Source organism: Lygodium microphyllum, chromosome 1 (assembly GCF_053477565.2).
Source record: "Lygodium microphyllum isolate KBCC chromosome 1, Lygodium_microphyllum_v1.1.10, whole genome shotgun sequence".
NCBI classification, from domain to species: domain Eukaryota; kingdom Viridiplantae; phylum Streptophyta; class Polypodiopsida; order Schizaeales; family Lygodiaceae; genus Lygodium; species Lygodium microphyllum.
In genome coordinates, this window is record NC_141135.1 from 10,642,129 (window position 1) to 10,714,217 (window position 72,089).

General features: G+C 41.3%; 1 protein-coding gene across 1 annotated transcript; it reads right to left on the minus strand.

The window, feature by feature from the left end:
* Positions 1–209: 209 nt before the first annotated feature.
* LOC148040838 (pyruvate dehydrogenase E1 component subunit alpha-1, mitochondrial-like) lies at positions 210–41,683 on the minus strand. Its single transcript, XM_087669150.1, has 8 exons — positions 40,886–41,683; positions 18,618–18,697; positions 18,452–18,529; positions 1,250–1,345; positions 1,020–1,091; positions 876–929; positions 719–784; positions 210–609 (listed from the first exon to the last, which is right to left on the minus strand). The coding sequence occupies exons 1-8, from the start codon at positions 41,583–41,585 to the stop codon at positions 565–567; spliced, it is 1,191 nt and encodes a 396-aa protein (XP_087525276.1). The 5' UTR covers positions 41,586–41,683; the 3' UTR covers positions 210–564.
* Positions 41,684–72,089: the final 30,406 nt, after the last annotated feature.

The following is a 72,089-nucleotide window of genomic DNA, read 5'->3' on the forward strand; positions in this document are numbered from 1 at the left end:
GCAAGAAGATGACAGTCAAAATAGGCGTATTAGCAAATGAGGACAATCAACAACTGTCCAAAAATGCAGGATTTTCAACCATACATTGTTTCTCAAGAGCACATCTCCCACTAAACTTGATCGAAACATGTCACATAAGCAAGAGTCTCTAACCATCACTATAGCATTTGACCTTACAGGTAATGCTAACAAATCAATCACCCAGCCACTGATAAATCACAAAAAAGCTTTTTTCCTTCTCTAATAGCATTACACTGTATGAAAAGTACAGTACATGCAAAAATGACAAGAATTGAAACACGAGTAAATGTTCAACCAAAAGGCACAATGCTTCACTGTGCTCTGTGATAGCTCAATACAAGGGTGTGGCACAGGTACAATTCCCATAGTGCCCAAAAAAATAAAGCATTTTTGTTCTCACTGCATTGAATGAAAACTTTTATTGCAGCTACCTCGCTTCCACATCAAGAGACACCCTGCTACTCTGTCCAGCAACAGCTCAAAACCAACTGGTTGTAGCTAATCAGCAGAATACAGTTAGGCAGCTTGAGGCATCACATCTACTCACTGGGCAATGGCATATGAAACCTTCCGGTCACATCCAAAGATCTGGCAGAAACTTTTATATTAGTCATTACATAAAATATATACTAAAAATGAATATAATGACTGGACAAAGACAACAGCAAACCATAAAATATCAGTGCCTCAAAACTACCTCGGTGCCAAGCCCTTTGACATAAACATCTGCAAAGAGCTGTGATGGGTCTGGCTGAGGACTCTCCTGTAAGATAAGATTTTCAACATTTTTATGCCTGGTATATTTCAGGAGATAATAAACATATCACACACAACAAATTTGATTAGTATTTCACCTTTGCTTCAGCAATGGCATCTTCAACTTGCTTCTTTGCATCCTTTTCGATGTTCTGTGTCATGATGAAAGGGTGAAACTTCCCATGCAACAACTTTTGAAAACATCAAACATGACCTCTGGGGTTGACTAGGAGATGACATACCTTCAACTCAGCAACAGTAGCTATCTCTTTTGCCAATATTAATTTCCGTAACCTTTCAATAGGATCTCTCTCCTGTATTGAAAAACCAGTGAGGAGTTAGGAAGCTCAGGAAGCAAACTAGACCAAATTGAATTTTATACACCAGATAAAGTTATCCCTTCTCATCATTAAATTCTTGAGAATAAATCAGACATTCCACTTTAAAAACAGAAATTGAGGTAAGTCTTAACCTGTCGAACACCTGAGATCTCATCCCTGGTTCTGTAAGTACTTCCAGGGTCTGACATTGAGTGACCATGATATCTATACGTGTCCATTTCCAGCATCTGTGGAGGAAAGAAAAAAATAAAAATCGAAATCCAGGTGGGAAAATTCAGCCATGATATGACTAGGCAAAAAACAGGTGACAATTGCATATGTAAGACGAAATATGTGTTTAAAGTTTAGTTTTCTTCTTTTGAAGAGAAAGGACTTGCAGTGTTATCTATCTGGGAATAAATGTGTAAATGTGCTTGTTCTTGCTTGCGACGATTTACAGAGGAAACCATAAGTTTTACAGACCATAAACCAGTTTCTAAGCACGGAATTAAACAAGCATTCAACCCAGTACCATATCATGTCTTAAGGAAATGCCCATACATCCAAGAAATAAGCCGTAAAAACAAACTTTCCACCAGTGAATTGTCTGGTGTACATCTGCACACACCCTTTCACATGCCACCCAAACTTTATAGCAAATGTTGAAGATCACTTGTCTTGAACAGATTAATCCAATCTAATCTGGGTGCAACACTGCAAACAAAGCCCCACATAGACTCAAAAAGGCTTGTGTCAAGTTTCATGTCCCATTTGTTCTCTTCACATGTGGCCTAATCTTCTTTGGCAAAGATCCACCAACTCCTTGATGACGATAATGATGATCTTATATTGAATAATGATGTTCCACTATCCACCACCATCACAAATAGCACGTCACATGTGTGAAACTTTCAGCATGACCCCTCTATAATGCATCAACACTATTTTGTTACCAATCATATGTCTTGCACATTCATCTCCTGCTTGTGAACCTCAGTCTGAGTCAGAAAACGGGGGCATTAGGAGCTCTGATATTCAGTTTGTCATGTGTCTTGACGGAGCGCCAGTTTTTTCATCCCTCTGCTATATATAGCAGGGTGATTGGCTGCTGCCACACATTCACGATTTTAACCTCTGCAAGTTTCAACGCACTCCGACATTTAGGGATTCTCCTCCATCTTCAGATTCTGCCTTCCATCATCAGCCTGAGCTGGTGCCCTCATTTGACGCCTCGAACTGTATGCACTGTGCAGGGACTGGTCAGTCCACCTTGTATTCAACTTTCATTCACAATTCAGTGCAAATTTTATTCTTCCATTCTCTTCTTTCATTGAAGTCTTTCTCTTCCCTTCTCCCTTTGTGTTCATGTTTCCTCTTCCATTGCACGCTCTCACATATTTCATAAATGCAACAAATTTTAATGATCCACTTTAAATCTGCCATGCAATCAAGACATCAAGACTATGTTGACTAGAAAAACACCCCACAATCTATTGTATGCACAAATACTATTTCCATCCTCGCACAACTTGAGCCATGTCACAAACTGCTGCCCTCCATGCCATCACAATCAAGCGCATAACACTAGCCAACCCACCAATCGAAAAGAAGTATTTACTCCATAGCGTTCAGTTCCTCCAAATTGAGTTTGACCAACTACTCTTCAATCTAGTAATGCTGGAGATTGTCCATTCCAACACACCTAACCTTCAAACCATATTGACTATGTGATTTTGTGCTTACCTAAGGTAGCAAATACCTCCTTCGTAATAAAAAAAAAAGAAGGGCAAACAAAGTCAACCATTCCAAAGCAAGCACTACAAGTTGGTCTCGTTCTTTAGGGAGTGGAGCAGCACATCACAAGGACGTGAAATTTGTTGCTTTACTTAACATTTGGATTAATTTTTATTTTAATCAAATGTTTAAGTATGTCTTGCACATGTGTAGTGCAAATGAGATTATTTTATATTTACAAGCCAAGGACCTGAGGAAATTAGTAGATGTCAAAGGCAAAAGTTGTCTTAGGTAATGTTGCACAAATACTAGGTGGTATCTAGACCCTGAAATTGGCCTAAGACATTCTATTAGCCATAAGTATCAGTTAGTGACACGAGGGATTTGACATTTAATGGTACTTAACGCCAATCCAAGGGCTAAAGAAGACTTGGGATCACTTGGGGATGAATTAGCCAAGCCAATTCAATTGTTGGTTGGTCGTACTAATTTTATGAGCACTAAAATAATTATTAAATTAATTTTCAAAAATTTAAAGCTGAAATTTAATTTAATAATGCAAATAATGCTGAAAAACTTGGCAAAACTTGCCCATGCAAGTGGAAAATACGTTTTTTAAGTTGGGAGAGAGAGAGAGAGGGTCATTCCAGCCTTGTGCAAGCCGAGAGAGACAGAGAGAAGACTACCATAGCTACTACAACAGTTGACATGCCATTTCCAACCAGCAAGAGACTCTCCCAGAGTTGGTGACATGCCCTAAAAAGAATACAACAATAAGTGACTACATTTTGAGGGCTGTTTCAACCAATCAAACATCATATTCAGTGTGTTCCATCAGTGGATATAGCTATCATGACTGTCTAGACATGGTTGTAGCTGATTTATTTCATTTTCTCGCAATAGAAGTCTGAATTTTCTCTCTATTCAACATTCTCTCTTATTCTCCAACCATTTTCCAACCTTGCTCTAAAGATCTCGACATTCTAATCCTTGGAGGCTAAGAAGTTGCATTTCTCTCTCCAACCCACTAAACCACATGCCCAAACTCACTCATCAGCTGACAAAACTATTAACACCGTCTCTCGATCAAGCAACCACCAAGGTGCCTCCAAGAGAACCTCATGTCGATGTCAATCATACCAAAACTTGAAAATAGAAAAGAATCATAACAACTCTTTGTATCTGTCAAACAATGCCTCGCAATAGATACATAACTAACCTATCATCAATACCTCTAAGCATACGTGAAGATGTATTCTCCACCTTCGGCCAGACTGCTATAGTGTCCCCTCATGTAAACTCGGACTAGAAACCAACCCTGCTCTTTGCCAAGAAACAGCCCATCATGAACCTATAAGATAATCCCGACTCTAGGATTTCAAAACTTACCAAACTTCAATCAATATGTCAAGGAAATCCCTCTTTGGACCTGGGCATCTGTATACCTATATAGATGAGGCTCAACTACTCCACCTCACTACCCTCTCACACTCTCTCTCTAGCATTGGAGAGTCATAAGGGATGACCACATCACCTATACTAGAAAGCAACAAAGGGAGGGATTACCAAGCACTTCTCTCGATGTGAAGAAGACCACTTCTTCTACGCCTTGGCCTTCACTATGATCGGAGGATCCAAGTTAGAGGCGGAGAAGGATAATGACTAGGCAAAGGAGTCCATATCTTGCTTCTTCTTTTTCTTCTCCTTCTTCTTCCTTGAAGCTACTAACTCCTTACAATCCTTGCACAAATGTCCCTTCTTACCACAATGATAACACTAGACCTTTGACATCCTCCTCGTATCACCCCTCTCTAAAGCTACAAATGCCTCGTTAGAGCCACCATATTGAGATGGAAGCCTCCCTTCTAATCATAAAGATGCCTCATGCTCAAGCAACATCAAGAACATATATGTAAAGCTCACTAGTCAACCTGCATACATAATGTGGGTATTTTGGATCTACATAGCCCTTTGGCTGATCCATGTACACTTTCTCTTCTAAGTTTCCATCGATGATGTCTGGGACCGCAAAAAATTGGCTACTCCATCAAACTTTAAAGGGAGCTTGTAGAGCACAATCCCAATGAAATGAGCCTCTAGAAGCACAAACTACATAGACAAAGCTAATTCTTCACCTAAGTAACATGAAGTAAGAATGATTAGATAGTATCCTTAGACTCAAACTTGTCTCTGCTAGATTTGTCCATAGAGGGTAATTGAATGCATGGTCCAAGGATCCTCATATAACATCTAAAGCTTCTCCCATACCGCTGAAGATGTCCTATATAGGTGACCACCACTAGAACCTCCTTAAAGATACATCGAAGAAGAGCAAAATACACACAAGCATCATTGGAATCCCATGCAAGCACAACTTCCTCATGGTTGTCTTAGTCCCAATCATCAAAAAGAGGAGTGGAAGGCTAAGGATGCTGAATAGCTCCAAAACCAAGTACCACAATTGGTTCTACATAAACCATGCTTTCGTAATAGCACTCCAAGTGATTAAGGCCGTGAAGTTTGTCATTCGTAAAACAGCAAGGAGGAGCCATCTAGAGAGGACAGAAAAAGAAGAGAAAAAATACGGAGAGAAAGAGAGAGAATGCAACCAAACACAACATAAACTACATGAAGTACGAGTTTGCATGTAGTATCAAGGGAAACTGATCACAAAACGTCTGCAAAATCCGAGATAATCCAAGTGAGGACTATCAAAAAACACTAGCAGAAGGTTGAAGTCATTGTCACCCAAAATGCACAAAATGCAGCTTTTGCAGATCAAAACAGAGATAACCAAGCATTAAATGCAGGCATCAGCATTAAAATATTGCTAAAAAACAAAAAATGCAGACAGTTGATTGAAAACACAGGCTGTAGGGGCAAGAAAATCAGGCCATTTGCAACAGGGATTGGTCGATTAGGCTGAATGGAGGAAATACCCTCACCTTCCCCCAAGAGCAAAGGGTGGATCTACATTAGAACCCCTGTTTACCTCTGCTTCATCAACCGCTATTACCACTGAGTTCGTATTTCTACACATTCATCAAGTGGAGGAGCCTTCTCCAACTGCCTCAACTTCTCAGTAACCTCAACTCATTAATAGTGGTGCATTGAGTCATATGACTCCACTCAGGCAATTCATTACAAGCTCTATCCATCAGAGTTATCATCACTATTGGTGACATCTCTTTTGTGCCTATTAGTGGTGTCAACACCTTGCCTCTATTGTCTAACCGTCCATTGAGCCCCATTTCCGAGGCCCTACATGTTCCAAACTTGGACTTCCATCTTCTCTCAATTTATGCCTTGCTTGTGAGCCTCAATTTGAGTCAAGGACATTAAGAGCTCTAACATTTTCTTTCTCTATCATTTTATCTACTTTAGGCACTTCAAATGGAGGGCACATTAGTGCATTTATTTTTGGGCATTGTAGGCTGTCATTGGCACCTATATTTTCGGCCTAACCACTTTATCACCAATTGTGGTTCTAGTTTGCCTATATATAGGAGGCATGCCCTCTCACTCTCGTTATCCATCATTAATTCTTCGTGACCAGCCAACCCTCCACATTCTCTCATCCCCGTGCTACCGTCCAGTGCCCACACTAATGCATAGAGCGATGTGTTGGGGCTAATTGTCGCAGCCTTGTATCCTTTAGCCATTGCAGTTAGATGGTTCCTTCTCTTACCTATGTTCTCTTTCTGTCTCTTCTTTGTGTTCACTTTCCTTTCTACTACGCACTCTCACGTCTATCATATTACGTGTTTTGATAGAGGATGCAACTCTATTTAGAGCTTGCACTTCTTTTTCAATTGATTTGAGGTGTGTTCACACAGGCAAAGCATAGTTCCAGCCCCTTGCATTTCTTTATCAATGTGGCTAGAGAGTAACTGACACTAGGCAAGAGGCGATTTGCATTAGCATGCAACAATTAGCATTCTTATTTGGCACTTGCATTATTTTATTGATTTTGTTCAGGTCTGCCAGCATTTTTTGTATTCGCTGATGCAGGTCAATTTTTTGGCTGAGCATTATTTATTGTTGACCTCCCCCACTTACCTGGTCATTCTCCTTTTCAAATTTCCAGCATACTCCCACATTCAAAACTCTCCTCAATCTTCCGATGCTGCCATTAGTCATCAACTTGATCCGGTGCCCTTACCGACACTACGGCTACATGCAAGGATTGATCACTCCACCTTTTGTATTCAACTTTCATTTAGATTCAGTGTGGATTTTCTTCTTCCATTGCAGTCTTTCTCTTCCCTTCTCTCTGTGTTCATGTTCTTCTTTCATTGCGCACTCTCGCAATGAACCGATGCCCATAATAAGCTCTATTTATAGAGGATTTGGGTGCATTTATCCTACTACTCAAAAATAAGGCCATTTATTTTTGGACATCAATATTAATTGCTTTCTATGATTGTTTTAAGGAGACATAATTAGGGATTAATGAACAATAATTAGAATTACTACTAAACCTAATTTTAGTGGCTCAACAACCCTCTCATGGCCAAAAAGATGTGCCCAAGACGAGAAGTAAGTCATCTCTCCACCCTCTTTTATACCTGAAAGGTCCCACTACAAAGAAACCGAGGCATTGGATCAAGGATAAAGCAATGGGTTGCCCAAAGGACATACCATGATAGTAGAGGCAACGAATCTTCTTCAAGTAGCTTGATATAATGGGCCTTAGATTTTTCATTTTCTTTTTCTTTCTTTTGATAACCATTGACAATATATAAACAACAAAACTTAAGATTCTTACATCCTCCATGAAGCAAATTGTCACAAGACAAGGATGGTGAATAAGCATAGACAAAGAAAGGGTGATGTAATGGTGGGGGGATGCCACAATGTGCCAAAGTCGATCCCTCTTTTGATAAGGTAAAAGGAGACATGCTTACACAATGCAAGGAATTTCCACCTTGGATAGGCACTTGCTTTTGCAAGATTCCCCCCAACCAAAGTGCTTTGTTTCCCACTAACACACAATGCCTATGGATGAGTGATGCAAGGTATAATTCAAAGTGTCATGCTAAAACAAAACACTATGCACAATGCAATGGAACCACTTGGGTATCATGGAAATCATTCACTTGTCTAAGTGCCCATTTAAAAGTATGGTCATCAAGATGCGAATAGATAATGATGTAACTACATGAATACATCAATACTACGATCAAAATCCTATAAGCACCAAGAGAATGAGACTTCTCACCATCAAATAGTGGAAGAAGTAAGCACCAACTCACTCCCCATGTTGATTATGAAAGAGGGAGGAGAAATATCCCATTAAGAAAAGTGAACTATGTGTTCAGCTCAAAAGCTCTGAAATGAACAACCTTCATGTCCTCCTGCAAGGAAGTCAAGAAGCGCTGAAGGAAGGAAGTCTATGGGAGGGATGGCACACCAATCACACAATCCCTCAATTGTCATGATGCGGATTGGTTGAGGGAGTGGTCTAGTAGCCATATAATCAACCGAACTCCACTAATCATCATAAACACCTTGCGGACATGGTAAATGAGCATCAAGTGTTGGAGTATGATCCCCTCTCAAATGTGGAGCAAGGATAGTAATGCCCTTCCTAGATATGCTCAAGGTCCTAGGAGGAGTAGAGGGGGGGATTTGGGTGGATTACCCTTAGCTCTGGATAATATTCATCATCAAAATTATCAGTACATTTGATAATGCTCACAATATCTAATTTTCTCAATAAATTTAGCAAGCTGTGATTCGATCCTACAAGGAGTTACTTTGCTCCTCGCTCAGCATTGGATAAACCTATAGATACTTAGGTGTTGCATGTAGTACTAAAGTTCATGACATGGCTACTCTAGGTGTTTGCCCCAAAGAACGCATGTGGCCAATGTGACGTACATGTGCGAAAATGTGTAGAACGGCCCTCTACACATTGACATGTGAGTAAATTGTGTGGCTAGCTAAGTGATTGGAAGGATGGAGGGGCTTGATACACATGGATTGGATACACTTGCATGTAGATTCCAATCAATGTTTGTTTAAGAGTGAAACTTCCACCATCGTCGTATCACCACCAACCAGCTAAATACTAATTGTAGTTAAGTTTGCTTGGAGTTAGACAACAATCGGATCAAATACTCATGGACCGGTTGTGTGGCCTAGACTGAGTCAATGAAGGACATTAGGAGCTATATCCAGGTCCACTCATTTGGGCCATTTTTTGTCTTATTGTCTTTTGCCCCTATTTTTGGGCCGCATCCATCGTTTTAGTCCAAGGCACCATCCAAGAGTACTTTTACGGTCTCTTTAGAGTTATACCTTCTTGCCTATTTATATGCACAACTATCATTTAGTTATTATCACTTCCTACCTTCTGAATTCTAGAGGCCTCACTAAACCTACACACTATGGCATGTGGAGGGACTGAGAACTATTTTCAACTTTCATCTTAGTTTCAACTGAGTTCTCACTTCATTGAGGAGCTGATCATTGCTTTCTCACTTCATTGCCTTCGTCATTTCTTCTTGTTGGAGTGTTCCTCTTCTGCTGCTATCTCACACACCTCCCTCATTGGTAGGACACAATGTGAAGAAGAGTGTGGAGGCACTGCTAGGGTTTGCACTGAGAAAACAGTGTACGACCACGACAGAAGCACAACGAAACAAACACATACACAGAAAGTAAATCTCAAACCCTAAACACAAAACTCAAAACTCAAACACAAATAGAAGAGGGATAGAAAGAACACAACTCCGAAGTGAATGAATGCTGTAAATGAATGTAAGAGTATACAGTGTGCCCAAGGGGAGAGCAATGTGTTGAAGAGTGACGTCCACAAGAGACGGATCCCCCAAGTGTTGTGAATACCAGTCGAAGTGATAGAGTGAGAGAAACTGTTAGCAATCATGTTTGTCATGCCTTGTCATCTCCTGCCTGTGAGCCTCAGTCTGAGTCAGACGAGGACATTAGGAGCTCTGACATGTCTGTCATATGTTATGATGGGGGAGGCTAGTCACTCTTGACTTGCTGTCTTAGGATGTGTATTTCTTTTTGGCCTCTTTTAGTGGGCAGCCACTGGCTACCCGACCACTTTTTTGGTCACTGATGTGGGGCGCCCATTTTAGGGCATTTTTAGGGTTTGCGCCCATTTTAGGGTTAGGGTTTGTCCTTTTGCCTATTTATAGGCAGCCCCCCTCCCCACTTGATCACTTGTCTTCTTGCAGATTCCGACACTCCTCCCCCGTGGTGGTGCTGCCATCATCATCAGCCTGATCTAGTGCCCTCACTAACGCTCTGGGCTGCGTGCAAGGACTGATCAATCTCCTTCCGCCTTCCCGTTTGTATTCAGCATTCATTTCAGTCAGTGCAGATTTCTCTTCCTTATTTTCTACGTTCTCTCTCTCTCTCCCTCCCTGTTCGTATTCCCGCTTCCGCAGCGCACTCTCACATGGTATCAGAGCCGAAGGAGAGTACATGGAGCTGAGATTTACACGGGAGATCACCCAAATCTTTGCGTTTGCTGCTGGCCTCATCCCCAACAGCCAAGGCGGCCCTTCCAGGAGGTCACCAACCTTGCGTTTGCTGAAGGCGCCCCTCCAGAGGCTGCCACATCATCAACCACCACTTCCTGCTTGCGTTTCAGTCAGGGTGGCCACTCCTACAGCTGGGCGACATTTCTCTAGTCTGCGTTTTGCTGATCTGGCTGTCGTTCCATCTCCAGGCGGCTCTTCTCCTGCTGGCGACCTACTCCCAGCTGCGTTTTGGTGCTGGCGGCTTCTGTCTTGGTGCTATTCATCAGACAACCTTACGTTTTGCAGCTCCACGTGTCTATAGGCCTCCCCTGCCTGCGTTTTGGTGATCAGTGGCCATACTGCTGGTCATTATTCGGCATCGGCAAAGTTTTCTTTGGTGTTTTGCAGATTGGAATATGTCTTCTCATCAGTTTACGAGCTTTGATGACTCAGATGACGAGCTTTTGTCTCGACACTCATCTGAACGGAGGCGTAATTTCTATCACGAGGACCATCATCCGGAGTCTATTCCTCTTTTCCGTCCCCCTTCTATTCATGTATCTCGGCGAGCCCCTTCCAGTGGGCCGAAGATGCAGCCTTTGGTACCCCCTGTACAAGTACCCGTACTTCCTCAGCTGCCCAAAGAGAACCGGTTGGATGGCTCCAACTTTTCTCTATGGTCCTACAAGGTGGAGTGTGTCTTGGACTCCTTTGATCTTTGGGAGCTTGTTTCTGTTCCTATTCCCCGGCCTAAGGTGGATCCCGCAGATGGGACTTCTATGGATCGTGCAGCCTTATGGGATCGGCTCAATTCTAGAGCCCGATCTTTCCTCTTTCTGAGTTTGCAGGATTCTGTCCTTGTTCATGTTCACAGGTTGAAGACCCCAGCAGACGTGTGGAGAAAGCTCGCGCCTCTCTATCAATATGAGACGTTTGCCCACCGGATATCTCTCGAAAAGAAGTTGCGGATGCTCGCTATTGATGATAGTCCTTCCATGAAGAACCACATCAACAGATTACAGGATATGAGGGATGAGCTTGCATCCCTCGGTCGGACGATATCTTATGAAGACATGGCTATGATTCTCTTGACTCAGTTGCCATCGCCTCGGTTTGATGTCTTCTACACCAGTCTTCTTACTTCAAGGACCCGTGCCCAACTTCTATGGGAGGAGCTATCCCCGCTTGTCTTGGAGCATAACGAGCAACTCAGAGAGGTCAGTGCTAGTGGATCCGACTCCATTAGAGCCTGTGTTGCAAGTTCGGGAGGACAGAAGTCAAAGGCTAAGAAGAAGGACAATTCTTCAGGCTCTGACTCAAATTCAGAGAGACCGAAGTGCCCACACTGTAAAAATCGACACATCCCAAAGAGAAATGCTGGAAGAAGTATCCTCATCTTCGTCCGGGAGCAAAGGGTGGATCTACATTCTACACCAACTGTTACCCATGAGTCATTGTGTCAAGATTGTGGGAGAGAAGGAAGGAGTCTCACTTGTAGCTTTCTCGCTTGCACAATGGGAGAATACACACAAAGGTGGAGACTGAAAACAGTTTTCCTCTTCTTAGTTGTGTAAGCCAAAAGAACTCTAGTACATAGAAATAGAAGAACCCTATATATGGGTCTCAAAACCAAACTCAACTAACTAAGGTGGCATACTAACTGAGCCACGAACTAGAGTAGATAAGGATACCTGTCATCTAGCTATTATTCATGGGCGGTGTACCGACCGCATCTGCAAACTGACAAGTCGGTGACATAAATGCACAACGGTCATCCTGGCATATCACGAGTGGAGCTCGATATCTCAACGCTCCCCCTCGAGCTCAATCCCAATTCCTGCACACCAAGCAGGTCTCTGAACTTGCGCAGCTTCTCTGCGCCCAATGCCTTCGTGAATATGTCAGCTACATGATCCTTTGTGCTGACATAAACTAGATCAATAAGACCTAGTAAAACCCTCTCCCGCACATAGTGATAATACACCTTAATGTGCTTTGTTCTAGCATGATAGACTGGGTTATTTGCCAAGTGTATACTACTCATGTTGTCACAATAAATGACAACTGGCCCATCTGTAGGCTGATGCATATCATAAAGTAGCTTATGCAACCAAGCTACTTCACATACAGCCATTGATGCACCCCTGTACTCAGCCTCTGTGCTCGACAAGGCAACTGTAGGTTGTTTCTTGCTGCTCCAAGTGACTGCAACACTTCCAAAAGAGAACACATATCCACTGGTAGATCGTCTATCAGAAATACTACCAGCCCAATCAGCATCAGTGTATCCATGCAACTGTATCTGAACCCCAGTCTCATAAAATAGTCCTTACTGCAATGTGGACTTCACATATCTGAGTATGCGTCTAGCCGCATCTAAATGCGGTTTCCTTGGAGCCTGCATAAACTGACTTACCAATCCAACAGCATAGCTCAAATCTGGCCTAGTAATAGTCCTATAAATCAAACTTCCTACTATGCGTCTATACATAGTAGGGTCTTCCAGAAGCTCACCTGCATCTGCGCTCAGCTTCACATTCAGCTCCAAAGGAACTGAAATAGGCTTACAGCCTGTCATCCCATATTTGGACAGCATGTCCAATCCATACTGCCTCTGCAAGAGCTGTATCCCACTTCGTGATCTAATCACCTCAATGCCCAAGAAATAACGCAGCTCTCCCAAATCCTTCATCTCAAACTTCTGCTTCAATAGCATTTTCACATGAAGGATATCTTCATCACTGTCACCTGTCATAATTAAATCATCAACATAAATGACACGTAGCATAATACCTTTCTCTGTTTTTCTCACATAAAGTGAGAAATCTGCCTTGGAAATCTGAAAGCCAATAGTGAAAAAATACTATCCTATCTTGTCAGACCATGCTCTAGGTGCTTACTTCAAGCCATACAGTGTTTTCTTCAACCTGCAAACAAACTCAGGATGAATAGCATGCACATAACCCGATGGCTGCTCCATATAGACCTCTTCTTGCAAATCACCATGCAAGAAGGCATTCTTTACATCCATCTGATGTAAAGATCATTCCTTTGATGCAGCCATAGCAATGACTGCTCTTACGGTTGCCATCCTTGCAACCGGACTGAATGTTTCTTCATAATCAATGCCATATGTTTGTGCATACCCCTTGACTACTAATCTTGCCTTGTATCTGTTCACAGAACCATCTGCATTGTGCTTCACCTTATAAACCCACTTACACCCAATTGCATTCTTATCTTTAGGCAAAGGTACCAATTCCCATGTAGCATTTGCTTTCAAGGCATCCATTCCTTCATCCATGGCTTTCTTCCATTTTTCTTTTTCCATGGCTTGCTCAAAAGAAGTGGGTTCTGGTTCCTGTATCACTTTGACCATATATGCATAGTGAATGGCTGTAAATCCATCATATTTCAGCCTATCCACAGGATACCTAGCTCTGGTGGCAAAGTAGGTTCACTCCCAGGTGCTCTCAAAACATCCCTGGTCTTCCTTACTCCAGGTGTAACAATATAAGGAATACCCAACTCATCATCAATGCTCTGTTCTGAGCCACTGGATTCACCATCCACATAAAAGTGACCTGCATTCACATCAAACATGGGCTGATCTACCTTCTCTTTTCCTTTTCGTGATACCTAAATACCACTGTCTGCATTGCTTTGAGAAGATTCTCCTGATCTCAATCTGCCTGTCCATGGCGAAGAATGTAAACCACTGCTAGAAGACGCTCCAGGTCCACTCATATTTTGTGACTGCTGCTGTGAATTCTGTGCAGCATTACCATTTTGTGTATCTACATCATCAATCACATTTACTGGTTTATACCAGCTACTCATCTCATCAAAAACAACATCTCTGCTCACTGTAAACTTACGAGTAGAAAGGTTGTAGCATCTATACCCTTTCTGCTGCAGAGAGTAACCAATAAAGATGCAATTCTCAGCTTTTGGATCCAATTTGGATCTCAACTCATCTGGCATATCTGCACCTGAGTCAACATACCAGACATCGTTGCTTTCTTCTGCACTTATCACAGAATTGTTCATGTGCTACACCACAAACAAATGCTCATTTCTGTCATCACCCTGTCTACTAAAAGATGCATAATTCCCTTGTTGCAATTTGCCATTCATGATGTCATTCTGCTTTTTATAGCAATCTTTAGCCATATGACCCATTTTACCACAGTAGTAGCATTCAACATTGTTGTTTGCATTTTGGCCTCTTTGCCATCCACCATGACCTCTTTGGCTCCCCCTGCCTCTAGAGTTACCACATCCTCCTCCATAGGACTGGTTTTCTTGAGTTTGCTGCATATTCTAATTTCTATCACGACCTCCAGATCGGCCTCCTCTACCTCTGCCTCTACCTCTTCCAGCATTTGAGTAGAAAACAACTTCTTTTGAAGTTCCTCCTGAAGAAGATGCACCACCATTTCTCTGCTCCTCAGAAATTAGAAGAGCAATCAACTCCTCAAAATCAGGAAATCTTTCATGGACGGAAATGGATGTTCGGAACTATGCATAATTCTTTCCTAGGCCATTGAAGGTCACGGAAACTAAATCATCATCTTCCACTGGCGACCCAATGGAAACAAGTGCATCTGCGATCTCCTTCACCTTCATGTGGTAGTCATTGATGCTCATACTTTCTCTTTGCACATTGTGCAACTCTTGCTTGAGCTGCATTTTTTTCTTCTGAGTTGTGTTTTTAGTGAACTTCTTTGTTTTTTTCCGTTCGAATTGAGCTTCCTTCTCTGCCTCAGTTTCTGTCATGTCCCTCGATGGCTCTTTCCCTTGGTGGATCGGTGACCTATCTAGGGTCTCATCCACTCCTTCATTTTCTTGTTGAGCTTCTTTTACAACCTCTTGGATGATGGCCGTCAACACACTTCCATACCCGATGAAAAAGGCTTTCGAGGAAGGTTTTTTCCTTTGATTGGGAACATCAGGAAGAACTGATTCTTCTTCATTTCCTGCAACAAATTCCCAATATTCTTTTCCCATAAGGAAATTCGTCATTCTAAACTTCCATGCTTGGAAGTTGTTCTTGTCAAGCTTTTCAGTGACAATCTGTGAAAGAGAATCAAACGCCATTACAGAACACTGCAAAAAATTGTCACTGCAAAAAACACAGCTTCAGCCTCACAAGGGCAAATCTGCAAAACTGACGAAAGTGGTACTTGACCACACAGTCACTTCCTAGTGACGATTTTGCATCAACAAGAAATAAGGATGATTCTGTAACTCCCAATGTCTCTGCGCACAGGCATACGATGCAATTTCTACAATAACTTTTCACCGACCTGTAGAACAGTGGTCGCACAGCATAAAACTGGGCCTTTTCCTGAGTGCGTGCAAAAAACTTCTGCCTCCAAAACAGACTCCGAAATGGCCTCAAATCAAAAAAATAGGGATACCAGGGGCTAAAGCCTTCTCCCGCAGCATATACTGCCCTCTTGCCATACCGCGAAGGGCGTCTCAATCTGAGACAATGCACTCCTGCACTTTCCAACTGTACTACCTGCAGAGACTTGCTCCCAAACCAGAAAAATGAAAGCAACACTGATCCTCTTACCAGAACACCGCGAACTTGGCTTGCTTTCTTGAGCTCCTTACCACGAACAAGGCTCTGATACCATGTCAAGATTGTGGGAGAGAATGAAGGAGTCTCACTTGTAGCTTTCTCGCTTGCACAATGGGAGAATACACACAAAGGTGGAGACTGAAAACAGTTTTCCTCCTCTTAGTTGTGTAAGCCAAAAGAACTCTAGTACATAGAAATAGAAGAACCCTATATATGGGTCTCAAAACCAAACTCAACTAACTAAGGTGGCATACTAACTGAGCCACGAACTAGAGTAGATAAGGATAGCTGTCATCTAGCTATTATTCATGGGCGGTGTACCGACCGCATCTACAACTGACAAGTGGGTAACATAAATGCACAACGGTCACCCTGGCATATCACGAGTGGAGCTCGATATCTCAACACATTGTTCCTTTATATCCATGCTTTGGAGAAGGATCCTTCTTCCGTGGCTACAGTGTCTTCTACGCAGCCTAGGTTAGTGGACAGTGGTGCTTCGAGTCATATGGCTCCTCGAGCTGATTCGTTATAGAATCTCCGTCCATCAGAGGGTTCAGTCACTGTTGGTGACATTTTATCGGTGCCTATTAGTGGTGTTGGCACATTGCCTTTGTTTACCAACCGACCTTCGAGCTCCTTTTCACAGGCCCTACATGTTCCGGATATGGGCTTTCCCCTCCTCTTAGTTTATGGCCTTACGAGGCTTAGCACAGGAGTGATTTTCACCGAGCATGCCGTTGTTATTGAGGATTCTTTTACAGGAGCTGTCTTATCTACAGGATGGCAGGAGAGCGGGCTTTACAGGCTCCATTCCCCTTCTTTGATGCAGGGCCCTCCAAGGCAGTCTATTGCTACACCCGTTCCCGCTTGTGCACCTTCTATTCCACAGGTTCTTTCCCATCCCCTACCTTCTCCTCCGGTGGTTTCCTCGTAGCCCCCATCCCTTTCAGAGGGGGACGATCTCGGTGATGCGGCTGTGGATTCCCTGACCCCTAGTGTTTTAGAGGGGGGTTTCCAGGATCGTGAGGAGCTCCTTCAGGGGCAGTCTACATCGACGGACTTCATCGACATTGGCATTCCTCTTGCCACCCCAAGCTCTATTTCTTCTTCTGCCTTCAGCCACATCCAGGATCTGAGAGGGGATGTTAGCAGTCATGTTTGTCATGCCTTGTCATCTCCTGCCTGTAAGCCTCAATCTGAGTCAGACGAGGACATTAGGAGCTCTGACATGTCTGTCATATGTTATGATGGGGGAGGCTAGTCACTCTTGACTGGCTGTCTTAGGATGTGTATTTCTTTTTGGCCTCTTTTAGTGGGCAGCCACTGGCTGCCCGACCACTTTTTTGGTCACTGATGTGGGGCGCCCATTTTAGGGCATTTTTAGGGTTTGCGTCCATTTTAGGATTAGGGTTAGGGTTTGTCCTTTTGCCTATTTATAGGCAGCCCCCCTCCCCACTTGATCACTTATCTTCTTGCAGATTCCGACACTCCTTCTCCCCCGTGGTGGTGCTGCCATCATCATCAGCCTGATCTGGTACCCTCACTGACGCTATGGGCTGCGTGCAGGGACTGATCAGTCTCCTTCCGCCTTCCCGTTTGTATTCAGCATTCATTTCAGTCAGTGCAGATTTCTCTTCCTTATTTTCTGTGTTCTCTCTCTCTCTCCCTCCGTGTTCATATTCCCTCTTCCGCAGCGCACTCTCACAGAAACACCAAACACTGATCACCAGAGTGTGAGGAGATCGAGGCAACTACAGAGGATAATGCCTGATGATGTGGACGAAGCAACAAAATATAGTAATAGAATGCTGCAATAGAACGCCCCAATAAAACATGGCAGTAAAACGCAGCAGTAGAACGTGGTAGTAGAACATCGCAATAAAATGCGGCAGCAGAACGAGGTGATGGCAGCAGTCACGAGAGCTGGACCGCCACATGGTGGGAGACTAATGGCAGAGATCTGCATACAAGGGTGAGAAAACTGCACAGAAAAAATAGGACTGAATGGGGACAGCCTGTCTATTTATAGATAAGGATGGACCCTCCCAAATTAGGATTTCACTGAACTCTCTCGAACTACTCCCCATTTTAGGGTTTTCATTAAATTAAGCTTGTTTTGGGGCTGTTTAAGTGGCTTTGGAATGCATTTCTTAGCTCAACACACAGCACATTGGGAGATTGTTGTACTTGCAGGCACACAAACACATGCAATCATGTATGAAGAGGGAGTTACCTTGACAGTTGGATGAATCAGATTGGGGAAGTAATATTGACAACAAGATATCCACTATGGGCTTTTTCCTTAATGCCTTGGGATCAAGTGCCATCTTATGGAGAAGCAAGAAGCAGCCTACTTCTAAGTGGAGAATAGGGCTGCATGTGCAGCAGCCCATTTTGGGAACTAGAAACAATTCAGCAGCAAGCACTAGTTGATAAATATAAAATCCACAATAGACGAAAACTACCGTTTATACATCATTACTAACAAAGGTCACAAATCACAAGAAAGCACATGTTTCAAAAGAACCTACAATAGGCCCATGCTTGAGAGCATATTCCTTTGCAAATCTCGTAGCTTGTTTGACAGCAAGTGCATCCATGCCATCGACCTGCAGCCCATATACACAATCCATCAAAATAAAATCCCTTATATTTCTGTTCATAAGAAGTATCACAAGACTCATAGAACACTAATACCTTCAGACCAGGAACATAATCACCACGTGTATAGTATTCTGGGCTTTTTGCAGCTCTCCATTCTGCTGTGCCCATTCCATCTACATACAACCAGAAAAGTGGAAAAGGTCAAAAGCTAAAGGAAAAAGACAAAATGTCAAAAGAGACACTTTGCAAATGATAATCTCTGTACAAAGATAGCAATATTAAGAACCAACAAAAACTACATCTACAAACTTTCCACTCAAGATCCTATCCAACATGCACTTAGATACCAACAAAGTCCTTACTTTTCAACCTCTTTCTGTATATGACAAAGGAATTGGGGCGAATTGTTAAAACATCTTTCAAAGTTCGAATCAGACACTTCTCCATTAACAATCCCCCTTACCCCTTAAGGCTGTATTTAAGGGTGAATTGAGAGATGTGTAGATTATATCTGTACATCACTACTACTACTAGCAAGTATAAGAACTTATGACTTCAATATTCCACTGTAATCAGCTCAATTTACAAAGCCAAGGAGATGAAATGATTACTAATAAGAGTGTTTTCTTCTGTAAGAAATGTAAGTATCAGATTTGCCAAGCGTCCAGATTAAATTACAGTATGTTTTAGCCTGTGTAAACACCTTGATGGTTACTTGGTAGTACTGTGCCGCCATGCAAAGTGCAACCTGTTTTATTTAGGCACTAAACAGATGTCACCATAGGTGAAAACACCCTCAGAAGGACAAAGATCCTGTAGAAAATCTCCTCATGGAGTCATATGACTCAAAGCACCACTGTCAATAAGCCAAGGTCTCTCGGAACACAAAGCATCCACTAAAGAGGGCTGCTCCAACAATGGATATCAAGGAAAATAAACTCAAAAGAATGAGACTTTCTAGGTCTTTGAGCTATTAACCAAGAAGGCATGCAAAAATGTTGAACAGGTCTATATACAAAGTGCAGCCCGTTATACTTTGTCTTCACAAGAGCACAAGAATGCACCTTTCTAAGCCTTCAAGCTATTAACCATAGTAGGAATATCAGTTTCATTAGGCACAAACAGATACACCATGTGTGTACGCAAGCAGCATCTTAAAAGCTCTCTCTTCAACAAATATAAGTACTCATTATCATGCCAATAAAACATGGAATGGTCGCAATAAATAAAGATGTACAATGTGACACCCTAGAGTTTGGACAAATGGTAACACAAAATGTCCAATGTGACACCCTAGAGTTTGGGCATGTGGCGATATGTGTGTTCTATCAGAAGTGGATGCTAGAACCGGTCTATGACTCATATAAAGCGGTAGTCCCTTCAATTAATACCTGGTCTTTTCACATACACACACAAATAGAGACCTCACTCCCTCGCTCAACACTAGATTGGCCCCGAAGACCGGCACCCTGTCGGTATTTCTTTATCAATTAAAAGATGGAAGGTTAAAATGTTCCAAAGTACAAAACCTGTGAACAGTTGGCTTTCATCTTTTCTGAGTAAATTTCAGATGCATACGCACAGTACAGCATATCCAGAACGGCATCCCTTTCTGAGTAAATTTCAGCTGCATAAGGACAATACAGCATATCCAGAACAACATCCCAAGTAGGAAAACACTTTCTGTGAGCATAACTCAATAATTCAAGTGTAGAATTGCAATCTGCAAAAATCTGCATTTACTGTTTTTCACCTATTTCTTGACTTGTTCTCAGCCTTCTTCCATTCCAAATCTGTTCCATACCAATTGGACTACAAACCCTTTTGACCCTGGCATCATTCTAGCAGTAAAACAATCCCACAAACAGTACTAAATCATAGCTGAAAACCCTGTTCCTATGTGGCGTGGTCATCACTTTCTTTAGTTCCTGCATTGGAGAAGCAATCAGCTGCTCCTAAACCTGGACAGTGAGGCTCTTGCCTCAGCAGAAGAGCAAAGAAAATACAGAACTGTACATTCAATTGAATCAGCCCATCGTGCAGAGCATTTCCTCTGAGAATAGAGAGAGAATTGATTAGAGGGAGCAAGCTCTACATCCGTACATGAGTCAGAGACGAGCAAGTACTCTCCATAGCTGATGTACTTGCAGCAATCTGCCCTCAGTCCCTGAAAACTTCACGCTCAGATCTGCCCCTCCTACCTATTACGTTTTTTTCTAAATGCGCTCTCTCTCTTTTTGGGAATTTGTGTCCAAATTGTGACACATGACATACATGTAACAATTTTCCCATTTAAACCTTCCGGTCTAAAATTCTCCATGATCGGTGCAAAATTTGACCTCAGCACAGACAAAGAATTAATCCTCGTGCAACAACGAAGATAATGACACAAACAAATTCTGGGGTCCAAAAATAATAACTCCCTAAATTTTAGGGATGGTAACCCCTGCATTCCTCAAGTTGTTCTGAGCAACTTTTATCATTGCAACCACATCAAAAAGTGTGATATAGCTCAATTACGGTGACTTTTATTCCGTGAGCATTCTCACATGTGCATCTTCTATCTTGGCCAAGCTCATTGTCCTGCACCATCTCCAGTGGCTAAGCACACAATCCCAAACCACTAGCATTCTATTTTTTAGTGCCCATTCAATCCGGTCCCAATGGCTGCCTCTTCTAGTCATGCAAAGATCCGGCTTAATCCAAGAGAACTCTGGGGGTAAAAAGCAACAACAACTAAAGAAAAGAAAAATAAAATATTTATATAAGTAAATAAGGAAAGCAACTGCAAAAAGTATCACCACCTGGTGACAGATGCAGCAATGGAAGCGTAGACAACTACTGTAATAAACTACATAAAATAAGAGTGAAGAGGAAAGAAGAAATACTACAAAGGAAAGAAAAACACTGCACAAGAACTCCGGAATAAAAATATGCTCAGGGAATAGAATCCATATACCAAAACATAAGAAAGTACACAAACAACGTGAGTCACCGATTGTATGGGCATTGGCACTGGCTTGCTCTCTCCACCAGTCCTTGCTATGGAAGTATACAAAGTAATACAATGAATCGGACAAGAGAAAGGAGTGCTTGAATAAATAGGCCAGAAATATGGCATCAATATGATCAGGTCGGCTAGCATTAACTGCTGGTCAGCTAGCAATAAATGTCTAAATCACCATGAAAATGGCAAATATAAAATGCCTATAATATCTAATTGTTGTCAGAGTGCAGCGATGCGGAAGCATGGAACCAAGACTGAGAGAGAGAGAGAATGCAGAGAGAAGAGAGAGAGAAAGAGACAGTGGAAGATGAAGATCTGTTGTATAAAGTGTGCTGTATACAAAGACATGCAGATATGTACACGAGCGCAGTGCGCGGGACTGCATGTCTCCACCTCGACGATGCAACCTGCTGTTCACCTCGAAGTCCGCTGCAGTCTGCACGATCTCCAGCCTGAAATCTGCAAACAGAGAAGTGTGGAAAACTATGCAGAACATCGGCTATAGATAGCGAGCCAGAATGCGCCCAGAATAGGCAGGTCGGCTGCATTAAATGCAGCCGACTAACCAATACAGGTCGGACTGCCACGTGGCAGTCCGACTGGTCAGTCCGACCAGTCTGCCTGTACGGCCAGGCCAGGACCTGATATCACTAACAATTGTGCCCAATCTAGTGGAACATACACAGACTCACACATGAACTGGCATATCCGCTAACACCCTCTCTCAAATCATAGGTGATCTGGTACACTATAGTATACAATGATAAGTCATTATAGTATATTCGACAAGGTCCATCATACAGAACCATCAATACCCAAGTAGTGGATGTGCAAGCCACTACAAAGGTGCCTCGAAGCGAACTCGATGTCAACATTGATCATACCAAAACCTGAAAATAGAAAAGAATCATAGCGACTCTTTATGTCTATCAACAATGTCTCTCAAATAGCAAATGTGACCATCTTGTCACCAATGCCGCAGCGCATCATCATGAACCTAGATATCAATCCCAACTCCAAGATTTGAAAACCTGCTAGACTTCAATTGATCCATCAAGGAAAGCCTTCTCTGGATTTTGTGTGCATGTATACATGTATAGATGAGACACAACTGCCCCACCTCACAACCCTCTCACACTCCCTCTCTGGCACACTGGAGAGTTGAGGGATGTGTTGGGAATAAAGGCTCATCGTGCCTTCTATAGTGTTTGGGTGTGCACGCATCCTTACACTTGTACTTTATATATATTATTAAAAACCTAAAGTGATACATATTTGTTATTGTACCCATACATTGAGTGTCGGGCTTTCACTCTCCCTCTCACTCTCTACTCTGAACTCTGCACTCACTCCCTCTCTCACTATGCATATCTCAGTTGTACTCTGTCCTCACACACACTTGTCTTCAAACTCGTATCAGAGCGGGCAAGGGGCACCTTGACAATTGGTCAGCTAACACATGCAACTGCCACACAAACACGCTAGCGAACAATCGAGAGACTAGTCAAGCGAACTGAGAGTAGGTGACGGGCTGCGGTGGTTAGGCGGGTCAATGGTCAGGTGAGCAAGCAACGTCAAACGGACGACATGCCAGCGCAAGCAACAGGGGCTGCGACAAGCTCCAACATGTCAACGCAGGGCCAGGCTAGCGACACATGACCAGGTAGCGCAATCAGGTGCACACAGCAAACGGAGGTGCAATCAAGCGAGCGCGACGGGACAAGTCAACGCAAGCAGGCCCAAGCATAGTGTGCAATCTTGACCCAAAACATCATTTGCCCACAAAATTTTGGGCCTTTTCACATTTCAATGAAATTTTTTCAATTTCACTGAAATTGTGCACACCAAACTCGAGAAAATTGGAGCTTTTGCAGAATTTCATCAATTTGTGCAAAAATTGCTTGGTATATGCACTTGGGTACATGTATTGATGCAATCTGGGCGGATTTTGTTGGGGGTAAAGGCGCCTCCGCCTAGCCGCCCGTATATTACTACACTGGCAATCACCGCCACTGCACACTGGTGGCGGGCGCCCGTCACTGTCACTTTATTCTTTATTCTCTTAGTGACAGTTTGAATAAAAGAAGGCCCCGTCACACATTGTGACTGTTGGAGTTCCCATTTCTTGTCTCTCTCTTCCTTGCTCTTACTCTCCCGCCATAGCTCTCGAGTGCAAGCTTCAATCCTTCTCATCTTTCAACTGGTATCAGAGCACGGCTTCCAACTCTTGAGCTTGGCTCATGGCATTCTCAGCTTCCCATCAACTCCCCACTCGCATTGGGTCTCCTTTCCGGCAACCATAGCTCATTCTCTTGAGAACCTGTCACTCCCCGGCTTCCCGAGCTTCTTCCCGGCCTATTGAGGCACCATCAGGGCATTGACATTGAGGTATTGCTTCATTATTTCAAAGTTTTACTTCAGTCCACAAGTCTAGATAAACAGGGTTTTCTTGCAAAGGCTTGGTGTAGGCCTTCTTTGGCCTCCATTTGTGCCCCCTTTGGGCCCCATTGTTGACACGTGGAACAGTAGACCCCCCCAACCAACTCACGTTTTTTTTTTTTGCGCCTGTTTCAAAATCTGGCCCAAAAATCACTCTTTTTGTCATATCTCGGGCATTCGGAACCCGATTCAGGCAAGGTAAAAGTCTAAGTTGGGGGCTCCGGACGCGATGGTGATATCGGATTTACCAAATTCTGATGACAGAATATTCTGCAACAGATTTCAGGTTTGAGACAGCATGTATTTGTATGCCTATGGCTTATGTGATGCTTCTGCTAATGTCTATTGATACCGGATCACTTGTGGATGTTATGCCTCTTATGTGAGACGCATTTGGAGCTGATTTAGCTCAGACATTGACTGTTTTGAACAATCCCAGATCTGTCCAAAACAGGACAGCCACCTGTTACTTCAATTTTATGCTTACAGGTCTTGGCATTTGATGCCCTATTATGCCCGGTTGGTGCCTATACATACGGAAATGTATGCCTATGGTTTTGACCTTGGATTGAGCACTGATTTGCTCAATTTACAAAGGTTATATGCTGCTGGAAACTTCAAGGCTGAAGCTATTTATGCTACAGTTGGGTTATGCCTATTGGTCATTGGGTGCTCCCGGCTACTCGGTATAATATAATGATGTGTTTGGACTATGCCACATGTCTTGTTTATGCTCCGAAATGCTTTTGAGCTGAAATTAGAGCTCGATTTGGGTTTGATGTCACTTCTTTGCAGCTGGCATTTCATCTATGACATGGTTTATGCCTAGGCTACCTAGTACAAGTTATGATGTCTTGGTGAATACTTTATGCTTTGGTTGTGAATGGCAGTTGTTTGAGATCGTCTCGACATTCATTTGAGTATTCCCTTGAGCAGTTGGACATTGACTTGGATTTTTCCGTTACGACTTGGCTTTTTCCATTACGACCTTACATACTATTGAGGCATTGTCTTGGTTACCTGTCTTTGGTACTCTAACTTGGTTTGATTGAGCTGTTGAGCTTGTTTATCCGCCTTTTGTGCCAGTGGAAGCATCTTGTATGCTTGATCGACATTGAGCAAGAGGTTTATGCTATTTTGAGCATTTTGCAGATACTTAAGACTTTGGGATCTCTTACACTTAAATGTTGCATGGTTCATGCACTGATATCTTGGAGTTGCTTTTGACCTGAGCTTGAGCTTTACACCCTTGTGAGCATACGCCTACTAGTGTCAGGTCTTGCCAGTGTTATGTATACTTTGCCCCAAATTGTCCAAGGGGTATGCCTACTCACTGACGGATGCTTTGGTGACATGTTTGGGTGTTTGCTCAGGATCTTGATAACTGTTTGGTGCTGATTTATGCCCATTTATGGCTGGTCATATCTTGGTTGTCATTTATTGACTTGGTGCAGTAATTTGGTCAGCAATTGACTCTCACAACACCCTGCTGTCATTTATTACAGCAAGCATATAACTCTGGATTGACATGGATTTTTCATGCTGAAATATTTTGAAATGATGTATTTTCACTAGTACTTGGTGGGCAGCAGCTTTGGTTACACTTTTCTTGCCATTTTCTCTCGATTTTGGTGATTTTTTTGTCATTTTCTGCAGTAAACAGCAAGCAATTTTGAACTGTCTACAGTCTTCCAGCCTGCATTATGGCGAGTTCATCCACTTATCATGCTATTTTCAACATCACTAAGCTTGATGGTACGAATAACTCTTATTGGAAAAGCCAGATTTAGCAGGTGTTGGTGCAGAAATCGCAGATCAAACCATTGAGGTTAAGCGGGCATCCGCTTGTAACTATACCAGATGAGGAATGGCTTGAGCTTGATGAGTTATGCAAGTCCACTATTGTATTCTCTCTCGCAGAACAGGTTCATTACAATGTATTTGAGGAAGAACAAAGTGCATGGCAATTGTGGGATAAAATCAAGAATCTCTATGACAAGAAAAGTCCAACGAGTCAGATGTATTGGCTGAAGCAGCTTATGGATCTGCGCATGAAGGAGAATGTGACTATGTCTGCTCACTTGAGCCAGTTCCATGCTATACTCAAAAACTTGACTTCGCAAGACATCACTTATGCAGAGGATGTCACTCCTCTTTTCTTGCTTGGTACTCTTAATGAGTCGTGGGATGTATTCTACACTGCATTATGTACCTCTACTGCTACCTTGAAATTATCTGATGTTGAGAGTGCTCTTCTGCAAAAAGAGGTTAACCGTAAGAATTTGGATGCCTCTCGTGTGTCACATGCTATGACAGTTAGAGGCAGGAATGATGGATATGGAAAGCATGGCAGTGGCAGTGGCCGTGGACGGGATTCTCAGAAATCTCGGTCCAAGTCTCGTGGAAAGTCACGTAACAAATCCCGTGGCAGGAATGCAGATGTTGTGAGTGCGCAACGGAAGAAGAAACACGAACACAAAGGGGGAGAGAGAGAGAGAGAGAGAGAGAGCAGAAAATGAAGGAAGAAAATCTGCACTGACTGAAATGAATGTTGAATACACTGAAATGGACTGATCAGTCCCTGCATGCAGCCCGGAGCATCAGTGAGGGCACCAGATCAGGCTGATGATGACGGCAGCACCGAAGACGGAGAAAGATGACGGATTCAGAGTGTGCACCTACCAAAGGAGGAGGGAAGATGATAATACAACTGACTGCCAAGTGGGAAATGGCTATAAATAGCCAAAAAACCCAAAAACTAACCGACCTGAAATTTGAGGCCATAAATATGTCCGACCAGCATTTAATGCTGATCCACGACCAGCATTCAACGCTGGTAAAAATGCCAAGAATGCTCAAAAAAATCCCAAAAAGGGTGGACAATGTCCGGCAAGTGAGGCAGGCTGAAGAATGCAAAAACTGCCCCAGGAAATGCACATAAAATCTCGACTGGAGGAAAAAATGCACTGAAATGCAATAAACTGAGTACTCTAGAATGAGCTACCTCCTCCGTCAAAACAAGTGATAGACAAGTCAAAGCTCCTAAAGTCCTCGTCTGACTCAGACAGAGGCTCACAGGCAGGAGATGACAAGGCATGACAAACATGACTGCTAACACCCCCTCTCAGATCTTGGATGTGGCGGAAGGCTAAGGGAGAAACGGATCCTGGGGTGGCAAGAGGAATGCCAAGGTCGATGAAGTCCGTCGATGAAGATTGCCGATGAAGAAACTCCTCGAGATCCTGGGAAGCCCACTCTAAAACAGTAGGGGCCAAGAAATCCACAACCGCATCACCGAGATCGTCCCCCTCTGAAAGGGATGGGGGGTATGAGGGAACCACAGGAGGAGAGGGTGGGGGATGGGAAGGAACTTGTGGAAAAGAGAGTGCACAAGTGGGAACAGGTGTAGCAATAGACAACTGCCTCGGAGGTCCCTGCATAAGAGAAGGGGAATGGAGCCTATAAAGCCCGCTCTCCTGCCAACCTGTCGCAATAACAGCCCCTGTAGAAGAATCCTCAATACAAACGGCCTGCTCAGTGAAGACAACCCGGGTACCAAGCCTAGGAAGGCCATAGACTGAGAGGAGTGGAAAGCCCAAGTGAGGAACATAAAGAGCCTAGGAAAGGAAGCTCGACGCACGGTCGGGAAATAAAGACAAAGTGCCAACATCACAAATAGGCACCGAAACAATGTCACCAACAGTGACTAAACCCTTAGAAGGGCATAGATCCTGCAACAAATCACCTCGGGGAGTCATATGACTAGAAGCTCCACTATCAACCAGCCAAGGCCTCTCAGAAGATGAGGCAACCACTGAAGAAGGCTCCTCCAAGTTAACAATATGAAGGAACACTGACTCATGGGTAACCGCCGGAGTAGAGATAGAAGGCTTAGATGTTTTAGCTCCATCCTTCGCTCCTAGACGAAGGTGAGGGTACTTCTTCCAACATTTCTCCTCTGGATGTGTCCCCTTCCCACAGTATGGGCATTTAGGCTTCTCCGAGTCGGAGTCAGAACCTGAAGAACTCTCCTGTCTTTTAGCCTATGACTTCCCTTCCTTTTGTGTCCCCCCTCTTGAACCTGCAACAAAAGCTTTGATGGAGGTGGATCCACTGGCTACCTTTTTGGCGTGCTCGTCATGCTCCAAAACAAGCGGGGCAAGCTCCTCCCATAGAAGCTTCTCACGGGTCCTCGATGTAAGAAGGCTGGTGTAGAAGACATCAAAACAGGAAGATGGCAGCTGAGTCAAAAGAATCATGGCCATATCCTCGGAAGAGATCATCCTATCAAGGGACGCAAGCTCATCCCTCATGTCCTCCAACCTGTTGATATGATTCTTCATGGAGGAAGAATCATCAATCTTCATGGAAGAAGAATCATCAACAACGAGCATTCGTAATTTCTTCTCGAGAGTAATCCGATGGGCAAAAGTCTTCTAATGGTACAAAGAAGCAAGCTTTGTCCACACTTCCGCTGCTTTCCGCAACCTGTGCACATGCACTAGCACAGAATCCTGTAAGCTCATAAAGAGGAAAGATCGAGCTCGTGAGTTGAGCCGATCCCGTAAGGCCACACGATCCATCAATGATCCAACGGTGGGATCCTCCACTAGACAGGAAATAGGGTGGGTAACAAACTCCCAAAGATCAAAGGTATCAAGGATACACTCCACCTTACACGACCAAAGCGAGTAGTTAGAACCATCAAGCCGGTCTTCTTTGGGCAAAGAAGGGAGTACAGGCACCTGTATAGAGGGTGCCATGGAAGGCATATGAAGGCCAGCAAAACGAGCCTTCTGTGAAACATGGAGAGAACGCGGAATAAAGGGATCTCGGTCAAATGGGCTAGGTGACCTCTAGTCGTCGCGTGAACTAGCACGAAAGTCTCTCTGTCTCTCAAAGGAAGAAATAGAGACCTCATCCTCTGAATCAGCAAAGAACTGGTGATAAGACATCTTCGTATATATCTACAAGCACCAAACAATCTGCAACCAACAGACAGTGAAGATGGAGCCGCCTATGTCAGAAAAGACCCAAAAGATGCTGTCGCCTGCAAGAGGAGAGAGAAAATGCTGCCGCCTGGAGAGAAACTGTCGCCTATCCTCCAGATGATGACGCCTTCTCCTCTGCTGATGTTGACCACCTCCTGTTGGAGGCGTTTGATGCAAACGCAGGCTGCAAACACCTAGAAAACTGTTGCCTACTCCTCCTGATCCTGCAAAACAACAAATCGCAGGTATGGAAGGCTGCGTTTCAGCCTGGACAGCACCGCCAAGGGCTGGAAAGGAGGGAAGAAAGGCTGCACTTGATGGTGTCCTCCTCTACAATGGAAGCTCTCCTCTGTGCTCTCAGTTAGGCGATGATACCATGTGAGAGTGCGCAATGGAAAAAGAAACATGAACACAGAGGGGAAGAGAGAGAGAGAGAAAGCAGAAAATGAAGGAAGAAAATCTGCACTAACTGAAATGAATGCTGAATACACTGAAATGGACTGATCAATCCCTGCACGCAGCCCGGAGCGTCACTGAGGACACCAGATCGGGCTGATGATGACGGCAGCACCGAAGACAGAGGAAGATGACGGAGTTGGAGTGTGCACCTGCCAAAGGAGGAGGGAAGATGATAATATAACTGACTGCCAAGTGGGAAATGGCTATAAATAGCCAAAAAACCCAAAAACTGGCCGACCTGAAATTTGAGGCCATAAATATGTCCGACCAGCATTTAATGCTGATCCGACCAGCATTTAATGCTGGTAAAAATGCCAGGAATGCTCAGAAAAATCCCGGAAAGGGTGGACAATGTCCGGCAAGTGAGGCAGGCTGAAGAATGCAGAAACTGCCCCAGGAAATGCACATAAAATCCCGACTGGAGGAGAAAATGCACTGAAATGCAATAAACTGAGTGCTCTAGAATGAGCTACCTCCTCCGTCAAAACAAGTGATAGACAAGTCAAAGCTCCTAAAGTCCTCGTCTGACTCAGACAGAGGCTCACAGGCAGGAGATGACAAGGCATGACAAACATGACTGCTAACAGATGTTACTTGTCACCATTGTGGAAAAAAGGGCCATATTAGGCCACAATGCCATGAACTGCGCAATGAAAGGCGCAAAGATAAGGGGAAAGACAAAGCGCAGGATAAGTCTTCTGATCGCAGTATATTGCTTGCAAAGTCCAGTGTTAAAATTGAAGAGATCAATGTTATGCAGCCTGAGGATGTTGATGATGATGATTATATCCTTGCAGCTTATTCTAGTGCTTCGCACATGACAGAGATACACTCTTATGTATGCACAGTGTTGGCTCTTGGACTCAGGTGCGTCCTTTCATGTGACACCTTGCCGAGAGTGGTTTCATTCATATCGTACTGTTTCAGGTTCTGTGCGCTTGGGTGATGACAGCTCTCTTGATATTGTGGACATTGGTGATGTTAGATTGCAGTTTCCTTCTGGCAGCAGTTTTGTTATACAGGATGTACGTCATGTACCTGCTTTGACACGTAGTCTCCTGTCAGCTGGACAGCTTGATGACGCAGGTTATCGTGTATCTTTTAGAGACTCTGCATGGAAGATTACTCGTGGCAGCCTTGTGATTACGAGAGGTGCCAAGGCTGGCAGCCTCTATCCCTTGATTGTATCCACTTCTTCCCTTAATCATGTTTTGTCTGTGGGTTCTATCCCACATGTATCTCTTTGGTATGCTCGTTTGGGCCATATGTCTTTGAAGGGAATGAAAATGCTTTCTGGTTTGCAGTACTTACCGCCCCTTGATTATGCATATTTTGATTCATGTGAGCATTGTCTTTATGGCAGGGAGACTAGGTCTATGCATAAGAAGTCTGGTAGGCCACGCATGAGTGAGCCCTTGGCATTGGTACATTCCGATATCTGTGGGCCCATGCCTTGTCAGTCTATGGGTGGTGCAAAGTATTTTGTTACTTTCATAGATGATTTTTCACGGAAAGTTTGGGCTTATCCCATTAAGCTGAAATCCGATGTCTTGCCTGTGTTTCAGAGATGGCTTGCATTGGTTGAGAACCAGTCTGGGTATAGGCTAAAATGCCTAAAGACGGATAATGGGGGTGAGTATGTCTCACGTACTTTTGAGCAGTTATGTAATGAGAGAGGTATTAAGCGTCCGTTGATCGCCCCCTACACCCCCCCCCCCCAACAATGGTTTGGCTGAGCGGATGAATAGAGCCATCTAGGAGCGTGTACGCAGTATCCTTAGCCACGCAGGCCTACCACAGAGCTTTTGGACTGAGGCAGTTAGTACAATTGTGCATGTCATAAACAGATCACCTTCTAGTGGTTTGGATTTCCAGGTTGCACAGAAGGTATGGACTGGAAAACCTCCCTCTTATGCGCATCTCCGTATCTTTGAATGTGAGGCATTTTGCCATGTGCCCAGGGACAAGAGAAGTAAGCCGGATCCTAAGAGTGTCAAATGCATTTTCCTTGGTTATGGGGATGCAAGCGAGATGGATTACCGTCTCTGGGATCCGCAGACGCGGAAGGTCATCCGCCGTCATGATGTAGTCTTCCATGAAAACAAGATGCATCGGCAGCCTAAGAGAGTTGTTGAGATCTGCAGGGTCATATTTCAGGAGGAGCCGAGAGCTCCCGCACAACCAGTTGGACAGCCTACAGCTGCAGCAGATGCTCATGGTCAGGGTGTTGGACAGGCAGCAAAGCCTACCGTGAGACGATCACCTAGAGACAGACGTCCACCTGATAGATTTCGGCCCTCGATGCATTATGTCTTGGTTACAGATACACGAGAGCCTTTCACTTATGATGAGACTATGCGCAGGGGTGACAGTCACTCCTGGGAGAGGGCTATGCAGTCTGAGATAGACTCCTTGCATAAGAATGACACTTGGGATTTGGTTTCCTTGCCTACGAGCAAGAAGGCTTTGCCATGCAAGTGGATGTACAAGCTGAAAAGTACCCTTGGACACCCCAAGCCGACATACAAGGCCAGACTGGTAGCAAAGGGTTTTAAGTAGGAGCATGGTATGGACTTTGATGAGGTCTTTTCTCCTATGGTTAAGATAACCACCTTGCGCTTAGTCTTGGCTTTGGTTGCTCAGCTTGACTTGGATTTATACCAGATGAATATCAAGACGGCTTTCTTACATAGGGACTTGCATGATGAGATTTATATGGAGCAACCTAAGGCCTTTGCAGAACCTGGCAGGGAGCACCTAGTGTGCAAATTGAAGAAAGGTCTTTATGGCTTGAAGCAGGCACCTAGGAAGTGGTATCATAAGTTTCATGCCTTTATACAGTCACAGGGCTACAACAAGAGTGCTATGGATCCGTGTCTTTACACAAAGAAAGCCCGTGATGGTTCTTTATTGATTTTGGTCCTCTATGTGAATAATATGCTAATAGCAGGAAAAGCTCATGATAAGCTAGATGCTCTTAAGGCTCAGCTCAAGAAGAGATTTGAGATGAAAGATCTGGGACAGGCCTCTCACATACTTGGTATGCGCATTAGATGCGATAGGCATCAGGGACTCCTCTACTTGTCACAGAGCGAGTACATTCATAAAGTCCTTGAACGCTTCCAAATGCAGGACGTAAAGCCTATTGGCTGTCCATTGCCTTCTTATGTGAAGGTATCACAGGCTGATTGTCCGCAGACAAATTAGCAGAGGGCCGAGATGGCTAAGATTCCCTATGCATCCGCAGTGGGCAATCTTATATATGCCATGATAGCCACTCGTCCAGATATTGCCTTTGCAGTTAGTGTTGTGGCACGCTATATGGCTACACCTGGCAAGAAGCATTGGGATGCCGTAAAGGGTATCATGAGGTTCCTGAAGGGCACTGCAGATATATGCATATGCTATGCCAGCTAGGATATAGGAGTCGTGGGGTACACTGACTCTGATTATGCAGAACATGCAGATAGTAGGAAGTCCACTTCCGGCTATGTACTCACCTATGCTGGAGGTGCTGTTTCTTGGATGTCCAGGGTGCAGAAATGCACGGCCCTTTCTACTACAGAAGCCGAGTATGTTGCAACCACTGAGGCTTGCAAGGAGGCCATTTGGTTGGGTCGTTTGGTTGTTGACCTTGATATTGATGCTATCCCTACACTGCATTCGGATTCTATGAGTGCTATTCAGTTAGTCAAGAATCCGGTCTTCCATGCGAAGACGAAACACATTGAGGTAAGGTATCACTTCATACGTGGGGTCGTTGAGGACAAGTCTGTTGATCTTGTCAAGATCTCGACTGACCAGAATCCTGTAAATCTGCTCACGAAAAGCCTCTCTACAAAGCGCTTTGTCTTCCTCAGAAGGTTGATGGGCGTGGGATGAGATGACGTCTTTCCTCATCCTGTTGTACATGTGTACATGTTGTACTGTCTTTTTCTTTTTCTTTTCATTCCTCACTAGGGCAAATTCACCTTTAAGTGGGAGGTTGTTGGGGGTAAAGGCGCCTCCGCCTAGCAGCCCGTGTATTACTACACTAACAGTCACCGCCACTGCACACTGCAAGTGGCGGACGCCCGTCACCGTCACTTTATTCTTTATTCTTTTAGTGACAGTTTGAATAAAGGAAGGCCCGATCACACATTGTGACTATTGAAGTTCCCATTTCTTGTCTCTCTTTTCCTTGCTCTTGCTCTCCTGCCATAGCTCTCGAGTGCAAGCTTCGATCCTTCACACCTTTCAAATTTCCTTTTGAAAATTTAGGGCTTTTGAACGAAATTGTCAAATTTGTGCTCGAGAATGCTTTTGGAGCAAAAATTGTAGTCAAATTTTGGGGATTTCACATGTAATTGGTGCATTGGCCTCTAAATGTGGCTGTAATTGCTTGTGGAGTGCAGTAGCAAACACTCTCTAATTCTGAAAATCAATTTGCAGATCTGAAATTTCTGCAATCTCTTGATTTTCACTGCTGGTTGGTACTTGCAATGTACCTGGTCATTTATGTGACATTTGGGTTTGCATCTGTTGACGTTTGAGTCAATTTAGTGCTGCAAATCATGGCTGGAAATAGTGACAGCAGCAATCTTTTGCACATCAAGAAGCTTGAGGGTGCACATAACTTTGCAATATGGCAAAAACAATGCTACAATGTCTCGGTGCATAAGAAACAGGTGAAGCCCATCAAAGCAAAGGAAAAAAAACCCAACAGGTATGGAACAAGAAGAGTGGGATGATTTGGATGAGCTTGCACGCTCTACCATTGAGCTCTCAATGTCAGAAAACTTGCTCTTTAACATTGAGAAGCTGAATTCAGCATCTGCAATGTGGCAAAGACTTGAAGAATTGTATGCTCAAAAAAGTGCAGCCAGCAAGGTTTATTGGCTGAAAAAGTTGATGGACTTTCACATGAAGGAAGATACAACCATGTCTGTACATTTGAACACGCTCAATTCAATTTTCAGCCTGCTGATTCCTTTGGATTTCCATATAGATGATGAGTTCAAAGCTACTTTCTTGCTATGCACTTTGCCTAAAAGTTGGGATACTTTCAAGACAGCTTTGAGTAACTCAAATGCTCAACTGTTATATTCTGATGTGGAGAGTTCTTTGCTGATGGAAGAACTCAACAGGCAAAATAATTCAGCAAACAAGTCTTCTAATGCATTGCACACTAGGGGCAGATTTCAACAAAAGGGCAATTCTGAAAATAGAGCACGCAGTAAGTCTCGTGGCAAAAATGTGAAGTGTCATCATTGTAACAAGAAAGGCACTACAAACGGGACTGTTTTCAATTGAAGAAAGAGAGGCAAGAACAAAAACACTGAAGACAACAAGACTGAGAAAAAAGACAGCTAGCTTGCAAAAAATAGTAGTGTGAAGATAGAGGAGGTAAATGTAGTCACTCATGAGAATGGCAGTAACAATGATGTACTTCTTGCTTCTTTGAGTGCACATGCACTGATTGCAAATTCTGAGGATGACATGCACACTTGGATACTTGATTCAGGTGCATCTTTTCATGTTACAACACATCATGAGTGGTTTTCTGAATACAATGGTGGTGCACGTGGTGTTGTTCACTTGGGAGATAGCTATGCATGTAAAATTGCAGGCATTGGCAATGTAAAATTGGAATTTCAGTATGGCCCCGAGTTTGTTTTGCATAATGTGGGGCATGTACCTCAGCTCAAGAAGAGCTTGATAAGCATAGGGTAGCTAGACAACGAAGGCTATCACACCACCTTTGGGGATAGCAAAAGGAAATTTTGTAAGGACTCTCAGATTGTTGCCAAGGGCTCCAAAAGTGATACTTTTTTTGCATGTATCTAGCATGCGTAACCATGTCATTGCCATAACCGAGTAGCTAAGTTTTTCTTTGTGGCATAGCTAGTTGGGACACATGAGTCAAATTGGATGAAAGTGCTTTCTCATTTGGGCTATTTGCCATCTTTGGCATGTGCTGATTTTGAACAATGTGATCATTGTATTTATGGTAAGCATACTCAAAAGTCACATAAAAAATCTATTTCTCTAAAGTCTTCACCCTTAGAGTTGGTATTGTTGGGTGTAAAGCCCCTTTGGATGTATACTCCCATTAATCCCGTCTGTATAAACTTACATGTATGAATACACCCTTTTACTTGTACCCTAACATATAAATACATTTTTAATCTATGTGTATCATGCAACACATTGGTACACTCACATTTGATTCCGTCACTCTTAGCTCTTAGCTCTATCCCTTCTCATTCCTGTCTCAAACTCCATAGCACTCTCGTGCAACAAACTGGTATCAGAGCATTGGATACAGCGTTCACACTTCCCAAGAGTGTGCCAAGTCGTGGGACTGGCGATAGTCGACAAGTAGTAGTTGAGAAGACGACCAGGTAGCAGTCAAGAAGACGACCAATGCAGGTCGTGTGCTGCAAACAAGGCACATCATGTGCTGTGTGACCAAAACCAGCAGGCGACCAGGCCTGACAACTATCACAAGTCACGTGTGACAGGGCGACGGGGCTGACCTGCGGGTGACGGGCTAGACGGACACATGCGATGGGTCAGGCGACTAATCGGGCAAACGGGGGTCAACGATTTGAAAAGTTTTTTTAAATCTACAATTTCTCTCTCCTTTTTCTATCGGTTGTTCACGTGCACAAGCACACAATACCATTTTGGCTGAAAGTTTTGGGGGTTTTCCCGAATTCAAGAACCGTGATTCAAAATAGGACAATCTGACCAAGAAACTGCAGAAATTGTGAATATTGGCTCCGTAAATTTTGGGGCTTTTCTCATATCAATGAAATTTTACTTAGCCAAGTCAAATTATTGACATTGGTGCACATTTTGACCTAAGAATTTTGGGGCTTTTGCAAGATTTTGGCAAATTTTGCTACTTTTGCCCATTCTATGCTCTTGGGTTCATGCATTAATGCAATCAAGGCAAATTGGTCAATAAAATTTTGGGGTTTTTTCTGAAATTTGACAATTTTGGCGAAATTGATGTCTAAAATATACATTGGAAACATTGTTGAAGCAATCTTGGTGCTATAAGCTATGGGATTTATCTCCCACTTGAGAGATTTTGAAGAAATTGCATTGAATCTTGGTGTTTTTTGTGTATCAAAAGTTGACTTGGTCACATATGCATGCAGTACACATGTTGGGCAGCTCCCATTGAGTTTATGTTTTACTGAATAGTCATGTTGCAGCAGTCTTAGTGATCACTTGCAGATCTGGGATTGTTGCAGATGTACTTTTGGTGATACTACTGAAAGTCATCCTTTCTACTGTTGTACATGTACTTTGACTGAAAATTAGGCTGATATTAGCTGAATATTCAGCTCATTGTTTGTTGTCATAAATTGCAGTATTGATCTTTGGGTGCATTGTTGAAAAATGGCCGCAAATGCTTCAAGCAGCAATGACACTAAATCCCTTCTTGAAATCATAAGGTTTGATGGCACTGGTTTCGACACTTGTGGAAGGACAAGACACAAGGCATTTCGTTGCTCAAGGATTGTGATTATGCTCTTTTGAAAGTCAAGCCTACAGCTATGACAAATGAGGATTGGGTAAGACTCAACAAGAAGGCCATTGCATACATTAAAATGGTTGTATTTGATGATGTACTCACAAACATTAAGCGTCTTGATATAGCTTATGCCATATGGAAAAAGTTGATGGACACTTATGAAAATATAACTCCAGTAAATCAAGTGCATCTCATGCGCAAGCTTGTAAACATGGAGTTGGATGAGTCTAAGCCAGCATCAGAGCATTTGAGTGCTTTCACAGGGATTTTGAGCCAGTTGTAGAACTCTAGTTTGCAGCCCTTCAATGATAAATTAAAGGCTATTTTCTTATTGATAACTTTGCCTGATAGCTGGGAGTCTCTAGTTGTTTCATTGAGCAACAGCCTTGCTTTAACCTTTGATGGTGTTAGGGGCTCTATTCTCAATGAGGAGATTAAAAGAAAGTCTAGTGAAGAAAGCAGTGGTTCAGCCTATCATCTTAGAGACACGTCAGAAAGGAGGGGTAATACAAGAAATAAAGGCAAAAGCAAGAGTAAAAGCAAGGGCAAACAACAGGATGTTATTTTACTCACCGTGCCTTTTACGGTGTTCATGTGTACACGCACCCTTACACTTATACTTTATATATATTATCAAAAACCTAAAGTGGTACATCTTTGTTATTGTACCCATACATTGAGTATCGTGCTCTCATGCTCCTCTGAACTCTGCACTCACTTCCTCTCTCACTAAGCATATCTCAGCCATGCTATCTCAATCCTCACGCACACTTGTCTTCAAGATGTCATGCATCACTTGTACTAGCAAGCTAAAAGGGAGGCCCCTGAAACCTTCCCCAAGACCATAAAGCAAGAGCCTAAAGTGGACCTATCAACGAGGAAGACTCGCCAAGAGAGTCATCACCCTTTGTCATTGTCCGCGCCACCTTCTTTTGTAAAGCTACTAATGTCCTGCAATCCTTCTATAGATATCCCTTCTTGCCACAAGAATAGCATTGAGACTTCTTCTTCTTCTTCCATATGTCACCCCTCTCTAAAATTGGAACATCTAGAGCACCAAGAGACAGCATTCTCATCAAAACCTATATCTCAATATAGCAAGTGTCCAATATAACACTCATAGATAAGGAAACAATGGTTGCATGCTGAGCATCAGTATGAGAAGACAGAGGAGCCATGATAAGGGAGATACAAAGAAGATGAGTAGAGACGAGATCGTAAGGGATAGATGTGTGCCAAAAAATACAAACTCCCAAGAGTTTTAAGAGTTCAAGCAGTAAAGAAAACACAAAGAGAATGGATCGACTATACAAAGAGTGTGGTGTAGAGAACCCTCTCTAAAGGTGACAAGTAAATCACAAAGGTTGATCAAAAAGAAATCAAGAGAAATTAGACCGAACGCAACCAAGCAAAGATCGAACCAAGAGTTGGCAACAACAAGAGGCCTAAAAATACTGTCACCAAACCTTGAAAGGGTCAGAAACCTCAAAATGCAGATAGAGTAAGTAGTAAACGCAGCCATACAGTTGATTAAACAAGTCGCCTCAACCTGCAAACACAAAATGCAAATGCAGCCTGGGAAACACACAATTTAGAGAGTCAATAACAGGTCCCCGATCCTAACACAAACCCCAAAATAGTAAACGTAGATGGCAGGCTGCAAAATGCACTATAGTCCAATCAGCATCAGAAAACTCAAAACGAAGATCTGCAACAGAAGAAATCAGCACCAGCACACCTCAAATGGCTAATCACCAGATGGGAGCAAAGTCCAACCTGAAATCTGATACCATGTCAAAAGTGGATGTAGCAATGGAAGCGTAAACAACTACTATAATAAATTGCATAACACAAGCGTGAAGAGAAAAGAAGACACACTACAAAGGAAAGAAAAACACTGCACATGAACTTAGAAATAAAAATATGCTCGAAACCCCTCTCTGGATCTTGTGCACCTATATACCTGTATAGATGAGGCACAACTACTCCACCTCACCACCCTCTCACATTGCCTCTCTGGCACACTGGAGAGTTGAGGGATGTCATGCATCACTTGTACGAGCAAGCTAGAAGGTAGGCCCCTGCAACCATCGCCAGGACCATAGAGCAAGAGCCTAAACTTGGACCTGTCAACGAGAAAAACTCACCAAGAGAGTCATCACCCTTCGTCATTGTCCATGCTACCTTCTTTCATAAAGCTACTAATGTCTTCAATCCTTCTACAGATATCCCTTCTTGCCACAAGAATAACACTAAGACTTCCTATTCTTCTCCTTCTTCTTCTTCTTCTTCTTCCATATATCACCCCTCTCTAAAATTGGAACATCTGGAGCACCAAGAGATAGCATCCCCATCAAAACCTATATCTCAATACAACAAGTATCCAACATAACACTCATAGATGAGGAAACAATGGCTGCATGCTAGGCATCAGTATGAGAAGCCAGAGGAGCCATGATAAGGGAGATACAAAGATGAGTAGAGAAAAATCGTGAGGGATAGATGTGTATCAAAAAATACAGACTCGCAAGAGTTTCAAGAGTTTATGCAATCAAGGAAACACATAGAGAATGGATCGACCATACAAAGAGTGTGGTGTAGAGAAACACAACCACCAAATACATAAGAACCCTCTCTAAGGGTGAGAAGTGAATCACAGAGGCTGATCAGAAAGAAATCAAGAGAAATTCAACCAAACGCAGCTAGGCAAAGATCAAACAAAGAGTTAGCAACAGCTAGAGACCTGAAAATACTATCACCCAACCTTCAAAGGGTCAGAAAGGTGGAAATACAGACACCTCAAGAAAAAACGCAGATAGAGTAAGCAATAAATGCAGCCATACAGCAAGTTAAACAGGTCACCTCAGCCTGCAAACACAAAATGCAGATGCAACCTGTGAAAACGCAGAGTTTAAAGAGTCAATAACAGGTCCCCAGCCCTTAAATAGTCCCCAAAATAGTAATCGTAATGGCAGGCTGCAAAATGCAGAGTAGTCCAATCAGCATCAAAAAACTCAAAACAAAGATCTGCAGCAGAAGAAATCAGCACCAATACACCTCAGATGGCTGATCACCAGACAGGAGCAAAGCCCAACCTGAAATCTGATACCATGTCAGAAGTGGATGCAGCAATGGAAGCATAGAACTGCTGTAATAAACTGCGTAACACAAGAGTGAAGAGAAAAGAAGAAACGCTACAAAGGAAATGGTCGGCTACAAATAAATGCCTACATCACCATGAAAATGACAAATATAAAATGCCTAAAATATCTAATTGTGCCCAGCCCAGTGGAACATGCAGAGACTTACACATGAACTGACATATCCACTAACATGTTCTCTAGATGGGCACAAATCAATTATCTAAATAATCAGCAAGAGAATTTAGCTTTTTGCAAGAGCTCCACATCTAAAGATGCTTGACCTTTGAAACAGGCCATTTAAGGGAAAGCAATGTGAACTCATGACCAGCCCCTTGCAAAATGACCAGGCACAAAAAAAGTCAAAGTTCACACTAGCACGCCTGACATAAGCCAGGAACCTTCATGATCGGATCAGTAGCATAACTGTGTCAAGATTGTGAGTTCCTCCCCCATCAAACTCTCTAGACAGTAAAAGGAGAAAGTGCACAATACCGTGTGGTACTTGTGTGACACTTCATAAGTGCTACCAAATGCTGCAAATGTGACATACAATTGCAATCAGGCACACCATGCAAACACAGGGAAATGGATTATTGTGATATGATTTACAAGTGTCACAACATTGGTGCTTGGTAGACAAGTGGACACCCACATAATAATTCTTACCATTATTTCCATATAATGTGGTAAGAAATGAGAAACATAAAATACAGAGCTGAAAGCAGACTGGTAACTGCAGATATTAAGAAACAGGATTTCTGTTTGTTTGGTGTATTCAAGGCCAAGACACTTACAGTGGTTGTTCTCGCACACATAAATGGCCGGTAGATCCCAAAGGGCCGCAATGTTCAGGGACTCAAACAACTGCCCTTGGTTTGCAGCTCCATCACCATACAGAGCAAATGTGACCCCTTCAACTTTCTGGTATTTCTGCGCAAAAGCGAGACCGGCACCCAAGGGGATCTGCGCTCCAACAATCCCATGCCCTCCATAAAAGCCGTTCTCCTTCTTATAGAAATGCATGGATCCACCTTTCCCATCTGTGCAGCCATCTCGCCGCCCCATGAGTTCTGCAAAGACGTCTTTCAAGGAGCCACCACGGCTAAGGTAAGTACAATGATCCCTGTAAGCTGTGATGACGTTGTCCTGCCTGGTTATGCCAGCCTCCATGCCAATACAGATAGCCTCCTGGCCGTCATACAGGTGGCAAAATCCTCTGATCATTTTTGATTTGTACAGCTGGTCTGCGGCAATCTCCATGCGGCGCATGCGCACCATGTTAGTGAAGAATCCGACTAGCTCTTTAGCGGAGGTGTCCACGATCTGCGGAGGCGGGTCAATCTTGTGGGCCTTGAAGGGGACTGCGATCTCGACATCGAAGGGGGTGCAGTCGGTGGAGAGGTGCCTGCACGAGAGGCCAGCATGGAGGGAAGGCAGGATCCTGCATGCGAGGGCAGATCTCCTGGGGGCCTTGAGCAAGGCCGCAGCAGCCATGGGGAGAGGCGAAACACGCACGTTCTTCTCCTCCCGAAAAACCAAGCCACGGTGCTTCCTTCGTTCTTGGTCGCGACGACTGGTAAAAATGCACGTGAGGCAGAAAACCAAACGCAATTTAAATAGGCTTACTGAATTTTTCGGACAAAAACCTTTAAGGCTTCAACGTTGACAATTTGCAAGATGTTGAAAGGTTTTTAAAATCCACGTCCCCGTCCACCATGGGCTAGTGACAAGTGGCCTTTGCACAAGTTTTTTAGCTATAAACCTTTATTATTAACGACAATTTGCATACAAGCATGAAGCATGGGCTAGTGTGGGGACTTGAGAGTAGGTTTTACATAAGTTTTTTAAACAAAGTTTATGTTCAGATGAGCAATGGTAGAGATATATCAAAGGGGCGTACTTTTGATGTGGCATCCCCCAAATGGCTAAGACTTCCCTTCTCTTTCTATCGAACCCACCCTCTTTCTACCAACTCCTCCCTCTCGGAAGAGCCTTGGCACTAAGAATAAACCTCTCTTTGCCTTCTTCTAGCACGCTATGCCTCCCATTTCACTGTTCAAACAAAGGAGGCGGAAGGTTGGTCATGGTTTACATCTTGGAAGCTTCAGATTGGTGATTTTGCCAAGATCCCTTTCATAAAGAACTCTTCTTCTTTACCACAACCCTTCTTTTCTAATTTAGCTATAAATATAAGATATGGGAAGCTATTTAAGGTAATTGAAGCAATAGATGATAGGCCCTTCTGAGGAGTATATAGCAAGAGGGAGTGGGGCAAGAGAAGCGTGAGCACGGAAATTTCTCATCAAGAAGACAAGGAGGATACTCTATGAGTTCTCAAATTCAATTCCTCCATCTCTTCTATCCTATTTCCCTGTGGAATCAAGACTCTTCTCAATTTCTCGAAATTTTTGGTGATCGTTTCCCTCCCCCCTCTGTCAATCAAAATTCCATCAATCTAATTACCCCCAAGCTCATTCGCCAAGATTCCCTTTTTGCGATTTCACGATTGAAGACCATGGCCTTGAATAAGAAAGCTACAAAGGTCACAAAGGTAGGAGCTGCCAATAACATTGTGAACACAATTACTACAAAAGGAATGGCAAGTATAGGGATTACAAATGAAGCTGTGAATACCATCAACCAAGCACCCGTCATTCATCATGGAATTAGATACTAAAATTTATCTCTAGAGGGAAGTGGGAGGATGAACCCCCTCCCCCCCCCCCGATCTAGACCTATGGTTGGGTGGTCTCAATAAACTGAGGGTTTTCCTAAGGAGGAATAAAAATCGCACTTGATGGACCATTAGAAACTAGGAAGCCTGACTCTCATCATTTTAGAATCCTCTAATACTAATTAGCCGGTAGTAATAGATTTGACCAGAAAAACTCAAGTCAATCCTCATGGGAGTGGCCGGAACTTCTTTTGCGGAATAGACTCAAGTGAGTCTAGCTAGGAAACTCCGAGGGTTTTATTAAAATCGCAAACGTTGCTTCCTAGGATATCTCTTGATGGGCTACTAAGAATGTATCGCCAATGGAAGCTCGGGTGGCACATTACAATTAGTATCAGAGCATACATTGATGTAGGACCCACGATGCAAGTAAATAAAACTAGTTATATTTACAGCATAAACTATATTTTCCCTTAAGTAGTAAAGCCTTCACTTGTTGATATATATTCTTGATTTCTGGCAGAAAGACGAACCTTGAAAACGATTCTTGATTTTCCAAGTCATGTTTATATCAACAATGCACTCCTCTAGTTTTAGCTGGAGAAACTAGATGATGCGCAAATATTAGATCAGATATACAATCCTTCAACCCTATATTACGAAAGGTGATGGATGTTAAGTGGAGGATATTGTTACATTGATGCAAACCGTCTAGCTTACCTCCAAAATATTTTAAAGATATTAAGGTGGATGCAAGCCCTTAAGGTTGCCAAGATTTATCTCTTTTACGAGGCCAGAGTAAACTCGAACACGTTCACTAGAGGGCGACAAGTCAAACTAAACTGGTACATCTATGAGGACATTTCAAGTGTTATACCAGTTGATCGAGTCATGGTTGTAGGACGCTACAGTTGCCGCAACTACAAGAAAAATGGATAGCTTGATCTTCCTTTGAGATATAGATTTCTTGTTATTTATTCTCGGAATCCTAATTACTATGCAATGGATGTATCACAATGTCATGCCTAGATTATGGTCGAAAAATCTTTTCCAAGAATAATATGAGCTCTTGAACCACTCGAATAATGTATTCCCTTCCTATTAATGTAAAGATTTATTTTTGTCCATCCGTTTGTCTCCTTGATAAATCAAAAATAGTAGATAGACTTTTTTTCCTGATTAAAAATTAAAACTCTCTTTTGAAGTATAAACCTTGATCATTGTCGGAAGGACAAGTAGTACATAATTTTCCTCCTCAATTAATGAGGTAGAATAAGTAAGTGAACATCTTTTTTTCTGAATATGGTTGGAAAGAAAATTGATCATAAAATTGCATAATTCTCAAAACGTCACCCCGAATCTCAATACTACGGAAACCTAAGAGAAGAAATTTCTTCTCAAGCAGTACAAGCCATAAGAGTTTGATGGTAAAGGGAGGGACATTCCAACTGAAGTAGAAACATGGATAGAATCTACGAAAGACTTTCACTGCTATAGGGATTGCACCATCAAATCAAGCCATAATCGCCAAACTAAAACTCACAAGAGATGCCCATCTTTGGTGGAAGCAATGGTGCAAGGACCAAAGACACCCGAAGGTGCTATCACTTTGGGACAAAATTAAGGATGCGGTATGTGGGAGATATTTTCACCCACATATCAAGCCCAAAAGATGAACAAGCTCTTCAATCTAAAGCAGTTAAGCCTAAGCCTAGAAGCATACTACTCCAAATTTGTAACACTTCTAAAATATGCACTGCGGCGATGGATGTTCAGAGCAAGTATCCAAATTTCGCAATGATCTAAATCTGCCTCTAAATATGTGTCTTGAATCAATGAGACCATCGGATTTACAAGATGCATTAATTCGAGTAGCTCCAATAGTTCAGGAGATTGAACGAAGGCTAAGAAATGCAAAAATTTGGAATAGAAACCGTCAGAATAAGGGCAACTTCCAAGGTTATGTAAAAAGAGCCCAAGAACAATACCAACCAAACAAAACAAAGAAGGTCAAATCAAATGTCGTGGGAAGCTTTATACCCATAGGAAGGAGCAACGAGACTCCAAGGTATTTCTATTGCAAGGAAATGCGACATTTCAAGAGGCAATGCCCGAAGCTTAGCCAAGTTTTGTGAGCAAAGCTAAGATGTCAGGGGAAAGGTCACTGGAATAAACCTAGAGGAGATCAGTAATGATAAAGATTCCATAATGAAATCCAATATGAAAAGAGCCAGAGTACATGCCACTCTCAATAAGAAGGGTCCAAATCGCCAATTCTTAATAATTCAAACACCAACAAATTATCAAGCTAAACCCTTTCGAATTTTAATCAATTGTGGAAATACCCACTCTTTCGTATCACCAAAATGTACAAAAACATTAGGCATAAACACTATTCTCGCACCTAGAATGCTTGTGGAATTAGCAAACAGCAAAGAAGTTCTATCAACACAACAAATTGGCGAGGTAGAATTTAGCTTGGGTGGCAATTCTTCCAAAATGAACTTTCGAATTATGAACCTCGGGGCTTATGAGTGTTTGCTAGGAATGCAAATAATGCCCATATCCATTGTGAAAAGGGTCAAATCACATTCCAGAACTCAAAGGGAGAATAAGTAATCACTTAGGAAGAAGCAAGAAACCTAAAGGTTCAACTAGCTAAAGTCTCCCGAATATCAAGCTAAAGAAAGGATTACTCGTCTATCTAATTAAACTCAAGAAGGCTGAGCATGATAGTGAAGCCAAGGATCAATCATCTTGGTAAAAATGATATGTGGATGTTTTTCCAAAAGACCTGACAGAGCTCCCACCAGCAAGGGAAGTAGATCATGAAATTCAACTTATTCTAGGTGCTACCCCCATCGCCAAATGGCCTTATCGAATGTCAATTTCTGAAGCCATTGAGCCGAAAGAACAACTCAAGCAGCTATTAAACTAGGGATACATCCAACCAAGTAATTCACCATAGGGAGCCCCAATTTTATTTCAGAAAAAGAAACTTGCTTGACCGACTCCAAGAAGCAAAGGTCTTTTCAAAGATCGATCTTAGATCAGGATATTATCAAATAAGAATTAGGGAGTAAGATATTCCTAAAACTACTTTTGACACAAGGTACGATCATTATGAGTTTATTGTGATGTCGTTTGGGTTAACAAATACTCATGCCATCTTCAACAAGTTGATGCAAGACATTTCCCCACCCTACCTTGACGACTTCGTCTTTTTCTCTTTGATGATATCTTAACGTATTCCAAGAATAAAGAAGACCATGAACCACAGCTACAAATAGTCCTTGAAACAATGAAAGCCCACAAATTGTATACTAAAAAGAAGAAATGTGCTTTCTTTAAGAAGCAGATTGAATATCTAGAGGTCATAATATCGACATATGACATTTTAGTGGATCCTACCAAGGTCCAAAAATGTACAAGATTGGCAACCCCCGACAATGGTCAAGGAAGTGTGAAGCTTTCTAGGGCTAATGGGCTAGTATAGAGTCTTCATTAAAAACTATGCCTCAATCACCGCACCTCTTACTGACCTTCTCAAAAAGTAAGTCTTCATTACATGGACATCCCAACGAACAATCCAGCTTTGAGAAGCTTAAGCAGAGTTTGGTTAGCGCCCCTATCTTAAGGTTACCCAATCTTACCAAAGAATTCAAAGTCATAACTGACACAAGCTCTCTTGCTTTGGATTTTGTGCTTATGCAAGAAGGACATCCAGTAGCCTATGCTTCAAGAAAATTAAAGATCCATGAAATAAACTAAGCCACACATGATCTAGAATTACTTGTTGTAATTCATGCCTTTAAACTATGGAGACATTACTTCCTTGGTAATAGGTTTTCTTGAGTCACTGATCATAAAAGCTTAAAGTGAATTTTTACTCAACCAAATCTCAATATGAGACAACGCCAATGGATTGAGACCTTGCAAGACTTTGACTTTGAAATCAAGTATAGACCATGCAATGAGAATGTGATTGCAGATGCCTTAAGTCGTAAATCATTCCTTATGCTCTAATCTTAGAAGAACCCGCCAAGGCTGGAACTCTTGCCACAATCATTTCAATGCCCAACAACCCTCTCATAAAAATGGCTAAAGAAGAGGTAGCAAAGGATCCAAGCTATCAGAACTTGTTAAGAGAAATTTCCATCAAGGATTCAAGTCCAAAGCTCAAGACTAAGTATCAAGATTTTTCCATAAATGATGAGCTTGCCTATTATAGGACGAGACTATGTATTCCTGTAAGTCAGGAACTCAAAAGGAAAATACTCTGGAAAGCTCACAATTTTCCATTTTCGAGTCATCCTGGTTATGCTAAGACTCTTAATACAATAAGAAGAAGCTTCTACTAGGAAGGACTCAAGGGTGATGTACTAAAGTATGTCACCAAATGCCTAAATTGTCAATGAATTAAGACCGAGCATGTCAAGTTGCCAAGAAAGCTCCAACCACTTGACATCCCTCAAATGAAATGGGAGTATATCAACATGGGCTTCATAGTCGAATTACCCCCAGTACAAGGAGGATATAACTCCAGAATAGTAGTCATTGATATGTTAACAAAAGTTCAACACCTTATTCCTGTAAAAACCAATTACAAGGCTTTTGATATCGCTAGGCTTTTCATTAAGAAAATTTTTAGGTTGCATGGATTACCCCAAAGAATCATTAGTGACAATGATTATCTCTTCACCTCAAACTTTTGGAAGAGTTTTTTCGAAGCTCTAAGAACCTAGCTGTGCTTCAGTACTGCTTACTATCCCCAAACAGATGGTCAAACAGAGCAGGTCAACCAAGTTATTGAGGACATACCAAGGGCTTATTGTAACAGGGAACCCAAATGATGGATCCAATACTACCTATCCTTAGATGAAATTTCCTACAACGCATCATACCATCAAAGTACTCAAATGACTCCTTTTTAGGCTCTTTATGGGCAAGATTGTCTAACCCCATTAAAATTTTCCCATCCTACCCTTTGAGTAGAAGCATCTAGGCAAATGCTGGAAGAAATGGATCAGCAAAGTGAAAGCTATAAGGTAAGATGTTCAAGCCGCCAAGGATCGATAGAAAGCCTATGCTGATCGCATCTTCAAAGAAGGTGGTATCGTTTTCTTATGAGTTCGCCCAAAGAAAAGTTCCTTGTCTTTGGGGGAATTCAAGAAGCTAAGTCCCAAGTATTGTGGGCCATATAAGGTGCTAAAGCGCCTAGGACCAAATGCCTACAAGCTGAAACTCCATAATAACTTGAAAGTACATAATGTATCTCATGTCAACCTATTGAAAGGATATGTTCCTAACCTAGATCACGTACTAAACATCCAACAAAATTGTAATACCAAGTCAATGGGATTCTCCAACTTCAACGAGAAAAGATACTTGACATGCGGGAGAAAACCCTAAGAAACAAAACCCTTAGAGAGTAGCTTGTCCAATGGAAAGACTACCTTGAAGAGGATGCCACTTGGATTGACCATGAATCACTATGTAACCAAATATCCCCAGTTTCATTCGAGATGAGGACATATTGATTCCTCTAAGGGGGAGAGGATGTGTTATCCCGACTTCTTGCATAATGGACTTGAAGAACTCTAAAATTTTTAAATAGAGAATATCTTGAGCAAAAAGACCCGAGGATCGTAACCCAACATTTTCTTGGATTAACAAGCAATGTAACCAATCGTCACACAAGTGATCGCGTGAAAGAGAGTTAGGAGCCATAAGTTGAATATTGACCCAACACATTTTAAACTTGGCAAGACAAACAAGTCATAAATGCTTAAAGATTTAGAAGCTTAAAAAAATCTCAAGTGAATGAAAGAAAAGAAGAAGAAGATGTCGATCTGGCCGCCCCCCCTTTTTAAATTAAAAAAATGGCACATCACTATCCCAATTTCGGAGCTCGCAATTCATCAAGGAAAAGTCTGGATTCTCTTTCTGCATTACAGTAGTTAACTCTAGCAATCTCCCCCTCTTTTCAGTTCAATGAGAGACTTATGATAAAGCAAGATCATCTGAGAGCTAGGCAAATCAATCATGGCATCTCTGCCAGCCTCTCTAGACCTCAAATATCAAATTGCCAGCATCAGATTGCACCTTGGAAGCTTTAGATTGCTGATTTTGCCAAGATCCCTTCCATAAAGAGCTATTCTTCTTAGCCACAGCCCTTCTTCTCCAATTTAGCTATAAATATAAGGCATGGGGAGCTGTTGAGGGTAGTCGGAGCAAGAGATAAGAGGCCCTTCTGAGGAGTATAGAACAAGAGGGAGTGGGACAAGAGAAGCACGAGCACGAGAATTTCTTGTCAATAAGACAAGAAGGATACTTTGCGAGCTCTCGAATTCAATTCCTCTGTCCCTTCTATCCTATTCCCCCGTGGAATCAAGACTCTTCTCGATTTCTCGAAATTCTTGGTGATCGTCCCCCCCCCCGGCCGTCAATCAAAATTCTGTCAATATAATTATCCCCAAGCTCCTTCACCAAGATTCCCTTTCTACGATCTCGCGATTAAAGATCATGGCCCCGAAGAGAAAGCTATGAAGGTTACAGAGACAAGAGCTGTGAATAACACTGCGGACACAATTACTACGAACAGAATGGTGAGTACGGGGATTACAAACGAAGCCACGAATATCATCAACCAAGCACCCATCATGGATCCTCAAGTACTATTTTTCTTAAATAAAAACAACTAGCATGCTTTTATCCCATGAACAGGCAACAGAAGTTGCATGCATAAAATAAGTTTTTTTTTTCGATTCTTGCATATAATTTCTTTGAAGAATTCTTAACCACGAATTTCTTTGATCTGTACAAGATGAACCTAAGCAAGTACAAGGAAGGTATTGTGTCCCTAAAATATTTAATATTTCTAATTTTTGTGTTCATAAAATGAAATCTCTAATGGGTAATCACGGATGCTAATCCTCGGTATATAAGAAACCTTGAGATGCAATTTCCAAATGATATTATTCGTAATTAAACTATGGATTTTTTTAATTGCGGGCAAATATCCATGAAACTCTAAGGTAGTTATCCTCAAGTATGAAATTCTTGCCTAAATTCAGTCCAAACTAATCCCCAAGGAAGGGGAAGTCTAGGAAGACTATTGGAAGGTATTGCCACTTATGCTAATTTATCTCGAAGTTATATTGCCACTTATGCTAAATTGTCTCGATGTTATGTTGCCATTTATGCTAATTTGTCTCAAAGTTATATTGCCACTTATGCTAATTTGTCTCGAAGTTATATTGCTACTTACACTAATTTTTCTCAATATTATTATTTTTGAAAGAAAAGATTTGTCTTGGAAACAAGCATGTTAGAAGTTTAGTATAATGCATTTGAAATAAAGATGTTTGTGATTGCAAGCTAGGTACTGATCTTTTCTAAAATCATCAGGCTAAAAGATGGATGACTGAGTACATATCATCGACTGAGGCAGTATTTCGGTGAGTATAAAACGCTGCGACTGAGGGAGTGTTCCTAATGGCGCTAGACCTTCCCAAGACTAGCATGAATAAAACCTACTCCAAGGGGTTTTTCTCTTTTGTTTCATGTTAGTGAGAATAGACCAATCATGATGTGAAAGGTCTTGTTGTAAGGAACTCTAGTCGGCAGGAGGAGGTGAGGGTACCAGGGGGCTCTAGTCACAAACTCCTTAGGCTCTTACGAACTACCAACTACCGTTCAATTTCTAGACTGTATCTTGGAAGTTCCAATACTAGTTGGGGAACGGAACTTGGAGAGAATAATACTTTGAATAGAAAACATTGTAAATGCCATTTTTTTCTAAAAGAAACTATTAAGAAGGAATTGGTTTACTTTGTTTTTGTGTCGTGAATTAAAGGCATGTTACAAATTTTGTATCATGAGATAATTCAAAGAAGCAGTTTTTATATGTTGAACCTAAAGTGGTTGGTAATTATATAACTAAAACTGCTCTTTAGAGGGAAGCAAGAGGGTGGACCGCTAATACTAATTAGCCTCTAGCAATAGATTTGGCCAGAAAAACTCAGGTCAACTCAGGTCGATCTTTGTGGGAGCGGTCGGGACTTCCTCTGCGGGGTAGACTCAAGCAAGTCTAGTTAGCAAACTCCGATTCCTAGGACATCTCTTGATGGACTACTGAGAACATAGCACCAAGGGAAGCTCAGGCGATACGTTACACAGATGTATGTGTTTTTCAACCCTAAACATTGTGCTTTTGCCCTCTAGCAATCTTTTTTGTGCTTCTTAGCCTAGCAAGAGGATGGGGGGATCTCTCTTTCTCTTTCCTTTATTTCATAATAGCCGCACATTCTATGTGTCAAGAAATTGACATGCATGCTTCTCTATTAATGCAAACAAGGGGAAGGCTCTCTCTCTCTCTCTCTCTCTCTCTCTCTCTCTCTCTCTCTCTCTCTCATATCTTCATTTAAAATGCCACATGAGAAGCATGTTAAGAGAGATACATGCACTCATATATGTGAATGCTTGAGAGGGTCTCTAAAATCTCTCTCTCCCTCTTCATTTCAAAATGGCGCATGAGAAGAATGTCAAAATGCATGCAACCATCTCTATGAATGCTTGGAAGATTTTGTATAATATTTGTCTCTTATCTTCATCTCTTAATGGTCATAGTATGTGAAAGTCAAGCAATTAAATACAAGTATCTCTATGTGTGCTAGGTTGAAAAATCTCTCCCTCGATTGTCTTCATTTCATAACAATGTGTGCTTATTGCCTACACACAATTTCTATTGTCTATGTTGGTTGGAAATCTCTCTCTCTGTCTCTCATATTCTCGAGACAATGTATTGCATCCTCCCAAAATCAACCATGCATCCATGCCCTCTGATAGGACTCTTACCAAACAAAATAATCGATTGATGTATATAATTTGAGAATTAATCATGTAGCAAAAAAGATTGATTGAATCATTAAGGTAGATGGCCTAGCAAAGCCTTGAAAGCATCCACTAGTTGATGGATCATGTCTAACACCAAAGGGTAATGATCCAAAAGTGCATGTTGTCTCTTGACCCACATATTGGGCACTACTTGAAGGAAAGAGTCACTTCAACAAACATACATATTGTCCAATCTATCCCAAGTAAGCATCCCAAGCTTGGCACTCTACCATCCATCACAAAATGAGGCAAAATATGCATTGAATGTTCACAAGTATTGAAGTCACCCATCATAAATTTATAGATGGCATCAACCATCTACCATTGCTTGTGTTCCACTAGATAGAATACATCTCAATTACCAAAACAAAAATAGTCCTCCATGTCATATATTGTTTATTACTAGACAAAACACCCTTTACATTCTATAATGCTAGCCTCATAATATGTGAGTTAAAACTATTGTTGTAACCTTTTGTATTTGTAGACTTGCTTGCCAAGGACCTCTTCATCTCACTTCAAATATAGCATCCACAAGATCAACCTCTTGCAAACCAACAATTATTGATTAAGAAGGATATCAGTACTACTAATTCAAAAAGCATCCCTTGAAGCATGCAATCTTCCCCAAGCATCTAATTACAAGGTAGAACCTAAAGTACTCTTAGTATCCCACTTGTGGCACCCAAGACAATTGAGGCTTATAATAGCATCCTTTCCCACGCAGTCACTAAAAAATGTAAATTGGTTGGGGATAGATGTACTAGAGTCAAATAGAATTCTTGACATGCATGGTGCTTTTCCATAGATACACGATAAGCTTTCTTTGGAGCTTTAAAAGACACGATTCTTAACACACATGGTGCTTCACCATAGACATCCAATAAGCTTTCTTTCGAGCTTGTTCATGAGAGATAAGATGGAGCTCATGTTCAAGTGTAGCATCACACAAATCTATTTGCCCATTTTTTACAATAGACCCAAGAGGAGGCACATGTTGTTGTTGAGACAAAACCTAAGGTTCGAGTGTGTGCGAGAAGCGAGCTTTTTGGATGAGCTTTTCTAGGCAACCTCCATTTGTTGTTCCACATAGTCCACTTATTCCTCCTCTTCTGTTGTGCACATATCAAGCACCACTATTGCCCCCCATTGCCACCACCAGCTTCACCACCACCTCTACTACCGCTATTACTACCACCTCCACTGCTTCCACCACCACCATCCCCTCCCATATTTCTCTCCCCATGTTAATTACCTCAAGTACACGTCTCTCTCTCCCACCAATTATTCTCTCTCTATTTTCTCTCCTTTCCATCTCTCTCTCTCTCTATCTATCTATCTATCTCTCCCAATCCCATGTAGCAATCTCTCTCTCCCTCTCAACTAGAAACTTCTCGCTTTCTCCCTCTCTTACACTCGCCTCTCTCGCTTGCTCTCTCTCCTTATGTCACTCACAAATACACATAGTCTCTCTCTTTGTTTCCTTTCCTCCTCCGCTCTCACACACACAAATAGTGACTCCTCTCTTCCTCCCCCTCTTACACACACACACACACACACACACACACACACACACACTCTCTCTCTCTCTCTCTCTCTCTCTCTCTCTCTCTCTCTCTCTCTCTCTCTCTCTCTCAATTAGCAACTTCTTTCTTTCTCCCTCTCTCCTACACACACCCTCTCTCTCCCCTTGTGTCGCTCATAGACACACACACACACACACACACTCTCTCTCTCTCTCTATCTCTCTCTCTCATCCATCTGTTCTTCACAACCTTCTTATTTTTGCAAGTGTTAAGAGTTTGCACGAGGTCCATTGTCTTAGACACTTTTAGTTATTAATATCAAGATGATAAGAATATCACATTGGTTACTTCCATATGCATATATACATTCATGTACCTCTCACTTTTATGCGCATGATTTGATATTACATCCTGATACATCACTTCCATTATGCACACATACTACTTTGCACATGTTTTCGCTACTTTTAATCGAGCATTATTGTGTGGACTTACTCTACAAGAGGATATGATATCAAATAGTTTGTTACACTTACTACAATAACGTGTGATATCTATTGTTTTTCACATTATTCGAATAGTTAATATTGGGACAACAATATTACCTCCTTGTTACTCAATCCATTATGCACATATACATTCACATGCGTGCATGTATCTACACTCCACCCTTTCCTAGATATTTTGTATGTGCTTTATTTACACATCTTGTAGTATTAAAATTGAGCAAATGCCTATACGCAATCTTCTTCACTTGCACATTCCTCTCTCTTTCTCCTCTTCCCTCTCATCCTCATTTCATTGCACTTGTAAATAAACACAATCAAATAATTTTGAAAGTACATATTTATCATGCATATATCGAATATCAATCGAGTTCCATTGTTGGAGGGTGGAATTGGTGATCCCTAACCTAGTCTAGGACTGAACCATGCAAGCACGCTAGCTCAGTCAAGTAGGGAAGCATGTGCTCCAGGAGGACTGTGTCCATGGGCTTTCCCTCAAATGTGGGGCTAGGCATATAAAGGTGTTGGATGGGTTCATTTGCATCTTCTCCATGCTATCATCCACAAATAGTGTCATTGTTGCAGTGAATCAATATCATCAAAATGTTTCAAGAAAAGGGGCTTTATATAACTCCTTTCAAAAGAAGTGGTTGTGGGAGTTGCTTTGCACTTACCTTGTCCATATTAAAATACAAAGATTGGTGCTTGCTTTGACAACTTCACACATTCACTTCTAACCAATTGGAGTAGCTCACTTAAGTTGTCTTCCTTCATGGAGCTCCAGATGGCAATGCCAAACAATGTAGATATTTCCTTCAAAAACCTTGTGAGCTCTAGTCACAAAATCACCCAATACCTGCCCACTTTCAGGGGCTTTACTAGTAACAATCCCTTTTGCTTGGCAGCCTATGTAGAAGCACCCCATTCATATTGAGCACAATTAATTTTTGGGTTGTGGGAGGTATCTGTACATGTGCATGTGGAAGGGTGAGCACCCATTATTGGTATGACAAAAAAGAGCACTACGTTACAGTCAAATATTGTACAAGTTTATGTAAACATGATACCATTGCTCTTAAATATCTTCCATCTTTGGTAAAGTGATACAGACATGCAATTTGTCTATTGGAATTTAGCACTACTAATGCAAGGTTACCACATCCTACATTGTATCATGGTCTACCACCAAGATTAAGTAGATAATTATATTGAAATATAATCCTAATGAGTATATTTTGGACGCTTCTTCACCTAATGTCTAGTTTATTGATACTCAAGCCTCTTTATCCTAGTGTTGATTGCTTGATTCAAGGGATTCCTTTCATGTAACCCCACATTGTTCTTAGTTCTATACCCATCATCCTATGATAGGTTTTGTGAGATTGTGAGATGATCATATATGTGATATTATTGGAGATTGATGATATTCATTTATAGTTTACTGGTACTTCATTTGTATTTGATGACGCATGCCATGTGCTGACTTTGACGAAAAGCCTAATCTATACATGACAATTGAATGATGCTGCACATCATGTTTCTTTTGGTGATTCTACATGGAAAATCATGTGGTAACCTCATTTTGGCTAGAGGTGCCAATATATTGATAGTCTTTATTCCATACTTGTACCTAGCACTATTGATCATGTTTTGGCTAATGAATGACCTTCCCCATGTATCTCTTTAGCATCACCATTTTGGGCATATGCACTTAGAGGAATGAAATTCCTAACTAGATTGTAATATTTTCCACCCCTAGACTTTGTGCACACAAGTGAGCCTTTAGCTCTTGTTCATTTGAATGTTTGTGGTCCCATGCCCTATTAGTCTCTGGGTGGTACTTACTATTTGTTATATTTATTGATGATTATTCGCATAAGGTCTAGGTCAGTCCCATAAAGCACAAGCCAAAAGTTTTACCTACTTTTCAACTTTCTTACTATGTTGAGAATTTGTCTCGGCATAGGTTGAAATACCTAAGATTTGCTAGTATAAGAGAATATGCCTCACGTGATTTTGGGTATTTTTGTGATGAGAGGGCATTGAGCCTTAGTTGACTACCCCTTATACACCATCTCAGCATGGTATTACGAAGTGTATTAATTGGACTATTGAAGAAAGAGTCTACAATACGCTTGATCAAGTAGGCTTACCACATACATTTTGGGTTGAGGTAGTTAGTACTATAGTTTACTTGATTAAGAGTTCCTCGTGTACTAGTCTTGGTGGTAGAGTTACAAAGAAGGTATGGTCTAGAAAACCTCCCTCATATGCTCATTTGAGAGTCTTTAGATGTGAGGCTTTCTACCATATTCCCAAGGACAAATGCAACAACTCTAAGGGACTCCCTCTATTTATCACAAACGGAGTACATTTACAAAGTACTTGAGTAGTTCCATATGCAAGGTGGTAAGTTGATTGGCACCCCTTTACCTTCTTATGTGAAGGTGAGTTAGGTAGATTATCTTGAATCCAATAATGAGAGGGCCAAGATGGCCAACATCCCATATATATCTATAGTGGCTAGCTTGATGTATGCCATGATAGCCACTAGAACTGACATATCATTTGTAGTGGAAGCTATGGCTCATTATATGGCAACACTTGGTAGGTGACATTGAAATGCTATAAAGGGTATCATGAAATACCTTAAGGACATTGCAAAATTTTAATTTTGCTATGATAACTAGGATATTGGAGTCATGGGTTACACAAACTTAGTTTATGCATGATATATAGATGGTAGGAAGTCCATGTATGGCTATGTCTTCACCTTTATTGGAGATGTTATTTCTTGGATGCCTAGGATGCAAAAATGCACTATCTTGTCTACTATCAAGTCTAAGTACATTATAGCCATTGAGTCTTGCAAGGAGAGCCTATGGTTAGGCTATAAAAAGGCGGGGAAAGAGAGAGAGCTTGAGCTCTTGCAAGGCACAAAACACATAGAGAAAATGCACATAAGATAGGAAGTTGAAACCCTAGTCTTTCTTCTTCTTTTTCTTCACTATATGAGTCTACTAAGAATAAAATAGAGTACACTATACATAATATATAAGCAATCCATAGTGTGAACATGCTAAGTAGATAGAAGGCTTGATAGATATCCCATAACTCTAGTAGATGGACTAATTGATATCCCCTAGTTGTAAAGTATCACTGGAACGATATGCCAATGTAGGTATCAAGCACATCAATGATATGAATGCATAAATGATTATCTAGGTAAGTGAGTGCGGACTTGTGTTGAGCTTGACATATCAACACTTCCCCTAAAGCTCAACTCCATGACATGTGCTCCAAGTAAGCTTCAAAAATGCTGAAGCTTTTCTACTCCTAGGGCCTTGGTGAAAATATCTATAACTTGCTTTTCTATGCTTACATACATGAGAGATCAATGTCAACTACCAAGACCCTCTCTCTAGAGAAATGGTAATGAACCTCAATGTATTTTTTACATGCATGAAACACTGGGTTCTTAGCCAATTGCATACTGCTCATGTTGTTACAATAAATGACAATTCTCTTGTCTATTTGTAACCCCAAACCGTCAAGTAGCTTTTGCATCCGAGCTATCTCACATATGCTGCCATGGCAACACTCCTATACTCTACCTCTATACTTTCTAATGTAACATTGGGTTGCTTTTTACTACTCCAAGTCATAGCCCCACTCCTAAATAAAAATGCATAGCCACTGTGAACTTCCTATTAGATACATTGGTTGCCCAATCTACATCAGTATAACCAAATAATTGCACTAATGACTTATCATCACATAAAAGATACCATAATCCAATGTGGCCTTAAGGTACCGCAAGGTATGTCTCACACTATCCAAATGAGACTTACGAGGCACCTACATAAATGGACTCTCTAAGATAACTAGTGAAGATCAAACTTCTTCCCGCTATCTTCCTGTACATTGTGGGATCCTCCAATATCTCACCACATTAGCACTTAGTTTCACATTCTGATCCAGTGATAGTGAGATTGGATTACAATTAGCCGTACCATACTTTGTTAATATATCAAATATGTATTGCCTTTGTGAGAGCCATATTCCCTTAGATGTTCCTATTACCTCTATGCCAAGAAAGTACTTCAGCTCTCCCAAATCTTTCATGTCAAATTTTTACTTGAGAAGGCTCGCTCCACCTCTTGCACATTATCACCCCCAACAATCAAATCATCCACATACAAGATAATCACAATAGTGTCCATATCACTCTGACGGCCATAAAGCAAGTGATTTACATTTCCAACATGGAAACTAGAGCAAATATCTTCTCATTGTTGAGATATCGAGCTCCACTCGTGATATGCCAGGGTGACCGTTGTGCATTTATGTCACCGACTTGTCAGATGCGGTTGGTACACCGCCTATGAATAATAGCTAGATGACAGCTATCCTTATCTACTCTAGTTCGTGGCTCAGTTAGTATGCCACCTTAGTTAGTTGAGTTTGGTTTGAGACCCATATATAGGGTTCTTCTATTTCTATGTACTAGAGTTCTTTTTGGCTTACACAACTAAGAAGAGGAAAACTGTTTTCAGCCTCCACCTTTGTGTGTATTCCCCCATTGTACAAGCAAGAAAGCTACAAGTGAGACTCCTTCCTTCTCTCCCACAATCTTGACATGGTATCAGAGCCTTGTTCGTGGTAAGGAGCTCAAGAAAGCAAACCAAGTTCGCCGTGTTCTGGTAAGAGGAGCAGTGTTGCTTTCATTTTTTGTTTTGGGAGCAGATCTCTGCAGGTAGCACAGCCGGAAATTGCAAGAGTGCATTGTCTCAGGTTGAAACGCCCTTCGCGCCCTTGGTGACCCTGTTTCTTTTATTTGAGGCCATTTCGGGGCCTGTTTTGGAGGCGGAAGTTTTCTGCACGCACTCAGGAAAAGGCCCTATTTTATGCTATGCGACCACTGTTCTACAGGTCGGTGAAAAGTTACTGTAGAAATTGCATCGTATACCTGTGCGTAGAGACATTGGGAGTTACAGAATCATTCCTATTGCCTGTTGATGCAAAATCGTCACTAGGAAGTGACTGTGTGGTCAAATACCACTTTCGTCAGTTTTGCAGATTAGCCCTTGTGAGGCTGAAGTTGTGTTCTTTGCAGTGAGAATTTTTTGCAGTGTTCCGTAATGGCGTCTGATTCTCTTTCACAGATTGTCACTGAAAAGCTTGACAAGAACAACTTCCAAGTATGGAAGTTTAGAATGACGAATTTCCTTATGGGAAAAGGATATTGGGAATTTATTGCAGGAAATGAAGAAGAACCAGTTCTTCCTGATGTTCCCAATCAACAGCAAATGCAGGCATTTAAAGCATGGCATGAGAGAGCCAGGAAAGTTATGTACTGGCTGTCTATCAGTATTTCAGACTCTATGATTGTGCATATTCAGGATGCAAGTACGCCAAAGGAGGCATGGGATACTTTGTCAAAAATGTATAGCACAAATACACAAGCCAGGAAAATGCAGCTCAAGCAAGAGTTGCATAATGTGCAAAGAGAAAATATGAGCATCAATGACTACCACATGAAGGTGAAGAAGATTGCAAATGCACTTGCTTCCATTGGGTCGCCAGTGGAAGATGATGATTTAGTTTCTGTGACCTTGAATGGTCTAGGAAAGGATTATGCACAGTTTCGAACATCCATTTCTGTCTGTGAAAGATTTCCTGATTTTGAGGAGTTGATTGCTCTTCTAATTTCTGAGGAGCAGAGAAATGGTGGTGCATCTTCTTCAGGAGGAACTTCAAAAGAAGCTGTCTTCTACTCAAATGCTGGAAGAGGTAGAGGCAGAGGTAGAGGAGGCCGATCTGGAGGCCGTGGTAGAAATCAGAATATGCAGCAAACTCAAGAAAACCAGTCATATGGAGGAGGACGTGGTAACTCTAGAGGCAGGGGGAGCCAAAGAGGTCGTGGTGGATGGCAAAGAGGGCAAAATGCAAATAACAATGTTGAATGCTACTACTGTGGTAAAATGGGTCATATGGCTAAAGATTGCTATAAAAAGCAGAATGACATTATGAATGGAAAACTGCAACAAGGGAATTATGTATCTTCTAGTAGACAAGGTGATGACAGAAATGAGCATTTGTTTATGGTGCAGCACATGACCAATTCTGTGACAAGTGCAGAAGAAAGTAACGATGTGTGGTATGTTGACTCAGGTGCATCAAACCACATGACAGGTCATGCAGAATGGATGCAGGATGCAAGGAAAATGGAAAAACCAGGATTTGTGGAGATTGGTGATGATACTGCACATCCTATTGTGTAGATTGGAAATATTCCTTTGTCTATGTAGGATGGGAAAAAGAAATACATGTCGGATGTATTTCATGTTCCTAATATCACCAAGAACCTGGTTTCTGTTGGTCAAATGGTTGAGCAGGGCTTGCAAGTCAGATTTAATTTCCATGGATGCTTTGTTGAGGATATGAAAAATAAAGGTCGCTTGATAGCAAAAGGAAAGAAGAAGGGCAGAATGTTTACATTGGATGCAGACATGCCTGAATTGAGTACAGCAATGTTTGCACATGGGACCGGTGTAGTTGCAGATATTGATATCTGGCATAAACGCATTGATCATGTTAATGTACAGCGACTTAAGTCAATGCATGCCCTAAATATTGTTGCAGGATTGCCAAAATTCAAGGTTGCAGAAATGTATAAGATATGTGAAGCTTGTCAGTTTGGAAAACATGCAAGGAAACCATTTCCTAGACATGTTCAAGAGAGTAAGAAGCCATTGGAATTAATCCACTCTGATGTGTGGACTTCTAAAGCTGCATCTCTTGGAGGCTGTCATTATTTTGTCACTTTATTGATGACTATAGCAGAAAAGTTTGGGTGTATTTTATGAAAAAGAAAAGTGAAGTTTTTGGGCATTTCAAAACTCTTAAAGCTGTGGTTGAAAAAGAAACAGGCCTGCAAATAAAATGCCTAAGGTCAGATGGAGGGGGAGAGTACCTCTCAAATGAGTTTGCAAGGTTCTTGCACGAGCATGGCATAAAGCAGCAATATTCATGCAGTCATACCCCACAGCAAAATGGAATTTCAAAAAGAAAAAACAGGCATATTGGAGAGGTATCTTGTGCCATGCTCAATGAAAAAGACCTGCCAGATTTTTATTGGGCTGAAGCAGTTGCTACAACAATCTACATAATGAACAGGACTCCCACTGCAGCAATACATGGAATGACTCCAGAGGAGAGGTATACTGGTAGGAAACCAAATATTTCTCATTTGAAGATTTTTGGTTGCATTGCCTATGTTCATGTGCCAGATGAGTTGAGATCCAAGTTGGATCCAAAAGCTGAGAAGTGCATCTTTATTGGTTACTCTCTGCAGCAGCAGAAAGGGTATAGATGTTATAACCCTTCTACTCGTAAGTTTACAGTGAGCAGAGATGTTGTTTTTGATGAGATGAGTAGCTGGTATAAACCAGCAAATGTGATTGATGATGTAGATGCACAAAACGGTAATGCTACACAGAATTCACAGCAGCAGTCACAAAATATTAGTGGACCTGGAGCGTCCTCTAGTAGTGGTTCACATTCTTCGCCATGGACAGGCAGATTGAGATCAGGAGAATCTTCTCAAAGCAATGCAGGTAGTGGTATTCACGTGTCACGGAAAGGAAAAGAGAAGGTAGATTAGCCCATGTTTGATGTGAATGCAGGTCATTCTTATGTGGATGGTGAATCCAGTGGCTCAGAACACAGCATTGATGATGAGTTGGGTATTCCTTCTATTGTTACACCTGGAGTAAGGAAGACCAGGGATGTTTTGAGAGCACCTGGGAGTGAACCTACTTTGCCAGGTCTACCAGAGCTAGGTATCCTGTGGATAGGCTGAAATATGATGGATTTAGAGCCATTCACTATGCATATATGGTCAAAGTGATACAGGAACCAGAACCCACTTCTTTTGAGCAAGCCATGGGAAAAGAAAAATGGGAGAAAGCCATGGATGAAGAAATGGATGCCTTGGAAGCAAATGCTACATGGGAATTGGTACCTTTGCCTAAAGGTAAGAATGCAATTGGCTGTAAGTGGGTTTATAAGGTGAAACATAATGCAGATGGTTCCGTGAATAGATACAAGGCAAGATTAGTAGTCAAGGGGTATGCACAAACATATGACATTGATTATGAAGAAACATTCAGTCCGGTTGCAAGGATGACAACCGTAAGAGCAGTCATTGCTATGGCTGCATCAAAGGGATGGTCTTTACATTAGATGGATATAAAGAATGTCTTCTTGCATGGTGATTTGCAAGAAGAGGTCTATATGGAGTAGCTACCAGGTTATGTGCATGCTGTTCATCCTGAGTTTGTTTGCAGGTTGAAGAAAGCCTTGTATGGCTTGAAGCAAGCACCTAGAGCATGGTCTGACAAGATATGATAGTATCTTGTCACTATTGGCTTTCAGATTTCCAAGGCAGATTTCTCACTTTATGTGAGAAAAACAGAGGAAGAAGTTTGAGATGAAGGATTTGGGAGAGCTGCGTTATTTCTTGGGCATTGAGGTGATTAGATCACCAAGTGGGATACGGCTCTTGCAGAGGCAGTATGGATTGGACATGCTGTCCAAATATGGGATGACAGGCTGTAAGCCTATTTCAGTTCCTTTGGAGCAGAATGTGAAGCTGAGCGCAGATGCAGGTGAGCTTCTGGAAGACCCTACTATGTACAGACGCATAGTAGGAAGTTTGATTTATACGACTATTACCAGGCCAGATTTGAGCTATGCTGTTGGATTGGTAAGTCAGTTTATGCAGGCTCCAAGGAAACCGCATTTGGATGCGGCTAGATGCATACTCAGGTACGTGAAGTCCACATTGCAGTATGGACTACTTTATGAGACTGGGATTCAGATACAGTTGCATGGATACACTGATGCTGATTGGGCTGGTAGTATTTCTGATAGATGATCTACCAGTGGATATGTGTTCTCTTTTAGGAGTGCTGCAGTCACTTGGAGCAGCAAGAAACAGCCTACAGTTGCCTTGTCGAGCACAAAGGCTGAGTACAGGGGTGCAGTAATGGCTGCATGTGAGGTAGCTTGGTTGCATAAGCTACTTTATGCTATGCATCAGCCTACAGATGGGCCAGTTGTCATTTATTGTGACAACATGAGTAGTATACACTTGGCAAATAACCCAGTCTATCATGCTAGAACAAAGCACATTGAGGTGCATTATCACTATGTGCGGGAGAGGGTTTTACTAGGTCTTATTGATCTAGTTTATGTCAGCACAGAGGATCAGGTAGCTGACATATTCACGAAGGCATTGGGCGCAGAGAAGTTGCGCAAGTTCAGAGACCTGCTTGGTGTACAGGATTTGGGATTGAGCTCGAGGGGGAGTGCTGAGATATCGAGCTCCACTCGTGATATGCCAGGGTGACCGTTGTGCATTTATGTCACCGACTTGTCAGTTGCAGATGTGGTTGGTACACCGCCTATGAATAATAGCTAGATGACAACTATCCTTATCTACTCTAGTTCGTGGCTCAGTTAGTATGCCACCTTAGTTAGTTGAGTTTGGTTTGAGACCCATATATAGGGTTCTTCTATTTCTATGTACTAGAGTTCTTTTTGGCTTACACAACTAAGAAGAGGAAAACTGTTTTCAGCCTCCACCTTTGTGTGTATTTCCCCATTGTGCAAGCAAGAAAGCTACAAGCAAGACTCCTTCCTTCTCTCCCACAATCTTGACACTCATAAATCCCATAAGTCTATGCATAACCTTTGGCAACAACTAGTCTTACCTTATACCTACTCACGCTACCATATTTGCATTATGTTTTACTTTGTAAGCCCACTTGTAGCCTATAGCTTTCTTTCCCTTAGGTTGTGGCACCAAATCTCAAGTTCCAATTGACGTCCAATGTAGCCATTTCTTTATCCATGACTTTCTCCCAATGCATATGACCAATGACTTCCTCAAAAGAAGTGGGCTTAACTCATTTTATAACCTTTGCAATATATGCATAATGGTGAGCAACATAACCATCATTTGTCAACCTGTTTACCTGATACCTTACTCTCGTTGACCTCCGAACTCATGGGCCACTTTGTGATCCTTTTGCATCAACCTTGGTTTTCCTTACACCAACCGTATGAACAACTAGAATAGCAAACTCCTCATCCATACTCTAATCTAAGCCATCAAACTCACCGTCTACATGTGAATACCCTACATAAATATTTGGCACACCTAGTACCACCTTTACTTTTCCCTTGTGTGATACATTTTCTATACATGTAGGTGGTCCTTCCTCTCTTTGATACTCTCTCCCTCACACACCACCTCTTTGAGACATAACTACCCTAGCTAGGCTAGAGGGGGCAACATTTAGTAGTCACTCAAATACCTTTCCCAATTAGAACTATCTAATCAAATACATAGACTTACTTGGTTAGGTAGTCTCTATAACATATTGATCATAATGCCACTCTCCAATTTCAATATTCAATTCTAATCAAACTCATACTTCAATTCTTGTAAGTGGTCAAAAAAGGTATATCCAATACTATTTAATTCCCAAGGTAACATTTTCAAAATAATAGCATTACTTAATTTCAACAGTAGTGTAGAAGTATAGTAGTTAATGGTTATTCTAATGATTTGTTACTATATTCTTAAAGTGAATGTGCTATTGATAAATATGTTAGATACATATTGTTTCGATTTCTAGGGCCATAAACTAAATGGATGGAATCATCATTTTAATGTAAATGTTCATGCGCGCGCGCACGCACACACACATGCACGCGCATGCGCACGCACACGCACGCGCACGCGCACGCGCACATGCACATGCACGCGCGCGCGCACGCACACGCACGCGCACGCGCACGCGCACATGCACATGCACGCGCGCGCGCACACACACACACACACACACACACACACACACACACACACACACACACACACACACACACACACACACACACACACACACACACACACACACACACACACACACACACACACACACACAATGCTATCTTGAAAATGATGAAAAGGAGGAGGATTATGAAGAAAGAAATAATAAACTCTCTTACCCTCATAAAAAAGCCAAGAGCCTAAATTAAATAATAGTATTAACTATGCTAAAAATAACCCTTAAATAGATAAATCAGCATTTTTATCTAGTCATACATATGTGTGTGTGTGCGCACGCGCGCGCGCGTGTGTGTAAAATAACAGAAATACTCAATTTAATAAACAAAATTACCCCATCAAAGTCTATAATTAGAGTATGTTCACAATTAAAAACATATCAAAGCTAAAATGTATATAAAACATAGTAATATTTTGATCACCATCTATTCAAACTAAATAAGAGCTAGGCCACATGCATGTAAATTCTATGTGCACAAGTACATGGAGTAGAGGTTACAACATGTGGCCATCACACTTTAACTGCTATCACTTGTGTGTTAACACTTTGAGAGTCGATGGAGTATCAATTAAAAATAAGGGTACATGAACTTCTCGGACTTCACAAGAATTGTTAAGTGGAGATTGGTTCATAATACCTTCTCTGTCCATTATAATTTGTCTTCCTTTTAGAGAGACTTGCATATAGCCATGCAAACCTAAAGTCCTCATAGCACACTCAAGGGTGTGAGTAGGAGCCAAAACTGAAGCAAAAAATGAAGCATTCGCGGTAAAAATGAAGAGACATTAGAGTTTTCTAAGCAAAAGCGGGTGGCCTAGGATGCATTGGAAGCATCCGTTCATCAATTTTAAAGTTTGTTAAATGGCCCATTTAAAGAGGTGTAACTTTTGCATTACAAAGAAGCTACATGATTCAAAAGCTAGAAATAGTGTTTAGGAGTCCAAGCTAGTAGTTAATGATGCTAGGAACGCAGCTGTGCTTTCAGATCTCGAATCCGAGCTTGTTTGCCCCTCTGATTTTAATGGAACCACTTGTCGGCATTGTGAACGTGCATGTCATGAACTAGATAAGTTGTAATTGGGTAATTAAGAGCTAAGAAAATCTCAAAACCAATAAATTCTTCATGTGAGGGAGGGGAGGGGATGCATTTTTTCGCTGCTTCTTGATTCCTCCAAAAAATGAAAATCTGCAACTGTCTAATTCAGGGAAAGCACTCTTGGATATGGAATCCTGGTTTTCTTCACCTTTGATTGCCACTGAAATTGAGCAAAATGATGCATTCTATTAAAAGTTTAGTTTTAAGTCTTTCTCTCTCCTCTTTCTCTCTCACCATAATCGTTGTTCACATGGGCTGAGAGGATGAGGGAAAAATGGTGCTAGAACATAGTATGATGCGAGCAATGGAGCAAAGGAGCATGAAGGTGGCTATTAGTAGATGTGAATCGTGAAATTGGGGTGCATATGGGTTGAAATTTGATATGGAAGTATTATGTATTGTATTCAAGTTTTGCAATTTTAAAATTTTAAAATTTATGGTTATTATAATGCAAAAGTTAATTATTTAAGTCATGTAAAACTCATAAAACTAAGAACTATGGTGATAGCTGATAAAATTGATAAAAGTAATAGTGCATATGGGGCAAAATAATATATGCTAATTAGCATGATTGTGTTTCTCTATTTTATGATAAAGATTTACAAAATTATTAGTCATTATGATAATAATAATTGAAAAAATAATAAAAAATAGATTTTTGAGCTTAAAAATAAATTATTATTTTTTGAAAAATGTGTAGTGAGTAGTAGGGCATGGGGTTTAGCCTTAGTCCATGCTCTCTTTTGTGTTAAAGTGATTGAGTAAAGGTAGATTCTATACAAAATGGCACATAAAATATAAAAATCAATATATTGAATGCATAGACTTGAAATGAATACTGAAATTGTACATCTTTTCAATGAGAACCAAATGTTTGTGCATCATATTTTATCAAAAGAGAAGGTCTCAAGAGTTAGTATTTTGGCTTCGACACTCTTGAAGCTTTAATTTTTTGAAGATTTGTTAGTACTTTGGCTTGGACATTCCTCTACAATGATCATCCTTCAAGATCAAAGAAAGATTGCAAGCTTTGAAGAGCATTGGACATCAAGAGACTATCATGGGTCATTATTTTGGGCATAATTCATGTCAAGCTCTTATTTCTCATCTACAAGCATTGAGATTGGTCTATCACTTGATTGGAGCTATGGATGCTATTGGAGCAACTTGGGAGCAATTCTTGATGCATATGGCTGAAGATTCATTCTATTTAATATATCAAGCTTCAACAATCATTTGAAGAGGCAATCCACTGCATTTAATTTTGAAAGCTCTCTACTTCCACTTGTTGTAGCCTATATCCACATGATGGTGAGAGATTGCTTCATCCATAGGCTTCAATTTTAGACTAAATCTGAGAAATTCCTATTCTAAGATTGTTAGAATCTCCTAGATCAATTTTTTGGGTCTTTTTCATTTAACTCAAGCTCCATTTCAAAAGTATTGCTTGATTCTAATGAAACATGTTGATAGCTCATCTAAAGGAGCTCATCCTTGGCTTTGATTTGAATAAAAAATCACTTCGTTTGTATATTGGGATCAAAAGATAGGTAAGAAATAGGGGCAAAAACAAAGTTAATGATCATATTCAGCAACAATCAAATATTCCAGAGATACATTAGCAACCACACAATGATGAAGAGTCTCAAGAATATGAGGCATATAGCACACTTAATGCCACTCTATGCAATCATGAGACAAGACATTTAGTTAGGAACCTTGAATTAGTGTCTAGATTTGACCATATGGTGGAGCAAATAGTTCAATCAAGTTCCCAATCCAAGGAGGAAATCAAGCACATGGCTCAATCCACAAATGACTCTTTGGACAAGTTAATATCTTGAATTTCACAACTTGTGGTAGTGCAAATGGTTGATAGAGAAAGTAGGGACAAAATGGAATTAAAAAAATGATTTCAACCCCTCAATTTGAATTCACAACTAAGAACAATTGGATGCAAAGGGGTTCAAAATAATAGTTATGAAATAGGAGAACCATCTCATAGCAATGAGAAGTCTATCATGAGTATCCATGCATCAAATCCCCAAGGAATAAGGGTTAACTAGCCCTAGGCAAATTCCACACATCTTATTAATGGAGCTCTTCTAAAAATTCATCCCCCATTAGAAGTTACTTGGAGAACATCCCCAAACTTCTAATGAGGAGTAAGCTTTTTTTGAAAGAGAGCTCGATGATAAGATTTTATTGAATAAATATAGTGGAAAGTCATCTTTCCTATCTTATCTACAGGAATGGATATCCAAACTTAAGTGCTTCTTTAACATTTATCCTAGGTTAGATGATTAGAAGATTCATTACACTACCCTTTATCTAGAGGGTTTTGCTCATATGTAGTAGAGGTATGTGAAGAGAGAAACCAATAGACTAATGATTGGAAGATTTCAAGGCACAAATGGCCCATGTGTTTGTGACTTCAGAAGCTAGCTAGAAGGTGGTACGAGTTGGATCAAAGGACCATGATTGTTAGAGAGTATACATATTAGTTTTTGAACCTTGCCATGTATGTGGAGAGTGTGAGTAATGATGCTAAGTTGCATACTAGCCACAATCTTTTGGGCAATAGAATTGGCTGAGTGGTATGCTCAAAAGTATTGAAAGGATGACACTAATCTAGGACAACATAAGGATGCAAATAAATAGGGTAACTTTGAGGGGAAACTTTGGTGGATCTAACATGTCATTTGGCAGCCCTAAAGTCCCTACATACTCACCCTTTGTTGATGCAACAAGATAGAAAGGTAACTTGAAGGCAGTAGTCTCTCCCAAGATACAGGATTAGCAAGGAGACAAAAGGCCATGTAATAAATCCACAAATGTGAACATAATTTCATACCCATGGATCTCTTTAGAGAATGGAAAGAAAAGAGTATATGTTTTAAATATGGGAAAGAGTATATAGTTGACCATGCTTCAAAGTGCACTTCAAGAATGCAAAGGCAAAAAACTATAATCTGATTGTTCTTGAGGATGTGGAAGAAGAAGAAGTTGAGGATCCAAATGTTGTAGGGAAGGCTAAAAATGAAGATAATGAAGAGGATTTTGAACAGAAGCAGTTTTATGATCCATCAAATAGCTTTCCTCTGGACCCAAGTGGGAATGTATCTTTTGTTCTAGGTGGGATTGAGTCATATACCAATGCCACTACACTTTATTCTATCTCTATGGATGCATGGATAAGTTCTATAAGCCCGAATATACTTTGTATGCAAGGTAGCATCCATGAAAAAAAAATGTTTTCATTTTGATAGATAGTGGTAGTATATCCATAGTTTTGTGAATAAGTAAGCCATTGATAGGTTGAAATGTCTTCCCATAGATTTATAACAGCCCATTAAGGTACAAGTAGCCAATGGAAAAGAAGAAATCAACACTCAATGTGTTCACAAGTTCCCATATAGTTGGCTAAAAATAATGAGGCAAAGATAAACTTGATTGCTTTGGAAATGGGGTCCATAGATGTTGTACTAGGGTGTGCTTGGATGATGACTTTGGGCAAGATTACTATGGATCTCTCACAGTTGTATATGGATTTTATCAATGATTAAACAACTTATCCATTTTAATGGAGCCCATAATACAAATGATTTTTAGCTTATCATTGGAAAGAAACTCAAGAAGGAGTTTATAAAATCACTCTCAGATATTTGTATTGCACCTAAATAAAGAGGTATCACATCAGTCCAAAGAATTTGTAAATAATTCAACATTGAAGGCTATTCTTGATGAGTATAAGGATTTATTCTAGGTGCCTACAATATTACCTTCTAAGAAAGCAGTTGATCACTTGATTGAATGAGAGCATCACTCAAAAATAGTGAATAAGCCACCCTACAAGTTGTCTAAATGTGAACATGAAGAGGTTGCCAAGCAAATGAAGGAGTTATTGGAGATGGGATTCATTGAACCTAGTTCTTCACCTTATGTTTCATTGGTCTTGTTGGTTAAGAAGAAATATGGTTCCTTCAGGATGTGCATAGATTATAGGGACCCCAACAAGATCATAGTGAAGACCAAGTACCCCATTCCTAGACTAGATGATATTTTGGAGAGCTTAAGAAAGAAAAGTACTTCAAGATAGACATGAGGTCAAGGCACAACCAAATTCACATGAGAGAGGGTGATGTGGTGAAAACAACCTTTAGAATTGATTGTGGGCTTCACCATTTCATGATTATGCCATTTTAGTTGACTAACACCCTAGCCACTTTCCAGAGCATAACGAATAAGATACTATAGCCATTCCTTCTCAATGATATATATTAAACTAGTTCTTTGTGTATTGTAAACTAGAATATTCTAGCTGACATTAATCCTATTGAGTTGCAAGAGAAGAAATTCATTCTCAAAAAAATAAAATCTCCTAAATTTGATGGGAAGCATAAGGATGTACATGCAAATATTGAAGTCTAGATTGAATCCACAGAGTATTATTTTTGAGCCACAAGGACAAGTATTCTCTTGACTAGGCCATGTTAGCTAAGTTGAAACTAATAAGAGAAGTGTGTCTTTGGTGGAAGCAATGGTGTAGAGACACTTCAGTCTCATATGCTATTGCTGCATGGGACTCACCAAGGAAGTTATGCATGGAAGATATCTTTTGGCCTCCTATCATGCCCCAAAGGTGAATGAATTCTCTAAGGTTTGCCAATTAGGGCTGAGCTTGGAAACATAATACTCCTAGTTTGTGATTCTCAAGAAGTATGCTTCCCCAATGAATATTGCTCAACAAGTGGCTAAGTTTTGTTGAGGCTTAAGTCCTCCCTTGGACACTTAATTGGAAGTTATGCATCCTATAAATCAACAAGATGCTAATTGGGACAAACTCTGAAAAGTCTAACAAAAGAAATCTCGGATAAAACCATCATTATAAGTGATAGGAGTATTTTATAAGGAGCATCCCTTAAGAGATGAGGCATTACAAAGTGAGCAAGAAGTAGTAGTGACTACTATAAATGACGTGATGAAGAAAAGTTTTGAGCTACAAAAAGAGAAGTCAGAATTCTAATTTAGAAAGATGTGACATCTAGAAGAAGTTTAACTTCTAGAGATGTATTTAGAAGAGTAGGAATCTAAATTACATAGTAATATGCTACAAATGAACAACCCTCACCTACCTATATGAAACATTTGGTTGAACATGAGCAAATGGCTAATTCTTGGAGGGAAGAAAAATTTATGCCCATTTTGGAAACTTGAGTTTGAGTGAAAAATCCTTCTAGCACTCCTTGGTTATATCATTCCTTTAAGTACTCTCTCGATATAAAAAACAAAAAACATACATGTATTCTAAAGGGTAGTTGGAAGCCACATTAAATCAATTAAGACTCACTTTTGAGATGTTCATGAGATTGTGTTGCCTCATCAAAAGGAAGCAGTAATAGATTTTGCTCTCCATGGAGATGGAGTTAAACCATAGTTGAAATGGTTTGAACCATTGGCTTCTAATCGTTTTATAAAGCTTAAACGAGTCATACACTATCTAGCCTATTGAATCCAAGGTGAAGAAGATGAGAATTTCACTTATTAATCCTCAAGCTTAGAAATAAGAAATGGTCTTTGAATTCAAATGATCATGAATGTTTGGAAAAGCATAATATAATCTTATGCTACTATTGTCAAACATTACATGCCCAATATCCATGTGATCTAGAGTAGATTCAATGTACAACCAGTTCTACAAAAATCACACTCATAGTATATTCCAACAAAGACTTGAAAATTACTATATGGTGGTCGAGTACAAGGAAGATATACTAGAGATATTTACTTGATGAATCGAATGTCTATAAGATAGAAACTACTGATGATATTTGGGATAATCTAGCTATTGTACCCTATAGGGCCTTATTCATGGTACATTCAAAGAATGTGTTAGAAGAAGCACCAAAAATGAGTGCAAGGCATAGTCTGCATGAAATTGTTTTGATGGAAATATCAAAAGATGTTAAACATTGCAATATAGCCTCTTTATATATTGTAGACCTTGAAATGGCAATAATTAAGATAGAAATGGTAGAAGGGAAATACCTAAATTTAGGAGCTTAATTGGAACCCCACAATTGAGAAAGATTTGAAGAAGTATTGCAAGTGCATGTTGGGGGATTTGCATGGTCATATACAAACCTTAAGGGTATCAAAACTAAACTTTGTCAACATTATATCAATATGGAGCTAGGCATAAAACCTATATGCCAGCGCGAACAAAGAACATATCCTGTGCATGTGAAATTGGTAAAAGCCAAGATTACTAAACTTCTTGATGATGGATTGATATATCCTATTGCATAACTGATTGGGGCACATTTGCTTACAAAGTAATACCTTTTGGTTTGTGCAATGCATCCACAATGTTTCA

What these genes read in the sequence shown, in the direction of transcription:
- LOC148040838 (XM_087669150.1), bottom strand. Translation starts at nt 41,585, where the DNA reads ATGGCTGCTGCGGCCTTGCTCAAGGCCCCCAGGAGATCTGCCCTCGCA. An exon ending in AGATCTCAGGTGTTCGACAG is followed by an intron (nt 1,092 to 1,249) that starts GTTAAGACTTAC and finishes TTTTCAATACAG; the next exon opens with GAGAGAGATCCTATTGAAAG. An exon ending in CTACTGTTGCTGAGTTGAAG is followed by an intron (nt 930 to 1,019) that starts GTATGTCATCTC and finishes ATCATGACACAG; the next exon opens with AACATCGAAAAGGATGCAAA.